The 72089-nt window shown below is 41.9% G+C and overlaps 1 long non-coding RNA gene across 1 annotated transcript; it reads left to right on the top strand.

Moving 5' to 3' along the window:
- Positions 1-12957: 12957 nt before the first annotated feature.
- Positions 12958-19062, top strand: LOC149872189 (uncharacterized). The gene is made up of 3 exons (XR_016440593.1): positions 12958-13001; positions 17272-17369; positions 18948-19062. It is a non-coding gene; the product is annotated as an uncharacterized LOC149872189 (long non-coding RNA).
- The last annotated feature ends 53027 nt before the right edge of the window (positions 19063-72089 follow it).

Below are 72089 nucleotides of genomic sequence, written 5' to 3'. Positions count from 1 at the left end.
CAATGTCCAAACCTGTTTTATCTTAGTGAGTGACTCACACTGGTATTATTCTCAGTCCATGTTTATATGTTAATGCAATCATACCTGTGTCCTTCCCCTCGTTTCCCAGCATGTTTTTTCTCACTACTCTTCTTGTAGCACTCCCTAAAGGTTTGCCTGTATCAGTCCACAGTGACTGATTTACACACTATAAAGACTCTGAAAGCATAAAGATGCATCATGCATAGCACTGCCTCAGTTTAGAGCAGGGACATGCACAAATTAATTCCCATGATATTTATGGGAACTTAAACATAGAGGGGCAGAGAATTAAAAACAGGGATGCTCCCTAACAGGCATGGAGACTGCTGGCTAATATGCTCCCTTGGATGAAAATACACCAGGAAAGTGTTTGGAGCCTAGACCTAGGGTGTACATGCCAAGTTTTTCAGTCTGGTGCTTTGCTATACGTACCAGTCCAATCTGTGGCAGTGCGTGACTCAGCCAGACCTCACACAGCTGAACCAAGCTTGGAAGACTCTGCCTATGAATTCCTGGTTTAGTCCTCACTTTCTCTGCCTGGTTTCTATTAGCTCTGTGGGTTTTCAGGCTTTTATGGCAATCCTCTGACTGAAAATTACTGCTGCCCAAGACAGCCTGACTGCCAACAAGGTTGCAAACACAGAAGATCTTTTTCAGTAATTCTTTGGGGCATGAAAGGTTGGTTATTTTCAAACTTTTCATTAAAAGTACATTTGTGAAAGCTGAAACGTTAATTTCCATACACTTCTTTCTCTCTCCTCTTATTTTTTTAAGCTAACAGCAAAAATTCAGGCAAAGACAGAAAAAGAGAAAGGGATACTGGGGCAAATACATTTTTTGTGTAATTCTGCTGAAGTCAAGGGAGCTCTATAAAGGAAAATTTGGGACTGCTCTGTTTATTTTCTCATTCTGATTTGCTTAATTTCATGCCATTTAAAATTACACTTAATTGCACTAGTTCTCTATTTCATTTTCAGTCTCACCCTTTTCCCCTGCATTTTCCTAAAAAGACTGGAAAAAGAGAAGGGCTGAATCAGTTTGGAAAAATGTGGATACTTCTGAACATGTGGACACTGCTTGCTTCCCAGGCGTGGGAGGAATATATTACTGCCCACCAACCCACTGCTCAAAAACATTTCAATCAGGTTGTTGAAACAATTTAACCCTGGGGAATATTATCTCAGAAACAGATAACTTTCCGTCCTCAAAGGCCACACCCGCTGCCCCATAATCACTCTTAGTAGCTCTCTGATGTGATTTCACAATAGCTTCAGAAGCTCTTTCATTTGCAAGATTTTTTTACATCCATGTTGGGCTAAATTATACTTGTTCAAATGATCAATGCACATTTGGGACTAATGCGAGAGGACAAGGTTTTTACCACCCCCTCGCCCCCAACAGACTTCAATTTTATGGACTGAATTAATTGATCTCCTGCACCAGCCATCTTAGATGTAACTGAAAGATAGATCTGGGTGTCCCAATGTTTTGATTTCACTGTATTCTGTGTCTTCCCTATAGGTTAGACCCAAGTCCAAAACTGCACTCCAAAAAGCCCCATTTGATTGTGCTGCCTTACCCTGGAGACACATTTTTTTTTACTTCAAAATACTCTAAGTCCTGAGAGTCGTGCTTCTTCATGTGTTCAGAATTGCCCCACTCTGAAAAGTTGGTCCTGAATGGGACAGAGGCACTGGATCAGGATCTGGAAACTAGGCAAGGAAATGGTTAAATCCTCTGAGGGGCCAGTGTTTTCAGAGTACACATAAGTCACACTCAAAGGATCAGGTCCCTCACAAAAGGCAACAGTAGACTGTTTCCTTTAAAAGGAAGAGGCCACATTTATAGAAAAGCTGAGCCACTGGAGCATTTGACTAGAAAGTAGTAACTGCCTGTGTGTGCTTTTATCCTGCAGTAAATGCAAGGTAGCAATGAAATCAGGCAGCCTATTGAGTGTTTGCTATATGGTAAGAGTCCACTGGGCAATTATTGCAGAGCAGCTAAAGCACGGTGCATTCAAAACCTCTCTTACCTTGTAGTTACTTGGTTATGTAGCCAAACCCTACAGCACAAAACTCTCTCTATGCCTTATATGGAGCGCTTAGGCATCTTACACAGGTTTTTGGATTCCACCCCAATTGGCAGCCATCTAAAAATTAAGTACCTAACTTTTAGGCACTTGGGGTGTGTACGTAAGTGCTCCGTGCATGTTTTACAGTGCTGTCATTTAGAGCACTTTTATTAGCACTATAAAGTTACACTTCTTTTAAACATGACAGAAATACAGTGTTTGTTGGTGGTGGGGGGGCGGGTTCTGATCCTCCCTGCACTTTCTAGGCTAGGAGGCATGAGGTGCTCTGTGGGCTCCTGGGGCTGTTGCAGACAGCAGACAGCAGCAGAATGGTAGAGAAGGTGGAGCTGCGATGAGAAGCTGTCACTAAGTCTCTCATTCCCCTCCGCCCCCACTCCCCAGCCTGGACAGCAGCTCTCACCAGGGCTGACAGCCCAGCTCCTGGTGTCTGGTCTCCAGCCATGAAGGATCTGTGTGTATCTGTGTGTCCCACCCACAGCATGTCCCCCTGTCACTGGGAGCTGGCACTGCATCTGCCACGAGACAGGGCATCAGCTCTTGCTTGGCCTTGCTCCAAACCTTTGATCCCCAGCTATGCGGGATCTTATGGGATACTGGTGGAATCACCAGAAAATTGACCAGCGTAGAGAAATTATTTGAAGTGCTGTAAACTGCTGAAGTACTGTAAAATCTAGTCAGATTTAATACTTCATTTAACAAACGTTAATTTTAAGCACTGTACCCATTTTTGAAGTGCTGAAAGCTGTGCACTTCTGTTAAGTCATGGTAATAAAGTGCTTTAAGTGGTGAAAAAAGCAACTTCTATACATACCTTTGAGTCCTTTACTGAGTCTAGCCTCGCAGTCTTGTATCAACCTATACATATTGAACAGAGGGTGAAACAAAACAGGTTCCTGCAGAAACCCATACAAAGGAGCCTCCTGCAATGGTTCACAACCATTTATTAGGACCTCCCAGATAGAAATCAAGAGCAACTTTTCTCCATTCTAATAATTGCCTTAAATGTTCCAATCAGACATTATGGCCAGTGGAAACAGAGCATGCCCTAATAAATTAATCACAAACTCTTTTTTCTTATCCACTGTCAGAAGACAATTATCTGCCCATTCATTTTCTACTCCAAACTGGGAATTTTTATATAAAATGTTCACTGTGGAGCTGCCTAATTAGCTCCACAGTAAAGTTGCCGTGTCTACAAGTGCAGTCCTATTAGGTCACATTAAACTAATAAATGTTGCTGTAAGTTAGTACTTGTAAACACAAATAGTATCCTGTGGCAGTGTTATTTACTGCGCTGCAATGAACATGTATAACTGATGGGGCTGGCTGGGGCAAGTGGGTGCTTCAATGCAGGGGCTACCTGATGGCAAGCCAGACACTGGAGCACTCTTGTGCCTCAACCAGCCCCTCCACAGCATACTAAGCCAGGGCAGAGCAGCCCTAGGTTGGCAGGCTGACCTCCATGGCCTCCCACCAGGTAAGGCTCCTCCAACCTGGCTCAACTTGCTGTGATCCTAGGTGCATGTATAATATGCGCCAGAGTTTATTGTGTCACATTAATTGCACATGTAGATGCACCCATGGACATCTAAAACTCATGTAATTGCAGTCTATCCAAAGAACTGAGGCCACTGTTTGGAAGCCCCATGCCAGAAGATGTGGCATGAATGAACCTTTTTTTAGGGGGTGGTGCTAATACAAGTGTAAGTATTCAAAGAACACACAGGCCTCTAGCAAGAAAAGCATAGCCAAACCTGGGCCTATGAGGCACAAATTCCTAAATTCTAATCCTGTCTCTGATGCTACTCTTCTCTATAGCCTTTGGAAAGTTGTCTAATGTCTCTGCTTCTGTTTCCTCAGGGCAGAAATGGGGATTATACTAATTAAAGGCACACACATAGGGTTTCTAAACTTCTTTGAATAAAATACAAATAAGTATTATTGATTTTGAGATTTGCTGATATGTTTGGGTGCCTAACTATATTAGGTCCAATTTGGAAGAGATCATACTGGATGAATAAAGAAGAATTTTTCCCGTTTTTTTTTTTCTTTCCAAATGAAAAAAAACAACCTCAAACATTTCACACAGCCCAAAATGTTTTTTTTTAATTATATCAAGCTAGAGTTCTAAATGAAATCTCAAAACACTTAATTTAAAAAATAGAAAGAGAAATGTTTTGACATTTCTCTTTTTTTGGCCAACCCTGTATACCTAACTTAGCCCCAAATCACAAATAGTTCTAGCTAACCTGACACTTCATGTTTGACAAAATTATTCATTCAAAAAAATTGCCTTGTTCTAGTGCTGTTTTAAAACAGAGGACTACTTATGTCTTAGCTTATACCACATGAACTGTATAGTTACTAAAGATAGAAGCTGTAAGACTTAACCTATATAAGACAAATAAAGCATATGTTCAGAACTGGGTGAATCGTCTAGAAAAAAATGCCCAGAGACAGTCACTGACATTCTTCAGTGTAACCACTTTGGCCTTGCTCACACCCATTTGTTTATACTCAGATTCTGCAAATATTCATGCAACTGAGCTTTATTAGCATGAATTTTCATAGCAAGTGAATTTCATGGTAAGTCATGCATATATTTGTATGCATGAGTATTCACATAGGAGACACTTGCCTGCTCACTGAGCAAGGGAAGAGAACCAATGCCACGTGGCTTAACAAAACAATCAGAAGTAATACATCTTGAGTATCAGATGTAGACTATATAGGAAGAGTTTGCTCACAATTTAGCTAGAGTGATTTCAAAAGCCTGAGTTATCTTCTTTTTGGTTCTGTTTCAGCAAGGTCAAAGGTCCTCCTGAGCCTTCTGTAACAGTACCAGCTCCTGTAACCAGTGGCCCACAAAGAAGTGACACAGTGAGCCTCATGTCCAGCTGCCTTTTAATCCCTGAATTACCCAGTACCCATTTACAGCTGGGTCAATTTATTAAAGCCTCCATGAGGTTGAAGCAAGGCTTAAGCTCACATCTCTAGAGCTATAGTGTGTGTACAACCATGTCCTTCATTCAGCCAGGTATCTAGGCATATACATTACTTTAAACATGAGTGGTTTCATTGACTTCAGTAGGACCACTCACTTCCTGAAAACTGAGTACATGCTTGCTTTTTATCCTTTGTAAATACTCAGAAGATTTCAGGATCAAAAGAAACAAATAGTAGGACACAGCAGGAAAATAGCTAGAATGCTTTATTTATATCATTGGCTTGCTTCTTGAACAATTAATGAAAATACGAGATTTTAGATAGGATTGGAAGAAAGGAGAGGAGAGGATAGTGACTTGGTAGCTTGTGTAGGTTTTCCATTTTGGGGCCTAAGGAGTGGATCCAGGAAATATGAAGGCAGTTTTGGGAGAATAGATGAATAAGAAAATGAGACTGGCATTAGTGGAAGACAGGAGGTCATTATGGGGTGATCCCAACAGCAATTCAACATGAATATTTTTTCATCACAAAAACTTTGTTTGAAATGAGTTTTGCTGGTGGAGTTTTCACATGCAGAAAAAGAGGATAAATTAACTGGGTGATTTATTCACTGAAAATTTCTGCTCAGATCTGCAGAATGAATTGATGTGCTGTAACAACCCAGATTGTATCTGTTTTACCTTCATGTGGCTATGAGAATACATGGGCAACTGACTTTGTTGAATATTCATATGTCATTATTCATATGTCCTGTGGGAGAAAAATATTTTTTGCTCTTTTTTTTTTGCATCTATGTGTTCATTAAACATCCAAAAAAGTGCTGAAATAAGGAGAGATCCCCCAAAAGCTAAGCAAGTGCAGCTTGAACATATTTCTGAATTTGTTTACAAACCAATGACAGTGTTCAAGCCTTAAAAATGATGCAGTTGGGTGAGACTGCAAAGTTTTTGGAAAGTTCTTTGAACACATGTAAACACGAAGTGTGTCGGCAAATGTTTAACTTGCCTTTTTTACTTCTACAAATTATATTATGAAATCAGATGTCTGTGACTTCTTAGGAATGTCAAATCAATGTGCTCCTTCAAAACAGATAATTGCAGGGAACTGCTCTGCATCTCAGCTTCTATAGTTTTGATTGTTCCATTTTCAGACTGAAAATGATCAGACGCTTCAGTTGTTTTAGCAGGTCATTTACATAATACAGGTAGTTTTGGAAACATCACCTGCAGCCCCAAATATAGTATGTTAGACACTGCAGTCTGTGAAGAGACAGACATAAACACATTGAGTTTATGCAACTAGCGGACACAGACAAGTCTATTGCTTTCATTCACTGCCCTTTGATCACAGGGACCTACATTTTAATCCATCCCAGGCAGAATCATGGAAAATGCATTTGATCTGATAGCTGTATCAGCACTACTTTAATACTCTTCTCTGTGTGAACCAGGACTGAAGCATCTAGATTTAAAATGTCCTTCTGGTGCCAACAGAGATTGAATTTGCCAGATTACGATTTATGAGTACCGCTAACATGTAGCAGAGGTCATCTGATATGGTCACTCTTATATTGTTCCTATGAGAGAGTGCATCACAGGGGTTTCAAAACAGAAGTATATGGAAGATACAGCATATGTATCAATATTACACATAAAATTAGGATCTCATAATAAGACACTTTCTATTAACATTATATTAAGGCTAGCGACCTACAGTGATACAAAGTCAATGGAACTATTACAGTATGTGCCATACTGCAGAAAGTCCCTCTGAAACCCACAGAACGTTGCAGGGCTGTCCAGATGATGCCCTAAGGGTCTATTCTCCCTTTGATGCATATGCATAACTCTCATTAATGTTAATAGCAGTTACATCCAAATAGTTAAGGGAGAATAGATCCTCTGTTTAGTATGAAAACATGCTCCAAGATGATTCCACCGGAGCTCTGGGATCCAATTCAATGTCAATGAGGCTATTACAATCAATGTATTAGGTTTTCATTTGCCCAATAAAATCAAAGGGATAATATGCAAAATCCGTAAAGCATTTACTCTACTAAGAGATGTAACATATACTTAAAAGTGGTTAACCTGTTGTTGCCATGTATTTGCTCCTGTTTAAGAAAGCATCTGAACATCTCATATTTTTAAATGAATTTATCTCCACATTTGCCCTTGTGATGATATTTTACCTGTTTCATAGGGAACTGCAAGGCAGAGGGCATGTCTACATGGCTTAGTATTGTACCATGCACAGCTCATTGCACTGCATGCTGCTGTGTAGATATATGTAGAAAGGTGACATGACTAGTTCAAGGTCACACAGGAGATTTGTAACAAAGCATGAGACTTTAACCCAGGTCTCCCTGTTGCATCCTATCTATTGCACAATCCTTTCTCTCTTGGGGGGGGTAACCCTGGAGTTTTAAAGCTTCACTTCTCTTGGAGGAAGAACGTGCTTGTTTTAAAGGAACTTGGTGTTATTCAATGGAATTTGTTTTATGAAGTGAGTTCTCTGAATAACTGGTGCAATGTTAAAGCTTAAAGGCTGAATTAACTTTTGATTGATGTCTGTGATTGATACTAAATAGGGTATACATGCATAGTAAAGCAGTGTTTAAAATTTTTAATTAAGGGTTGCAGCTAGGATTTGCTGGCCTATCTGCTTCAATTGAACTTCAACAGGAGCAGAGTTAGGCCAATATGAGCATTTTTGAAAACCCCTGCTTAAATTTGCAAGGAGTTTGTGCAGTTGCATTTGGCTCTTGTATTTGCAGTACCAGAGGATTGAGGTCACCATGGATTTTGAAAGGAGTCAGCGTGCCTGAGTCTATTGTTACTAGGTATTATGATGGAGGCTGGAGTGGTGCAGGCACTAAGTTGCATGGTTGACAGCCCAGAGGGTGCAATTTCAAGACCATAGCAGAAACGCTCATGGTGCAACCTGTCAGATTCCAGTGAATCTATGAATTCTGCTAAATACCTTGTTATAAGGACATGGAAAAAGAAGGCATTATGATCAAGATACAACATAACAGCTGCAACCAGAAAGGAATTTTAAACACCCATAAATGAGTCAGTGGACACTGCTTCCACAAAATATTGTGCCATAAATTTCTCTTGCCAAAGCCTATCTCAAATGACTTCCCTCAATAGGCTGTTCTGTGCGGCTTCATTTTCAACTAGTGACTTATAGCAGATAAAGCAGGCACCATATATTGCCACTACCATGATATTGGCCTGCATTTATTTCACTTGAGTATCCTTCCCTCCCTCAGAGGTTGACCTTCTCCATGACTTTCTCAGGACATTTTCTGCCACCTTGCACTGCCCTCAGAATATAATGTTCTCAGGGAAATGGGGAGTTATTATCAGCCTAAGAATGTATTTGTTTACAAGGTAAAAGGACCAGAGGCAAGACCCATTATGCTCCCTTACACAACTCCAGTTTAGCAAGCTGAAAAATTAGACACTTGACATTGCAGGGGTAATTCAAAGAAAGCGTGAGGCACTCAGACTCTCTACAGGGTCAGATTTATGTCCCTCTGAAGGGTCATTCAATGGGTACTGGGCAGCTAGAGTTAGCCAACAGAACTTCCCCTTCCCCCAGAGCTCAAGGACATGTCTGAACTCCTTCCTTGTTTTAAAGTGTTGATGCTTCTGTCAGGGCTGCACCTAAGGCACTGCAACATCCACCTATGAGTGGGTGCCTAGCTAATAATGATGCACTTTCCATTAGACATGGTCACCAGTGCTAAGATTCATTCCTAGGAAGGAAGGAGAGAAGAGAGATCCAGTCACCACTGTGCATTATCTGTTTTGTAATCTAATAATTGTCTAATAGAAAATATATGAACTGTCCAGGGAGCAAGGTTTTCTGCCACCCAAGTGAATGCCATTACCTCTGGGCTACAAAGTCTGGTTCCCTCTTGCCTGCTTCTTTTGTGGTCCTATGACTCTGCTATACCTGGCTGCTCCTGTTCTCATTTACCTACCCAAAGTGTTCTGTATCCTGGAAGTTAAGATACTCTTCTGTGAATTGAGAAATGTAGGTTGAAATCCCCTCAGGCTAAGGAGGGCCTAGAATTGCATTTATACATATGTGCTCCGGACATTGGGGTGCACTTTAATTAGAGCAGTTCTGAGACCCTCTCTAATTAAAGTCCCTAGAGTGTCATGAGCATCTGTGTACCTGTACTGAAAAATGGCAGCTGGGACACTTTAACTAAAGCTTGTCAAACAGTTAAAGCACCCTGCCACCATTTTTCAGTGTGGGGATGCTGATACACATGATGCTGGAGTCTGCGGGAGTGTGGTAATTGCCACATTCCAGCAGATTATTAATCGAGTTTGCTCTGATGTGCTGTAGTTACAGTGCATTGGAGCAGCCTCGCTACACATGTATAGATGCCCTAATTAGTCTCCCCATTCCTGGGTGAGTGTTCAAGCCTGTTATACTGAAGGTGGGTCATGTTTCTGGGTGAAAGTGCTCATGGCCTTTGCCATATGTACTGAGTATGCCAGTCATATTGTATCCCTCCAAGGACATAAATAGTGTTTAGCCTGGGTGTGTCTACACATCCCAAGTCCGTCCACACACACTGTTACTGCACAGTAAGGTATCTACATGTGCATTATTGTGGAGTAACTAACCAGGTATAAATTTGATACCTGCATGATTCTGGTATCAAATTTACATTCAAGTTTGTTCAAGTCACCATATTTACTGTGCAGTACAGGCATGCACATGTAGATGTATTCCTGTACTACACAGTAATTTTGGTTACTCCACAGTAAATGCACACATGTAGATGTGCCCACTTATCTTTACCTCCTAACTGGATCATAATAGAGCTTAGGCAGGTGCAGGGTCCTTGTTCAGACTGGGGTGCTTGGAAGGCAAGGTTTGGAGGCTAGTAGCCTAAAAGGTCAGTGCAGAATGATTTCAGGAACCTAATGAGTTTTACGGCTGCTGGAGGGGAGATATTATGGATAATTTTTTGTGACTTATGCATCTATGTCCAGGTTATCAATCTGGATCTGGCCTCAGATCATCTTTGTGCCAAGTGTAATGCTTATTGTCACGTGCTGTCCCAAGGAGATGGGAGTAAACATGATGCTTGATGGTAGAATTGCACCCTCAGTTTATATAATAGCCATTTGAATATCTAATGTCACTGTAGGCACAATGTAAATTTCACACTATCTTTAACTCTCTGTCACTTTTCTTTTATATCATGTCATGCAAATGCACATTTACACATACATTAAAACATAGTCTAGTTACCTGACAGTCTGCAATGGAGAATTAATACTAGAGATACAAGCATTCCCACTGCAGTTAAAAAAAAGATATCTGTGGTTTGGTGTTTCTCAAGAATTAATGAAGTTATATTTCTACAGCTTGTATGAAAATCATATGCAAAACTAAAACCCCTCTGAAGAAAGACAAGTTGCAGAAAAAAGACAAAGGAATATCTATTTGTGTGTATGTATATTAATCCTCATATACTGATCTATAACGTGTTTGTGTGATGTGTGTTTCTTCATAGAGAGATATAGCTCACTATGTATAATGATACATATATATGTATATGCATAGTGTGTGAGTGTGTGCATTTGTGTATAATATATTTAGTTAAAAAATAAAGACTTCTATTCATATCTGCCTTGATAAATGCATAAATGTACAGACAGTTTCTTGGCCACAACTACTGCATGCTTGACAGTTATGGTCACCTCATACCAGACCTCACCTAGACCTGGGGCAAAGACAAATCCAGTTTGATTGATTGGGATATTGTGTATTCATTCATTAGTCCAGGCTTTGGCAGACAAGACCTGGCAGGTATCTTCTTGTAAGCAGACGCCTTTCCTGGTGTGGTCTTGGCTTTTCTGGCAGCTTAGCTGAGAAATTTTATACACTTCCGTGGTGGGGATTAAGAATATCAGGACTCCAGGATTTCTGATATATTATACAGCAAAGGCAGATGGAATGAACCCTTATATAATGTTCCCCTATCCCAAGAAAATGGTGTAAGCATTGTTGCTGTTAGGTTTTTCTTCATTGGGTGGGCCCTGAACCCATTTGTCAATGCTTCTTTTTTGTACAGGAAGCAGCTGGAGTAAGTGGTAATTTTAATATAAACTTCTCCTCCAAGTGATTCCAGCAGAGTCCCCCAAACCCAAACTAGGTTTTAATCTTCTCTCCAGGGACAGAGGTAAAGTCAATAAGACAACCAAAAAAGATCATCAGAAACCAAACCAGTATTTGCAGTGGTAATTCATGGTTTACAAGCTAATTATGTGTAGGAAGTTTGAGTTCCTAGATGTGGAGATACCTCATCCTTAAAGTTGGTATTAAAACATGTGTAAGCTGAATTGTTTTGGATATTGAAGCAGTTTAAATGGGGAAAACACTTGCTTGCATTGGCATTTTAGATTCCTTTTTCATTCATTATTTTCTCTGTCATAAATCCACAGCTTTGTTTGTGCACTCACCAAGAAAAATGCAGAGCAACTAACACTGCAGATTAATGACTTTGTTCAACACCACCAAAGTTCATCCTTCAAGAAAAAAAAAAGGAAAATAAGTGGACCCAATCCTTATTCACATCAAAGCCATTTTATGTTTCTCAGCAACTGTACAGGATGGGGAATTAAATTTCAGCCCAGTTTATGGCTACTTTAGGCTGCCAAATTGGTGTGAAGCAGCCTTGTGTTAAAATATCTGGATTTATGATTATAACATAAAATAAGTAGATTTGTTCAATAGGGATTCCCCTTTTCTAAGGAAAAAGATATTGCAAAGATATATTGCAAACTATATATTTGCTGTATTTATATTTTTTATTTTTTTGTGTAAGAGAAAACACACTCAGGCACAGACAAACAATTATACTGCCTTTAAGCTAGGAAGAGGGGCTTTAGTGCTTTTGAACATGCATCAACAGGTCTGTTGTAAACATTTCAACTGTCCCCACTTACTGTGGGGTAAAGTAGAGAGTTGGAACAATTACAACAGATTCAGCTGAACCATGGAAAGTTCTTCCACTCCCTCCCTTTTCAACTTGTCTTCTCCCTTGGAAACCAAAACCCTATCTCCTATCCATAATTTGTCTCTTTCATTCAGTAAACATTTCTTTGTTTCTAATTAAATGAAACAGATAATCATCAGTGATGCCAGATCTGGGAACAATTTTAGATTGTGATCCTGCAAGTTATGCAGGTTTAATTTGTATACTATGAGTTGTCCAGTGACTTCAGTGAATAGACTTCAATACAGCAATTCAAAGTGCAGAAAGTTAAGTATGTATGGAAGTGAGCATGTATGTATGAAAGCAGAACATGCCTTCTGTCGTCTTTTGGAAATAGTTGTTATTACTAAATAATAATTATAAAGTAAATAATTATTTGGTTTGTTTTAGTCTTTCAGCTTTTTCTTTTACTTCATTAAAACTAGATGTGTGTGTTGTGAGGGTATACATGTAGCTGACCGAATAGTATTCATCAAACCAAATATTTGATAAAGTTAAGCCTTTTGCAACTTTGTCATGAAATCCTTCCTCATATCTACCAATAGGCTGCTTAATCATACTTGCCAAGTAGACCAATACATAATTTTCACATTGTAGAAGTGGACAGATGAACATACGCTGAGATAAAGTGAATGGAGGAGGGCTACTATACTTTAGCTGCTGGTGGTAACTGCTGCATGTGATCACTCAGTCTGGTGGTAAGTGAAAAATGAATCCAGAGCAGTAAACTACATGCCCCCTCCCCCCACAAATAATTGGTAATGAATGCAATTTAGTATCATGAATAGAATCATACAGAAGTAGGGCTAGAAGGTACCTCAGGAGATCATCCAGTCCAACCTCTAACCTTCCACTTATTGCAGGATTGAACAGACGCATGAAACACCACAGAACAGCTGATATGCGGTAAGTCACACCCCACTGACTTGTTATAACTTCTTTGTCTGTCAACAACCTCCATCTAGCAGTTTGCTTACAGGTATTCATTATTTATTATTTGCAATTTATGGTATGTGATAAACTATTCACATAAAACTATTGTGTTTGTTCTTTGATTGGATGCCCAAAAGTGTAAGCTGAAAGATTAAGTGTTCCCATTGCCTATAATGTACTTTGGATAAGGCTCAATGAATTAAGAACGACTTTGTTCCAGTACAAATGTATTTATGTACACTAACTATAGAGGAAAGCAGCTATACCTAGCATCTTTAAGACAAGGTTGCCAGCCTCCTCCTGGGTCCAGTTCAGGGCCTGGGTAGTTGACATGGGGTGTGCATGTCGATAGAGCTGGGACTCGACAGGGAGGAAGTCAATGACATGATATGTCGCGCCAACTCTCTAGGCCCCTGTGCAGCTGTCCCTGTGATGCCAGCCCTGGACAGCTGGTAGCAGCACCTAGCACAGGGGCATGTCCAGGGACTGGGAGCCATGCAGCAGAGGCACTTCACCACAGGATCTGCAAGGACAGGCGACACTATGGGGGTGAGCAGTAGCAGAAAGCAAGTGCTGGCCCTTCTACCAGAGACAGCCAGGCAAATTTACTTACAAATATAATTAATATATAACAGCTCACAATTGACTCTAGGAACCACCTGAACAGAACAACTATTTAATAACAAGCCCCATCAGTAAAACCACTACTTGAGTCTCCAGCTTCAAAAGAAATGTGGGATTTGTGATAATTTATATTCTTACCAGAAGTCATCGAGATAGTCAGGAATAATGGCTGTTGTGAGCCCAGAAATAACATCAAATCAAAATCTATTCTTCAAGTTTTTATAACAGTTTAAAGCCAAATTAAAACTGGTTACCACCTCACATTATCTAGGCAAATTGAGATATGACATTGAAATGTCTTTTATAGAATTGGATATATCTGATTCTTCAGTTGTAAAGGGATGCATTTTTTTTAACCAGGCTATTTAAATTGTTCATTAAAATCCTCCTAGCACAACTTTCTGTATAGGCATCCAGGCATTCATACATGTAAGTAATAAAATTGGCCATGGACACAATGTAGCTTTTTTAGGTATGTTTTGGGGTGGGCTCTGCACACCAGCACCTACTCCCTGTTCTCTGGCAGCCCCTAGCTGCAGGGTATAAAAGCCTCCAGCCATGTTGTGCCTTGAAGCACCATTCCCAGGAGCCTGCTGGAGCGTCTGCACTCCCTAGGACCTGTGCAGGCCTTGTGTGCGCCCCTGGACAGGCCCCTGGCTGTCCCTACCTGGCGTCTCCCCTTTCCACACCTGCTACTTGGCCACAGGTGAGTGTTGCAAAGGGCTGCAGCCTGCTGCACCCCTTGCCAAGACTTATTATCCCCCCAGGGTTGCTGCCTGGCTGTCTCTGGTAGAAGGGCCAGCACTTGCTCTCTGCTGCTGCTCACCCCCAGCGTGTCTCCTGTGCTTGGAGATCCTGTGGTGAACTGCCTCTGCTGCATGGCTCCCAGTCCCTGGCCATGCCCCTGTGCTAGGTGCTGCTACAAGCTGCCCAGGGCTGGCGTCGGAGGAACAGCTGCACGGGGGCCCAGAGAGTTGGTGTGGTATATCATGTCATCAACTTCCTCCCTGTCAAGCCCCAGCTCTGCCCACATGCACACCCCCATGTTAACTACCCAGGCCCCCAACTGGACCCAGGAGGAAGCTGGCAACTTTGTGGCGCTCTGGGGCAGTGCAAAGTACAGAGGCAGTTTGCATGGAGTGGGCATTTGAACACCTGCATTTAGGAGGCCCTGTAGGGTGGGATGCAGGAGCGAGGGCACTCCTGGTTGGCATGGCAGTGCAGCATTAAGGTGTTCACAATAGCCCAGACCCCACCCATGGTCCCGGAGGCCCCAGGGTCCTACCTGCCACCCCACAGAAGGCCTCTGCCTGGGCTTGGTGGGAGATCCTGCACCAATTCCTGCCTGCCAGACCCCCTGGTCTACCCCACACCTTAGACCTGCTGCCACCCACCTGGGCCCAGCCCCACCACTCTCCCCTTAACCATGCACCCAAGGACGCAGCCGTGCATGAGGCCACTGCCCACTGAAGGTCACTGGAGCCCCTAAACCCATGAAGGAATGTCCCAAAACTGGGATGCCTGGCACCTTCCCCCAGACAATGCCTCCATGGCCTCCCCCCCGCATGGCCTCCCACTCTGGGCTCAAAAACCAGAGATTTTGTAAATAGTTTTCAGGTTGTAAGCAGGTTTTTTATTGTTGGTGGGTGGGGAGGGACTCCTTGTGTTGAGGGGGGAGGAGGGATGAAGGACGGTTGGTGTTGTTAGGGAAATGAAGCTTTTTGTTCTGAACATGTGCATGTCTCGAGTGGTACTGGGGGTGGGCAGGGGGTTTGGGTGGTTGGGCAGGCAGGCTGGAGTGGGGAGTGCTGGGGGAGGGGGTCAGCCAGGGTCTCCCAGGTGCTCTGGCCCCTGCTGGTGTGTGCATGGCAGTCATAGGGCCTAGGCACAGGGGGCCTGCTGGGGCCAACAGGGCCAGCACGAGAACGGGGTGCTGATCATTGCTGGCAGGGACAGGGCTGGAGTAGTGCTGGGAATCACTGATGGGGGCAGGGACTAAAGCAGCAATGGTGAGGAGAAGCAGGGCGGGCGAGGGAGCTGCCACGCATTGCCCCTACACTGGGCACATGGTTCTTGAGCAGGGAAGGGGCTGGCCAGCTATTAGGGGATGGGGCTGTGTTTCCAAAATGGCTGCCAACTGTTGGTAGCCATGTGGGCAGAGGTTGGTGCTCCGCCAGTGGCCACAGGGGCTCATGGGAGGGACTCAGCACTGGTTTTAGTGCCAAGTCTTTGCATGTGTAGACAGTCCCTGCATGTGTAGACATCTGCCAAAAATCACTTACATCTGCCAAAAATTTAGTTGCAACAAATTGCATGTGCAGATACACCCAGTGTGTACAAAATTTGCATGCACAGTTTCGTGGATTGGACAGAAGCCAATTTTGAAATGTAGCTCACAGACAAGTACTGTGAAAGCCTTTTTGAAGCATCAGCATTTAAAACCTGATTTATGGACAGACCTGAGAAGAATTGATTGAAAACACAGCAGAGTGCTCTGGTTTAAGTCCCCAGAATTTTGTTTCAGTGGTGACTAGTACCATATCTGTGCTTTTCTGTGCTGTAACAGTGTCTGTGAAGCTAGCACAGAAAATGTGGTGTAAATAACGGCATAATATGAATTTGTTCTTCAAGTACAATTGGACTCCTCGTTATATGTTTGTATTTAACTTGGTTCAGTCTGGGCAGATGTTTAAAAAAACAGAAATCCCAACGAAAGGATATTAGATTGGCAAGACTGTTCTCAAAACTGGCTACCCCTTGGAGTATTGAAATGGAGAGTGAGCTTTAGTTAGTGAAAGTCATTGAATTGCCAGTTCATCACCTATTATTATGTGACTGACTTATCTAAGCAAGGTTTCACTGAAAGACAGCCCCCATGGAGAAAAATAACATCCTGACATGAGCAGAATGGCTTACTGTGTGGCCAATCTAAATAAACAAAGTAAAAAAAAAACCAGACTGAGCTCTCTCTTGTTTCTACTACAAACCTTGGCATCTGTATTGATAGCAATGATGGCCTTTTAAGATTCAGTCATTTTATAAACTGTAATGGCTCACAAATAAGGAGGTAGAAGAAGGGAGCAAGAGAAGTCCTTCACTGGAAAGTGTGAAGCAGTAAGATGCAATGCAAAGATGGTTACAAGTTAGGGCTGTTGTCAATGCTAGAGTATGCTGGGAGCGAAAGTGTGGCCATAGTACTGGATAATATAGCCAGCACATGCACAATACTTTCTAAGGAAGAAAAGCAACTGCGTCCTCCCAGGTTGCTATGCCAGAAGCACAAAAGCCTCAGGAGCTCTCACTGGGCTGGCTCTTCCTCCACAACTCCCTATTCCACACACTTGTGGCTTAATGACCTGACTATTTAATTCTCTCAACAACCCATTGCTATAGGCAAGTATTATTAGCCCTAATTTATAGAAAGAGAAAATGGGATTGATGAAAGAATTTGTACAAAGCCACAGAGGAAGCCAACTTCTGCTTTGAGATTATTGCAAAGTAGCTCCTGGCTCTCAGTCACTGAGAACACCTTTTACCACAGAAGTCCCTAATTTTGGACAAAGCAGTAATGTCCTAAATTCATTCTAACCACACTTTTTCATGTGTTCTTATTTTATAGGTATTTACAGTTCAGATTAAAATCAAAGCGTTGGAAACTTTAATCAAGGAAGGCCCATAAGGAATGTGGTGTTAGCAACATCAGTGAAACTGAGACAGGTACCACATCTACACAATACATTGATTGCACAGTTGTTACTGCGTAGGCATTTAGTACCTGTATAAGCATGTTTATACAAGCATTAAATGATTATACAATAACCCGAGTTACTGTGCAGTGGGGCTGACAAACAGTTTCTTTGTGACGTGAACTGTGCAGTAGCTGAAGACTACTGCACAGTAGTGTCGCATCACAGTTTCTGCTGGGTGACGCTACTGTGCAGTATTCTCAGGTTCCTGTGCAGTCAGTGGCTGGTGTAGACACAGCCAGGGAGCAGGCTATTAAAGCTTCAAGTTTGTACAGAGATATTCACTTCTGAAGTGAAAGAACTATTCTGAACCTGTAACTGAGGTACAGAGGGTTTAAACATCCCACCGAATGAAGTTTGAACCCCATAACATCAATGGGAAATGAACCCAGATTTTTCTGCATCTTGATCAAGGTCTTTAACAGTAAAACTATCCTATCCCAACATTCAACATAACCTATACGTGTCCCTGTCCGAGGATTTGTCCAGGCGCCTCAAAACTAAGAATAGTTTTATTACTGTAGATGAACTACAGAGAAGCCTCCTACTGAGTGAGTCAGGAGGAATTGTGTGGTTGTTCTCAAATGATACATGCTCTGGTGCACAGTGTATCCCACTACCTCATTTTATTCCTTAGGGCACCACTATCCTTATGGAGGTTTGCGATTTTTGAAAGCTCTATCCAGTCATGAGGCTGTAGAGAGAAAAGTGGCTCCCCAGTGATTCTGGCTGGAGAGGAATCTTCTTTAGTGAATGACAGTTTATATTTTCTTTTGACAAAATTATTTCAACAGGACTGAAAATACAGCAAGTTATTTTTAGGAAACCACAGCATACGCCAAATAGTTGTCTGAGTGCTTTATGTCCTTATGGTGAGGCCTTCTAAGGGGGCAAAATGTAAGCAAAGAATGGTGCAGGACTCTGGCAGTGAAGTTTAAAAAAACATATATGACTGATTACCATGCCAATAAAGAACAAAACAACAAACTTTTAATAAGTACAGGGCTGCTGGAAGAAGAAAAAAAAAGAAAAGAAAAAGCATGAAAAATGTGAATAGTTTTCCTACAAGAGGTTTTCACTGGAGTGCTCCTCTGTGCAGAAGCCTGTCAGATCTCCAACGGAGTCTGGTCCAGAGCTCTCCCAAGAGACATTAGGACACTTCAGCCTAATTCAGCTTGGTAGTTCAACATGTCCCTGACTTGGAACATATGATTAGGCCAACTGCTCATGCCAAATTGGGCCTAGGAACAGATAAGGACAAGAATAGAGAAAAAACAACTAACCAAAATAGATAACCAAACTGGAAGAAGAAAGAGGCATATTAATACCAGACTCTTCCTGTAAATCTTTCTTTTCCCTTGAAAGCTTTTTTGTTGAACTATTCATTGATATTTTCTTTCTTTCTTTCTTTCTTTTTTTGACCCAAAGCAGTCTTTTGGGGGATCTTTCCCATACCTGGTCATAAGTAAATGAAAAAACCCTTTCAAGATCAAGGTACAATTGATGCAGTTATAACATTTTTCATTCCTCAATTTTTTTTCTTGGGAAGAACACCTGGGGTTAAGAACTCCTCATCTGGCATCCAGTAAGAAAATGCTGAAAGGTCAGAGTATCTTCCCCTATTCTTATGTGTGTTGTATTTGACACTAACACATGCATGCACAAATGACTGAATTTGCATATGCTATCCATTTGTATACACAAGGCAAGGTCAAGCTTAACAAAACCAGGGGTTACGGGTAAAAAATTTATCATTTGAGTGGCATGTGATAATGCCCAACAAAATCTAGGACAGTGCTAATTACTCCAGAGGAAATCTGAATTTTAGAATAATGTCAAGCTCCCAGACTGTTCCCTGACATAAGCTGATAAGGAATGTGTCACAAATAATGCCATTTTTAAATCCTAAAAAAAAAAATACAAGAATCCCTATGAAGAAAAGCTAACTAAAAAAGACCAGGGAAAAAAGTGTTAGTTACTGAATAGGACATTATGATTTCAACCAGCACAGATGACCTGCTTGACCTGCTCAAGCCAGATACATAAGGACATGCTTAACTTAAGCATATGAGTGTTTCCATTAAATTCAAAATAGTCTGCTGAGTAAGAATGAATGCTTTTCTTCAACTTCATTTTGTGATAATGAGTAAGAAAGAGAAACATATTGAAATTCAGGTTTGCCAGCACACAAGGCTCTCATTAATCTCTCATTGGAAGGCCACAGTGTATCTAATTAATAGAAGATTGTATTACCAAAGGTAAGAATGAAAATTACAGCCTTTCGTTTAACTCTCACATTCACACCTGACCACTGCCACAGGGAATACTTAACTACAGATCCCTTCACATGATAGTCACAGATGTGGAAGATAAAACAAATATTTGATCAGGTGAGTATGAAATATGCTTACTAAAACATATTTGTAAGATTTTTCATTGCGCTAAGTTTTCACAAAATTAAATGGACATTTGGACAATGAAGCGGAGCCTATATGTTCTATTTTGTGGACTGCCATAATCCAGGGGCTAGAGGCAAACAATTTTGCACTATGGCTTTCTATCAAAAACTGTAATATCCTTATATTTAAGGTAACTTAATTATATTATACCATTTGCAGATAAAGCAGCTCCTGTGTTGATACACAGTAGGTTTGTTGATATCTGCTCTGGGGTGAGTTATCAGAGTGCTATGGTCTGAAACAATTCTCTTAAATGAAATATTTCTCAGCAGAGCTAAGTAGCTCAGGCACAGCCCCTGTAAAAACACCTAGTAGATTGTTTCTTAGATTGGGCTAACCTATTCCTGATCTAACTTAGCTCACTTCCTCAGGTGAATGAAGTTAGACTGGATAGGCCATTTTTTTCCCCAGTTCTAACCCCCCTAAATGTCTGTACAGATCCTACTTAGATCAACCTAACCCCAGTTAGTTAAGTATAATGTCTGCACGTGCCCTTAAATTACATCAGATTAGCTTTGCCTGAAGACTGACTCTTAGATACAGGGCATGCTTAGAATTTGTGAGATGGTGTGGAACATAAAGGTCCATAAGATATGTTTCATTAGTAGCTGAATACAGGGCATTGTGAGCATGACTGTGATAATCATTTTTCTCTGTACAACACAAAATCCAGTTAACAGTAATAGCAAGATTGAAATGTTAATGAAATAATTTCAAAATGAGTGCAATGCAATGTCAATGAAAAATAAAGTGTGAGGATAAAAAAGCCTACTTAATAACGACAACAACAACAAAGCAAAATTGGGTGCGATTAGACTTTGGTTGCCACATGGGAAGTCCATTTTTACCAAATATCAGGTAATGTCCTAGCAGGAGTGTGGTGATACCTCTTTATGAGCACTGATAGAATGAGACTGGTAGGAGGCGAGCCTGAAGTGGAAGAGCCAGGTACTTACTGGTCCAAGGATTCCCTAGCCTGGTCCAGGCTCTTCTATCCATGAGAAATATCATGTGCTGGATAAGAAGATGGAGTCTGTTATGTGCTGCCTTGTATGTCTGCATGAACTGCTGCCTAAGGGTTTCCCTAGAGATGTGACCTCCTTTCTGATATATTTCTTCATTTGTCCTTATTTGCTTCCTTCTCCTGTATCCCATCATCATAACTTACAGTAGTGCTGCAAGTTGTCAAAACCTATGATCAATAAAAGGATGGGCACACTTCTCTCCTAGTTCACCGTAATCCTGGGCATCCAGAACCTGCTGCCAAGGACCAACACTCATTCCCAATGATGTCAGTGGGAACCGAGGGTGCTTACAACCTGGCATAGTCAGGCCAAGTACATGCACTTCTTGAAGCATGATCAGAGTAAAATGCATGGTGGTTCACTGGCTTACCAGTGCTGATATAAGAACTTTCCCAGATAATGTCATACAGAATCCAACCAGTTTCATAGCTCTGATAATTGTCACTAGAAGGTGCCTTATCTGGCTTTCCTAGCACCTTTTCCATGTGCACACATTTTAAGTTTCAGTCATTAAGGAACTGAAAAGTCACATGACTGGTTCTTAAGCTCACCATCTTGTACCATGAGATCCTTAATGTATCTCAGTATCAGAATGCTAAACAACTTGTAAAAGCTTTCTTGTTTCATGGAAGCGTGTGCCTGAACCCACCATTATTGAGGACAACACTTAAACAATTGCTTAAAGTAACAAAAAAGTGCCCAAGCTCCCTGTAGATGTTTTCTTGAATTGAATCCTAGGAAGGATGTATCGATACCACACATACACATGTTTCTCAAGTCACTAACAGCATCCCGTAGGTAAGTGGTATACAGGAACTGAAAAGACATGCTGGCTAATTAGAGTTGAGAGTTGTCTGTTAGACAAGCAATATGAGTGGAGCATTTTCTTTAAAAAAATGTGGTTGATTAGCTTTACAAATTGAAAAACACGTTGAGATCTGTATGAGACTAGACCCTGATACTCTCTTCCTTGCCCTAACATAATTTATTTATTTGATGGCTTATCTGTCTAGGGAATAGAGACTAAAATACATATCCTGCTGGTGGCAGAAGCAAAAAGAAAAACATTAACCCAAGCTTTGCAAGTATTTGATGTTCCTCTCTTAAGCAATGAGGAAAGCAGAAATCAAGTCCTATCACTGTACTGACCTGAACAATAAATGTACCAGTGTATACAGGCATTGCTCACATATAATGAATAGCAGAGCATCCTGCTTTAAATAGATAAAGAGGTAATGGTTAGGACTGTCTCCAGAAAGTCTTATGTTATACAAACACCCTCATAAAACTACATTGTAAGCTTCACTGTAATCAATATAACATTGGGACATATCCATTTCTTCTTTATCAAGACTGTGCCCCATGCTGTCAGTAGGCAAAAGAGTTTCCCTTCTTGAAAGCAAAAGAGTAAATGAATATTGAATTGGGAATAGTTTTTTTTTTCAAATTGTAGTACCATACAAGGACACTTACTACAAAAATGTGAATATTGTCCCACGGGGCCTGGAGTGTTTTTGTTGTTGCTGTTGGGGTTTTTTGGGGGTGGGGGAGGCAGGAGGGAGTTGCAATGGTGGTTGTATAAACTCTGGATTCAGACATCCCAAACCCTGGGAAAATTCAGCACTAGAATGCCTGTATGCAGATCTGTTTCTAGTAGCAACTTGCATATTTTAAATAGACTTCTGAGTATCTAGATTAGAAAAGGTACTTTTAATGTACAGGCTAGAGATACACACACAAATCTTGTGCTTAGTTTAGGAAAAAAATACAAGCTTTTGTAATACATGCATACATACACTAAACTTGCAAGTTAGCCTGTGGGAAAAGGATGCACCAGGGCACACCTGGATGCATGGAGGTATGGACACAGCCAAACCAGGATTCCTCTGGATAAGACAAATGTTGTACCTCTTTGACCACAATAGCAATGAAATGGCAGAATCCTTCAAGGGATGGCATCAGGATTGTGCAAACTGAAGTCAGGTGAAGGCAAGATGAGACTAAATTGTTTTAATGGGATGTTTGAAGATGAGCGGAAATGAGTTTACTGCTCAGGACTTGGACTGAGAGTTCTGGGCCTCTGCTGAACCAGCCAGTGGTATCCTGAAAAACTAGGCACAAGCACTGTTAAACATACTGACTCGTATTATCTGATGGCTTCCATTTACTCCCCTGGATCTATCCCATTTACTCTGTCTTGTCTTATAGTTAGATCATAATCTATTTAGGGCAGGCACCATCTGTTTTTGCTATGCTGGTACAGTGTACAACACAAGGGCATTCTGATCTAGGGCTGGAGTCCTTTGGTGTTACTGCAGTACAAACAGTAATAACAACAACTATAGCAGCAACAGCAGTAATAGCAACAACTATACTCAGGTGCTGAAACGTATGGCAAGGTCCAGTCCTGTGACTTGCAGAGTGGCTTATGCAATGTGCTTAGCAAACTTCTCTCCTGTCGACTTCAGTGAGCATTTAAGAGCCTTCAAACTTGGCAGGAGGCCATCAGCTACTTGCAGGAGGAGGAACAAACCATTTTCAGCTATTATTAATTTGTAACTGAATTATTTGCCAGTTTCAGACATCAAAGAGAGCAGGCTCTAGTTCACAGAACAAAAAATATCCTGTTCATTCTTTTGGTGAGCTCTCTGTTGTGTTCATTTCCAAATAAAGTTGTTTTAGTAGTGGTGAAACCTGGTGGACTTGCAACCCTGACATGCTAACTACTCCTTTAATCCATGGAACAAATATAACAGAGGGAGTAGCAATGTAAGCTTCCCCAGGTGCCCTGCCAAGGTCTCAAAGCTGACCTGGTGGCATCATCCCTAGAATTTAGCGAGCACCTCCATCTCCATGTATATTTAATTCTTGGCCTCTCTGCTGAGACTGCCAACAAGGCTGACAATTAGTGCCAATTGTGGTGGACTTTTGAAGCTGGCCAGTAATTTAATTGCTGGCTAATAGGTACAATTTGGAAGTCTGGGAACTTTGTGGTCTCATAACTCTCCCTTTCCTCCCCGTTCTAGCCTTGCCATTTCACTGGGTTATTTCATCAGGGGAAGTAATTATATAAGCTGATAGCAGCTTTCTCTAAATTGTTGGCAGGAAGCCCGCATTATGCTACAGAGGTACAGTGCAGTGCATCAAGTGGTTGCACTGAATGACGCTCAGTAACGATGTGATGTAGTTACGTGATTAAATACTGGCTTCCTGCCGAACCTTTCTGCTTGGGAAACAACCGTCACTGCACTTAGCATCCCTGCCAGCTTGAATGCAACACCTCAGAAAAAGTAGCCTTGTTCTCACCAAAGGGGAATGGCTTATTGGCTGCAGGCAAAATCCTGACATGCTTCCTTTTATTGTAACCTTCTTCAGGCAAAACTCTCACTGAAGTGAAAAACCTGAGGGTGTGACCATAAGGAAGCCTGCCTTTTCTGTGACACCATGTGTATGCTATAGAAATCATGCAGAGACAATGGGAATAGTGGCAAACTTCATTACCAGGAACACTGCCTTTTCTACTTGTTTCTTCCATTGGTTCTGCTGCTTGGTGTTCCCCTAATGGTGAGCAGCATGCTCTGTGCTCTCTTGGGAAAAAGGAGACATGTTGCCATTACTCTTTCACATTGCAACAACAGCACTGAGGATGCTCAGAGCTAGCTGAGGGGCTCCTACACAGCTGAGTAAAGTGTAGGGCAGATACAAGGAAAACATACCTTCCCCCCATTACCCAAAGCCTAGTCACAACCTGTGCTCTCCAGTGCCCTGAGTCCAAAGGCTGTCCCCAGCCATTAATGCCTTGTTCCCCCAGAAGGGATATGGAGGCAAGAGTTAGCCAGCTGTTGAGGTTCCTCCTGCAAGGAAAAGCAGCAATCATAAGACTCCTTGTGATAATTTAGGGCATTAAGGCACCAGAGCATTTCGTGGTTTTCATACTGCCCCAGTGCCTTAATAGTTTAACAATAGCTGCAGACAGAAGCTTTGTCCAGCACTGAAAAGATCCAGGAGATGTTTAGCAGTGCACAGCAGCAAACCTCTACAGCTTATGAGAGGAGGTAAAGAATTTTCTTTGCAAGTAACAGTACCAGGGGACTAAATCCTGTCAGCCTCACTCACCTGACTGCAATGAGAGTGCTCCCGTGAGAAGCCACTTTCATGTGGAGATGAGGCATGCAGGATTAGGGCCTTAATATGCAACTCTCAGAGAGGCCATATCTAATTACTAGAGTTAGGACTTGGGCTTCAGAGGTAATCCCTCTGCTCTTACAAAAGGTGAAGTTAGTTTTTTAATTATGCCAAATAGGAATGGGATTGATTCTTTGCTGTGAGAAACACCAGGAGGAAAGGTAAGGACAAAGATATTCTTAAAATACTTGTGTCTCCTTCCATCTGTAAACAACCTGGGGCTGAATCAGCTTCTGGTGCAAGTTAGAGCAGCTACAGAGTTGGGCAAACTCACTCCAGGCATCTTTCACTATCCAGCTACTTTTCCAAAAGGAGAATCCCCAGTTCTTTTTTAAGACATGCAAGAGGATTGAGTCTGCTAGACTCGGAAGGAAGGACATGGAGAAACCCCTCTGCCCCCCAAGTATTTTGCATAGATTTCCCTTTTGGTAAAGATGAATGAACGCCAACGAAAATGGGCAGTGATCTGATCGATATGAGGCACTAAACTTGTTATGGAAACCCTACCAAGGGGGAGGTCTTTTCATTCACTCATAACCAATCCATCTACAGTCAAACATATTGTATTAAATGTTGTATGCATTCCGCTCTCTGATCCTCTCTTGAACAAAAACAAGAAAAATCTAGGTCTCTTTTTATCATAAATGGCTCCTTAATTAATCTCTATTGGCATATTAACCTCGGGGGATGCAGCAGCAGTTCTGGGTTCCCAAAGCATAAAGGAGCTGGTTGTTTCACACCAACCTGAACACCCGCTATCCTGAATATACGCAGGGACAGATAGGGAGAATGCAGCCTGTCTTATACATCTATCACCATCTAGTGACAACAGCTCAAGAGATTTCTGCAAGGATATAATGTCATATGTACAGAAGTTGCTAATGCCCTTCTAGCTATATTAATAGCAACAAGAGAAATGCAGCAGTTTACACAGAGAATACAGTGAACCAGTTCTCCTTCTTTCCTGTCTATTGTTCTGTGTGTTGCAGAATGAGTTTCGGCATAAATTTGATCAGCCAGGGTTTTGGTTCGATCAGACGTAGGTCTTCTAGAATCACAAGCAAGAGGGACTATATCTGAGGTTCTTGTGTGATCAGTGAAAACCTTCCCACAATGTGCCTAGCTGCTGTGCACTTCCAATATTGGCAGATAGCTCAGAATTACAATACACACTGCTCACATATTGAGCTATGCAACTAATCCTCAAGGCACTGGAGGGTCTGTGTAAATGTACAGTAAGAACAAAAAGAGATGAACAGAGCCTTGAGAAAATCTTAGAGGCATGCACCCTACTGAGTGAGAATGTGCCGTCTGCACTGCTCTAGTAATGTGCACAAAATAGTACTCTATCAATGGGACATAACTGGAGGTTTTTAGGATATTGGACTCTCAGCAATAAGTTAAGAAGTAGATTTATATGGACAAACATGAATTCTGATCCACAATAAAGGCTATCTCTTTTATCAAGGGGCAATTGTGAGACGTGACAGCACATAAGAATTTATGTCGGGTCACATTATTCACTGTTGCCTTTGAAAATTATTGGTACAGTAGTTATTGAGTTAATGTTTTTCTTAGTGAATTCTTTGCTTTTTCCTAGACTGAATTCTCTGAACTAAAACTGCCAGGACGTCAATAAAAAGGGAAGCTTTGTGCCATCTCATACTTTAAAACTGACTTGACAACTTTCCTGGGGCTTGCCTCACACATATACCAACTTCTCCTCTAAGTTAAACTCAGTAGAAGTAGTCAGTTTAGTCCAAAAGCCAAGAGATATCACCTTACAGTTACTTTCTTTATCTCAGAGTCAGTCAGGAATTAAATGGCACCGCATCCTATTCTCCATATACCGTAAGGAGGCACAGAACATTTTGAGTGATTCCCTTATATTTGTTGTTTGAATAAATGGAATATAATTTATTCTGCACTGGCAATACTTAAAAGAGATGCTATCCATACAAAATCTTAGTATGTCCCTTACGAGATCACTTTTCAACTGATTCAGTCACCTTTCGGACCAGTTCTCACCTCCACAAATAAACAACTGGAGCTAAATCACCCAGAAGCTCATACGTTCACTGAGCCAGATCCTCAGATAAGATAAATCAGTGTAATTCTATTGAAGTCAATGTAGCTATATACCAGTTAACATCAGCAAAGGGTTTGACTTGATGTGCTTTGTATGGCTTACTACTAAGAAAATTAATTATAAAGCCATATAATTTGAACGGGAGACTTTTCTAGCACAGCTCAGGGTAGAAGAAAAATTGGCCAGAACAGCCCTAGGATTAAGGTGGTGTATTAATGGCAATTAGGCATTCACAACTGACCTACCTAATATACATTTTGGATACACCCAGGACCTAGGGTCTTTCAAGTGAACCTCATTTTGATCTGTGTTTTCCTTTTCTTACATCCCAAACTTTTCTATATTCCACAAACATTCAGTATCCCCCTGATTTTATTACTGAGTTGCCACATCTACAAAAGACACTGACTGCGCAGAAACTCCAGTTATTGTGCAGTTTCAGTGAGGAACGGCTTTTTCATGATGCTAACTGCATAGTAGCTTGTGACTACTAGGGATGTGTGAAAGGGGCCTTATTCGATTTGGGTTCAGATTCAGCCCGAATCAGGGACAGTGATTTGATTTGTTGATTCAGATCACTGTCCCTGATTCAATTTGCCCAATTTTCAATCTGAAGATTCAATGTTGCTTTCGAGAATCAGTGATTCGGACGCAGACACAGCTTTAAAAGTTTTTTCTATGTACCTTAAGGTAGCAGGCACAGCTTGTGAACACTGCAATGCTGGGGCGCATGGAGCATCCCACAGGAGTGTGAGAGGGGCCCCCGTGTGCTTGGCGGTGAATCCGGAAGTGGACTGGAAGTACTTCTGGGTCTGCCGGGGAGTACGCTGCCCCCTCCCCCCCGTGCCTCCCTGGCTTGATGATCAGCCATGGGGGCACCAGTCACTGAGCCAGGGAGCATGCAAGAGAGCCTCTTGCATGCTCCCTGGCAGAACCAGAAGCGGACTGGAAGTGCTTCTGGTCCACTTCCAGGTCTGCTGCCAAGCGTGCTGGGGAGCCCCCCCATGCTTCTGTGGGATACTCCATGCACCCCAGCATTGTAGCAATCATGAGCCCCTGCTACCTAGAGGTACGTAGAAAAAACATTTAAAGTTGTGTCTATGTCCGAATCTCCAAATCTTTCTGAATCAATTTAGAGAGATTAAAGGGTCCTATAATTTGATTTGGATTTGGAGATTCAGCCACTGAATTGGGCCAAATCTCTGCCAAATCGAATCAGGGACTGAATCTTCACACAGGCCTAGCGACTACTGTACAGTCATGTTGCATCCGGCTTCCTGCCATGCAACACGACTGCACAGTAGTCATGGGCCACTGTGCAGTTGGTGTCTTGCGTAGACATGGCCAGTGTCACTTATATCCAAAATAAAGAACTCAGAAACAGAGGCTATGGAAAGAAATGTTTGTGCAAAAGGAAAGGATCTTGCCACTTTTTAAGTTTTCTGCATAAACAATACATTTTGCTATCTGTCAGTGCATACATCTTTGTCACACCTTGTACTCTCACTTTTGGGTTTTGGCTGACTGCCAGTGATAATCTAGCCCATTATCTTGTATTTGGGGGAGACTATCAAGGGCCTAGAAGGAAGAATTGCATTCTAGCTCCTATTGACTTTTAGGCCCTATAATGTCATAGTTTCTTCCTTTCATATATTGTATCCTTCTGTCTGTTGGGTATAAGCAGGGATTTTTTTAAAGGAAAAGAAAGTAAAAGAGCTACTCCAGGGTTCCAAGGCTTGAAACCAGGTGTGAAAAATAGATATCCTACTTGACATTGGACCAGAATAAATTCATTCTCTATTGATTTCTGCATTCATAGGCCTGATCTCTCTCGTTCATTTCTCACACATAAATGGGAGCCAACGTGCTTCTTCTGCATAAAAAAAATGAAATTAAAGTATTAATCAAAATCAGATAAATGAGGCAAAAAGCTCAACCCTGCCCTTATGCCTAACTAATTATTTTGAACAGCTCTGGTCTGTTCACCTCTGTGCTCAGTTGGTAATGTATCCCCCTTTGGTCGATTCAAGATCTCTAGCAACACCTATGGGAGAGTCTTTAATTAATCCTCTGTTACTGTTGTAATTGCACTATCCTGAGGGAAAGCCTGGCTAGCCAGGAATATTATTTTAAACATATACTGTAAACAACATTTGTTCTCAGGAGAGTTCAGTTAATACAAATGTTTTGACCCTTTCACTGCTGTGTGCTTAATAGTTTATTTCTTAAATTACCAAAAAAGGGTTTATTTCTGTTCATGGCCAGTTACTTAGATTCTGGCATTTAAAAAAAGAGTGTAATTATATCCTGATCCAGTAAAATAATTGCTTATGGGCTGCTTAAAATATTTCTACATAGATGAAGGAAGCATCCAGTTTTCATACCCTTTCAGTCTAGTGCCCATTGTTAAATATGGCTCTTTGTGCAGGTTCCCCAGACAGTGGTGTAACCTCTAACTCTGCTGTTTCCTTCACATTTGCTGCAAACCTGTATAACCAAATAGGATCTGCTTCCTTTTCTTATGTCTCTAACACAGTCCCCACAAAGGCAGTATTACTTAGTGACTAGAAATTGGGATTTCTGTTCTGAGATCAACCCAACCTGTTATTGACATTTTCAAAAAAAAAAAACAAAACCCAACAATGTTGACCAACTGTCGAGCTGATTTGAAAATTTTCAAATGTGAAATTTTGGCAAAACTTTAAAGGTATTTTTATTTTAAGTTAGGCAGTAAAACAGCTATTTTTAATTAGCTTTACCTGTGTGCAGTCAGGTGAGGTAAGTGAAATGTCTTATACCTCCATTCGCCCCTTTCCATAATGGGTCGAATACTGACTTCATCAGGTTGTTGTAATAGTAAATTAAAATCTGGCAAGTGTTTTAGGTCCTCTCCTGAAAGCTACTATGCCAACGTAATCTATTTTTATAGAGAATGCAAATAAAAAAAAAAAAAGCAAAATAGCATGTTCCATTGTTTAAAAAGTTAGCTGGTTGTTTTTTTTTTTCCAATTACATACCCAGGTACTCTGATATCAGGGCGAAGAGCACATTATAAAAAGATAAACAGATTAGATGAGACACATCTAATTATGGTAGGTCAGATTTGGGCCCAGAGTTTACATCTCCATCATGTTTTAGACATTATCCAGTGATAAAGCTGTTTGTGCCGAGCACCCTCACTTGCTCTTCGATTTCTCAGAACGATAGCATGGCTGCAGCTCGTGGCTGGTCTAAGCACACCTTCCTTTTTCAAATGTCTCTCTTTCCTCCCCTAGTGGCTACCACTCTGGAGACAAGAGATCACTAATGTAATAGGTGTGCCAGCTTTACAAATCCACTGCTTCTCCTGCCCCTTAAAATCTCAACCTGCCCTAGGATCTTAAAAGTTTATTTAATGTGCATCTTGAGACAAAGCTGCAGGCAAATCAGCAAGCCTTTCTTATTCCTTTACTCTCTTCTTTCTCTCTCTCTCTCTCTCTCTTTTATTCTTCTTGAGCATTTCAATATCTTGCTCTTTAGCGCAAGCTCCAGAATGAATATTGTTTGCAGGACAAATACAATAAAGTAAATCTTCTCACAGAGCTGGTTTGGGAAATTAAACATCGATTGGACTGTACCCAGAAAAGCATGAGGAAAAACACAAATAGAAACAAACAAGAAACCAGTAGCACAAGCTCATTACCTGGACTAGGCGGATTAAAGGTTTTTAAACTCAAGAGGCCTAAGCTGAGCCCTTCCTCATGACATTTGTCACCAAAGTATTATCAGGCCAAGAAAAGGAAAAACAATGATAATATGTAAACACCTTTTGAGACATTTATATTGCCAAAGAGAGACAGGCTGTGTGGGGAGGGGAAGGGAAAGAGGTAGAGGGGGGAAAAAAAACATGTTTTGCAGTGAAATCATGTTTTCCATGGAGTGAAAGAGGATCATGACCACAGTTAATTCATATAAGGATTAGGCCACAATGTATGAAAAACCTTTCTACAAATATAACTTTATTCACTGGATTTAGCAGAAAGTTCAACTGTCATTAATTTGTTAAAGGAAAAAGCAAGCGATACATTTCTTAAACTAAAGTCCTGAGAATATACTCTGTGTATCTCTCTTCTGGAAAATTTATTAAGCATTAAGAGTGAAGAGTAAAGAGAGAGGGAGAGAGACAGACCAAATTGAATCTCTCTGTTCTTGCCAGTTTCTGCGGCTGTGGTGAATTATCACAAACTTCATAAATGTAAGTAAAATGGGACCCTTGAAGTCTCAGTCACTTTATTTCAACAGAATGTAACTATATTCCAATTTGCACTTGAATTAATGGGAGACTACATAGCTTTGAAAGTCTTAAAGAGCATATCACACCTATTATAACACATTTTATTAATCAGCGCCTTACATTAAGAGAGACCGTCCAGCCAAGCTTCCCACAACTCTTTCAGAGGGGTGGGGGGAAAGAAAAACTTATTTGTTCTTTGCATACAGTAATTCTATGATATCACAAACCAGTTCTGCTAAGCAGAAACATTGGGAGAGTCACCACAGCTGTACAAAACACTCAGCATCACTTAAAACAACTTAACTGGTAGTTAATGCTAAGGCTAGATTTTTTTATTTATTTATTTTTTTTAACAAACACCAGCTATTAATTCCCTGATATCCAGGTTTTAGTCCTTTCCATTTTTTTTCATCCTATATCACTCTGCATGTTCAAGCTTCATCAGAGCAAACACTTCCCATCTCCCTTTGATGTTGTCAAATATTAGGATTGGCTTATGACAATGTTGATATAGTGCTGTTAGTCGATATTCATAGGTGTAACTGGAAATGCTTAAGGAGATCCTGATACATAGCAGGAAGAATGGGTGACATATCGCACATAAAAAATAAAACTACTAGATTTTTATATACAGCTCAGATCACTGCAGACATCACCAGTTTAGATACTGTAGCACTGGGATAGCTTGATAATAGAGAGAGACATAAACAGTGATTTCCTTTTTCACTCCCTAGGTGCATGTCAGAGAGGGCAGAATACTGTAATGTTTGCACACAATCAAAATGATACAAAGAGCATTAGATATATTTTCCTTTATAATATATCAACCATCAAATATTAAACTTGCATTGAATATAATGAATGCATAATTTGTACATAAAATTTATCTAAAATCTTTTCTGTGGTGTAGGATGAGCATTTGATTTAAAAAAAAAAAGGAAAATATGCTTCATACTGTTCTTGTATCTGTGTCTGAGAATATTCACATACACAAGACTAATATTTCATGCACGAAACACCAGCTGACAAAGCTTTTCAGGTACTGTCTTGAGCTGTTTTACACCACGTCCAAATGGAAAATAAATAGGCATCCTATTATTACATTTGAGGAGCAGCTGGGATACTCTCAAGTTCTTAGTTTCTAAAAAACGCACCTTTTTGGTAATTCTTTCTAAAAAGTTTCAAGGTTTAATTTATGCTTCTACTTGTTAATGCGTAACACAGACAGAGTCCAGCTGAAGCTTCAGAAGTCTACGTAAGCCTGGATCTGAGGACAAGCTGCAAAATCAGAGGTGGAAAAGGCCTATTTGCTCATTTCATCTGTCATCTGCACCACATGGGATTTTCTGCTGAGTTATATAGTGGTGTGCTTTGTCCAGTTCAGTTTTAAATGAGGCAAACACTGAGTCTTCTGTCATTACCTCTGGCAATCATTATTAAAATTGGTGAATGAATATCACTATCTAGCAAGATTTCTTGATAGTAATTCTTAATTTTTCTTTTTCCCTCATGTAAAGCCAATAAACAAAATAACATACAAAGAACCTGACCTTCCAAAAGTAAACTATATAGCCCTTTCATATGCCAAGCTAACAAGCAGGCCTTGAAGACCGGACTCAGTGTTTTCATTTTGTTTCTTATTCATTTTTTCATTCGATGAGGTCTCACATAATCTGTGTGGCTGACCTTGGATTAAATTATATTACCACCAAACTAAACAAAAGAATGCAGAGCATGACATTTCAGCATCTTTGCTACCTCCGTCTACAGCAAAAGCAGAACGGTTTCTTATTGCTTCTTGTGGAACACTGATGAGCTGTTGAAGTCTCTTACATCAGACAAATGGACTTCATTATACAAGAAAACGCTTCATAAGTGCTAACCTTATGGGATGACAAAAAACCCACTGAATTCTCTGTTTTACTTTCCACCAACGCTGCCAGCAATTGCCTGGGTTTGGCAGACTCACTAACAAAATTCTGTTAGTGGAGGCAGAAAATCTAAGCCTAGGTCCAGTCCCTGCCAGTCTGCCACACACAGAAAATAGATCTCAATTTTCCACATCTGATCAATGTTTGAAGGGGCAGTTAAATGCTTAAATGCATGGGATTTTTTTTCTATAACCAGAGCATTTAATCCCATTGATATCTAACCCTCTCTGAAAGCAAAATATGTGTATGGCAAAGTCACTTCAAATTAGACTGACATGCTCTTTCGTCTCTCATAGGAGAAAAGTTAGGGCCCCAACCCACAAGGTGCCGAGCATCTTTAGACCAGAGGCCTGTAACCACTTGCAGAAAATATTCAGCGTCTTCAAGTTTTGGGTCCTTAAGGCTATTAAAAATAGTTACACACAACACATACAACAATGTATGTGCTTTAACCAATTTCTGATTTTCCACAAAAATATTCAACACGGATTCACAGTGATGTATAATAAATTCATAATCAAGTTGAAGTTTCATGGCAAAAACTTAAGTCAGTTGATTTGGGGAACTGATTTGTGATCTGAATTTACCTCCCAGAAATAAACTAAAAAACCTGGTGCTCACCCCAACCCTTTGACGTTTCAGCAGTGGTAATCCTCCATTGTTGTGTTGCTTGGGAGGTCAGGTGCTATGCATAAAGTCACAATTTTGTACATCGTAACATGTTACCTATTGGATCAAATAAGGATTTTAGCTTCTTACTAGGCACATAATCATCAGAAGGAGGGTGTCCTTTATTTGTTATGATATGCTATCATTTTCTAATTATTTTCTGAGGGAACATTAAAAACCAGTCTTTAAATGAAAATGTTGTCTTTGGCTTTGAAAGGGAGAGATGTCCATTTCAGTGCAAAGGCACTGAATGTAGCCATGAGAAGTACTGAGCTTCTAGCTAAGCACCTGCAACAATCTTTTGTGGGCCAGTTAGGACATTCTCCTCTGAGCCATTTACATCAAACACCGTTCATCTGTGTCCACATACCAACCTTTATTCACAGCACAATATATGCCAGGTTTGCATCTGCATCCACACTTAGCAAGGTGTAGCAGTCTCCTGGTAAGGATGCAAACCAAGTTTAAAGTCATTCATGCCATTTACTGGGCACAAGCTCATTTCCATATTGTAGCCAGACACTCCATAAAAAGATTGATAGAGGGAGATGCAAGCAGATAGAAAAAAATCTAGAATTAAAAATAAATCCTGAGGATTCAGCAGCAAGCAAGAAATGTGAGGAGTACGCACCAAACAGACATACAGTCTCCACAGAAAAAGAATGGACTGGAATAAGAATTCAGTCCAGTGTTTAAGATAAATATTTATAATGTAACAGAAACCCCCCCTCCCCCCCACATTGTAAGTGATTCATATTGGGATCTTAGGTTATCTGACTCAGGTTAATTTTCCCTTCCTTTTTTCCTTCCCTGAATTCAGAAATCTGTCAACAACTACTTAAGCAGAGAGAGAGACAAAGAGAGTTCCAGGACTTTAAATATCTGAAAAGGTATAAGCCACAAAGAGCAGGAGTTTAACCATAAAGAGACCAATGTATTAACCTAGTCTCTCCCAATCTGGTTTACCACAGATGAAAGAAAAGGCCAGCTTCAGATTGCTTAAAGCTCAAGTGAATGGGCTCTTCAAAAAGCCTCATCATCTATCTGGCTGATGGATCACAAGAAGCTCAATTCATTTGGGTTTGGGGTTTCAAGAAGGATTAATGTATTTATATTATCTATTTCCATATGTATAATATTTTGCAATTTGTACTGGATTCTTCATAAAAGACTGCATAAAAAAAAATTGCCTTCTCGCTACCTATCTAGAGCACAGCTGCAAAAAAGAAATCCACCCCACATAAAATCTCAGGTTTTAGACTTAGTAAAATACTTCTATCTAAATGCAGATTTCTGGGGAAATGTCCTAGAAAATTTACACCCAGCATGCAAATCTATGCCGCATGGAGATTTCCAGGAGGAGCTCTTTTAAAAAAGAATGAGACATGCGTTATGTTTTGATTTGCGTACCCAAGAAAACTGAGAAAAACCCTGGTCTCTAGTTATCTAGGGCTCAGGTTCATTGCAACCAGTGTTATGGTTTTCTAAAATAACATGTCATACACTTTGCCTTAGACATAAGTTAGTCCCAGTCTTAACATTAGGACAATTTCTATGTGCAATACCATAGTCAAAAGCAGACCTATCAGGCATGAAAAGTGCAGAACGCCATTGACTTCAAAGCACTTGGATCACATTTGCATTTGACCCAGGATATCTTACTAGTTAGTCTAAAGAGGCCTGGACACACTGTGCTGCAATTTAAAAAGCGACATTTTTGGATGACTGTACTATACATGGTAATTTTAAAAAACATTAGGATGCATAGTGTGCTTATTTGCATGGTAATACCCAGAATGCCTTTCCTGCTGATAGCTGTTTCATAGCACTACACCTATAGGTTGCCACTATAAGTTGCCCAGATCTTGCTCTTTACCTTTTTCTCTCTGTGTGTTTTACAAGTTAGATGTATAGGAAGGTTTCCTTGTCTTTATTCTTCACTACTTTGTTTAGGTGTAGGTTACTGATCTAAGCAAGGAATCTACTAAATCCATCTCTGGTCTTTATGATTTATGCAAATCAGACTGCTGCTTATTGTAAGCTCTGAGAATGCTGACAGCATAATTTCAATAAGATGTTTTTGTGTACATGGCATGAACACATACCAGAATATAACATGATTACACATTGCAAAACAGTGAAATTTAGTCTCTATCTCCTTATCCAGTCTTTTTCTGAATGTCTGGGATTTAAAAATGGGCCTTTCAGCAATTCTAGAAAGTGAGCAAGTGCTGACTCTCAGTGGAGAACACATTCCAAGCTGAAGAGCGCTCATAGAGAGTGTTCCCAGTGCTGTCCTTGGTATTTCTCAGTGGGGGTATATTTAGCTTGATGAGTTCACTGGGGAATTTTCAAACCAATTTTAAAACTGGTTGAACTAAACTGATTTCAAGATAAGTGTGAACCATAAGGTTGAGATGATTTAAGGTGACCTCACCCATTTTTACCTGACTCCTAAAGCCATCTCATGGTCATCCTAAATCTAGGTCTAGACTCTACTACAAGCAATTCAGCTGAAATAGCTGTCAAATATCTCAGGCTGGGTTAGCTCTGCAAGTTTAGTATCCAATACTGGGCATGTCTACACATGCATTCAAGTTGTATTAAATTTACTGTGCAGTAAGTTACTGTGCAAAGCGGGAATAGGCTAGTGTCTACATGTGCAGCACTTGGCAGTCAGGCTGAGGCCAGAGGCAGCTGCTAGCATGTGGTGGCCATCTTAAGGGCCTATCCCCACCCGTACAGCCCTGCCCAGTTACTCCCCTGCCCAGGAGCCATGTACTAAGGACAGGGCCAGCATATGACAGCTCCCTCCATGCCCACTCTGCCTCCTTGTGCCACCCCTGCCCCGGCAACCAGTAGCCCGCACTGCTGCTGGCCATGGTGCTGGCTCTGCTAACTCCACCATGCCCTGCCCCCCACCCAGGCCCCAGGACAGCCATGCACCCATGAGCTGGGCCACAGAGCACTGGCTGTGGCAGGCTCTGGCTGACCCCCTCCTCCTGTGCTCCCCACTTCAGCCCACCTGCCCTGCTGCCCACACCTCTGACCCCCTGCCCACTCTAGGACACATGTGTACCATACAAACTTTATTAATAGAACAACCCCCCCATCCCTCCTCCGTTCCCCCTCAACAAACACAGCCCCCTGCCTTCTCACCCTCACATGCACTGCCCCTCCACCATTCTCCCCACCCACCAACAATAAAAACCCCATTCCCCAAACTTGAAAGACACTTCAGGTGTTTGACCCCGTCCCTGAGCCTATCTGTGAGGGACTCAGGGGTAGGGCTTCCCAGGATGGAGGGCCCAAAGGCAGGCAGCCAGCCCCACAGCTACAGACAGTTCCCCTGTGGGTCTGGGATCTGCAGCAAAGCCCAGGGATGTCTGCAGCCAGCAGGCACTGCAGGACCCACTCCAGGATGCTGCCAGAGGCCTGCTGTAGGGTGGTAGACAGGACTGCAGGAGCAGGCATGGGGGGGGCATAGGCACAGCCTCCCCTTGGTAGCCCTGGGCAGCGAGCTGCTGCTTCAGTAGCACCACGTGCCACCACTCCAGGGTGACCCACTTAGTCCTATGTCCACCATGCCCATTGGTCTGCCACCCAGCTTGCAAAGGTGGTCCTGTGGGCCCCTGTGACCTCTCCCCTGTGACCTCTCCCCTGCATCCAGGTATTGGCCCTGCAGAGGAAAGATACAGAAGGCTTTTTTGAGAGTTTGCAACATTTGAGAGATTAGATGCTCTACTCCACAGCCTCAATTTGGAGGTTGGCCGCATTTGGTTGCCCTGGTAAGCTGGCCAGGCAGGCCTGGGCCCAGGTGGTTGCCACCCAAGACCCTTGTCCCTGCTTGCTCCCTGGAGGCTGGCTGCAGGCCACCTGCCTCTTCTGCCACCTTCCCAGGGTGGGCCAGGCCAGGCTGCTAGCAGCACCAGCTACCACAGCTCCAGCACCCATTGACCATCCCCCACTCCTGCAAGCAACTGCTCACCCAGCTCCCAGGCACAGGGCATGTGGGGCTTCCAGACAACTAGGGTGAAAGGCTAGCTATCTCCCCCACGCTTCCTGCTGAGGGCCTCTCCAGAGAGGTGCCCCAGGGCCAGCCCCCTACCACACTGCTACTGTGCCCTGAGCATGCTGGAGGTGGTACATTATGGTTTGTTTGTGCAAGTGGAGTGCTACCTGGGCCACTACATTCTGCTGATGATGATCCTGCTGGTGCCTCGGGCACATCTGAGCTCCTGGTTTGGAACCCTGAACTATGATGGCAGAGGAGGAAAGCCTGGCTTGCCCTGCAAACTCTGCTGATGCCTGAAGGGCTATCTGTCACAGCACTACATGTTCCTGCCCCTGGCTGCCAAAGAGAAGATTGCCTGCAGGATCAATGCCTTCCTCAGTGCATGAAAGGCCTGTGTTCACTAGAGCTGTACGAAACAGCCCCATTCCATTTTGCCTTGTGTTTCGAGAGTTCAAGGAAACAGTGTTTCATCTCGAATTTCATTTTGAGTCAAAACAACTGTTCTGTTCCATTCTGTCAAAACAGAAAGAAAGGCTGTTTTGACACTGTTTCAAGTTTTGCTGGGGATGGAAAGTCAGCCATCCCCATGATCTAGTGCGGGGGACGGGGAAGCAGCCTGACTGCTGCCTCCCACCCTGGCGCGATCTAGCACTTGGGATGGGGAAGCAGCCCAGCTGGGATACCTCCTGGCCCTGGTGCAATCTAGCACAGGGGATGGGAAGTCAGTCCAGCTGGACTGACTTACCATCCCCAGCCTATGGTCAAAACAGGCTGGTTGACTTTCAAAACATTTTGACCAGCCTCATTTTGTTTTGAAGCTATTTCGACAGCCTTTGTTTCATTCCAATTTTGCTGTTTTGACCTTGAAATTGGTCAAAACAATGTTGGAATGGAATGAAATTTCTCACAGGCCTAGTGTTCACCCATCCATAGGGACATGGGCTGCTCAATAAAGGTCTGACCTGTGTCCCACCTCTATGTGTACCGTGCAGGGAGACTTGGGGTCAGGGACAGGGGTGGTGGGGTGGGGACTGGGGTTGGAAGGGCCCACCTCCCAGTGTGGGTCTTACAATGGGTCCAGAGTCAGTGAGGCATCCATCTCCACCCAGTGTCTGTGACCTCTGGTGGGCTGGGGGCTGGCACCCAGGCAGGGGCTCCCCCCAGAGAAGAACTGGGCCTGCTGGTGGCCAGCAGTGGTATAGCTGGCCACTCCTCATGGGTGGCTTTAGGGCAGGGCAGAGGCCAAGGCAGCCACTAGCCAGGGCTTCTTCGGCTGGCAGTGTGTGCAGCAGCTGGGGAGGAGTGCAGGGCAGGGTGCTGAAGGGCCGAGGTCCCCTCATCCAGTGAAGTTTCACTGGAGATGTCAGGATTTCCACCTTGTTGGACCTGGTGCTGGCCACGGGTGATGACCTGGTGAGGGGGCTGCGGGTGATGGGCCACCTGGGAGACAGTGATCATCGCTTGCTGGAATTCACCATCCAGCGTAAGGTGGCAAAGGGCTGCAGCAAGGCAACAGCCCTAGACTTTAGGAGGGCTGACTTCAACAAGCTAAGGAGGATCGTTGGGGAAGCGCTGAGGACCCAGAGGGGAAGGGAATCAGATGTCGAAGGGGAGTGGTTGCTCCTTAAGGAGACGATCCTCCATGCCCAAAGGGAGGTAATCCCAACAAGGGTCAAAGGGAGCAGGAGGGCACATAAACCCCCATGGCTCACTAAGAGCATCCGAGAATGTCTCCTTGCTAAAAGGGAGGCATATACCCAATGGAGAGATGGGGTCATCACCAAGAAGGACTATGTTACAGTCGCCCGAGGATGTAGGGGGGCAGTCAGGAGGGCCAAGGCAGAGATGGAGATAGGACTAGCTTCCCGGATTAAGGACAATAAGAAGTCCTTCTTCAAATACATAGGGGGTAAAAAGAGGGTCCCGGGTAATGTGGGGCCCCTGCAGGACACGATGGGCAACTTAGTCATCACGCCAGATGACAAAGCTAACATATTTAACGATTTCTTTGCCTCTGTCTTCCTAAGTAGGGACCAGTTCAGCCACCTCCCTGCTGGGCCCCCCTCGGGCCCCGAGAGAGACACGCCTGGGCCAGGGGTTAGCGAGGAGTTAGTTAGGGTACTTCTGGAGAGGCTGGACGTGTTCAAGTCCGCTGGTCCGGACGATCTTCACCCTAGGGTTCTACAGGAACTGGCCGAGGTCATTGCGGGACCCCTGGCGCGGCTCTATGAGCACTCGTGGTGCTCTGGCGAGGTGCCGGAGGACTGGAAGAGGGCCAATGTGGTCCCTATCTTCAAAAAGGGAAAAAAAGAGGACCCGGGAAATTACAGGCCAGTTAGTCTTACCTCAATCCCGGGTAAGCTCTTTGAAAAAATTATCCTGGCACACATCCAGGAGGGCCTTGCGGGGGAATGCATGCTCAGGGGCAACCAACATGGGTTCATCAGTGGCAGGTCTTGTCAGACCAACCTGGTGGCCTTTTACGATCAGGTCACCAAATCATTAGACGCAGGGGTTGCTGTGGATGTAGTCTTTCTGGACTTCCGGAAGGCTTTCGACACTGTCTCTCACCCTGTCCTCATCAAAAAGCTGGGAGACTGTGGTGTCGATGCCCACACGGTCAAATGGGTCGCCAACTGGTTGGCGGGCCGCACCCAGAGGGTGGTAGCGGATGGGTTCTTCTCGACCTGGAAGGACGTGGGCAGTGGGGTTCCGCAGGGCTCGGTCCTCGGGCCCGCACTGTTCAACATCTTCATCAGTGACTTGGATGACGGGGTAGAAAGCACCCTGTTCAAGTTTGCTGATGACACTAAGATGTGGGGGGATGTGGGTGCACTAGAAGGGTGCAATAGGCTACAAGCTGACCTTGACAGGTTGCAACGGTGGGCGGATGAGAATAGGATGGGGTTTAACACTGATAAGTGCAAGGTGTTGCACATGGGGAGGAAGAACTGGCACCACACTTACAGGTTGGGGAACTCCCCTCTTGCCAGCACGGAGACAGAAAAGGATCTTGGAGTCGTCATTGACTCCACGATGAACATGGGCCGGCAGTGTGGGGAGGCAGTCAAGAAGGCCAACCGTACCCTGTCATGCATCCACAGATGCATCTCGAGCAGGTCCAGGGAGGTGATCCTCCCCCTCTATGCGGCACTGGTCAGGCCGCAGCTGGAGTGCTGCATCCAGTTCTGGGCGCCACACTTCAAGAGGGACGTGGACGATATGGAAAGAGTTCAGAGGAGGGCCACTCGTATGATCAGGGGTCAGCAGGGCAGGCCTTATGAGGAGAGGCTACGGGACCTGAATCTGTTTAGCCTCCACAAGAGAAGGTTAAGGGGGGACCTTGTGGCCTGCTACAAACTGGTCAGGGGGGATCAGCGGGTATTGGGGGAGTCCCTGTTCCCCCGTGCGCTGCCAGGAGTGACCAGGAATAACGGTCACAAACTGGCGGAGGGTAAGTTTAGATTAGATATTAGGAGGCGCTACTTCACAGTCAGGGCGGCTAGGGCCTGGAACCAGCTTCCAGGGGAAGTGGTGCAGGCTCCTAGCCTGGGGATTTTTAAAAGGAAGTTAGATGAGCACCTTGCCGGGGTCATCTGACCCCGGTGCTCTTTCCTGCTAAGGCAGGGGGTCGGACTAGATGATCTACCTAGGTCCCTTCCGACTCTAGCTACTATGAAACTATGAAACTATGATGGGGTGTGGGTGTGGGTCCCCAGGTGCCAGAATGCAGATCGGCTCCCACATGAAGGCCATGGTTCAGGGGTCCCCACTGGACCAATGATTGTGGCCAGTCATGGCTACCCAGTGGCTGCATGTAAGTGTTACAGTTAGATAATACTAACCAAATTTAGGGTGAGCTAAATGCCCAGGTGTGCAAGCATTTATGGGGTTTAGGTCACTTTAAAAATGGCACACCTGATCTAAAGCTACTTCTTATCAGACAAGCTACCTAAACCTGAGCAGGGTCCCCGGAATGCTTGTTCACACCTTAAGAAAGCATGACAATTGACACAAAAGAAAATGTGCAAAATGGAGAAGAAGCTGAAGTATCTTTGATTTGGATGGTGAGATTAAGGTCCCAATTTAGCAATGCACTTAGAGCTATCCCTAGTTTGATTGGGCAGATGCCCACTTAGGTATTTAAAATGTAGATACTTTGCCCCAAGAAAGGTATCCAGGTGGACTTAATGTAGTGTCTTAAAACCCCTATAAAATCAATGGGGAGTTTCAGGCACCTCCAAAGAAGGATGGACGGATTTAAGAGAATAGGTGTCTGACAGAGAGAATGGGGATCACCAAAGGGTGAAAATCCAGAGGTCTACAGGTAGCCAATAGAAAATGCTATGCATAGGTGTCTGTCTGGTCTCCTATCTCTCCTCCACAGCTTGAATCACAATGCATAGAAATGCCTCCATTCTTCACTTATGCAAGAGACAATGTTTTTTTTGGAAGTGGTATCTTTTACTGGATCAACTCCATGGGAGTATGTGCTTAAGTGAAAGGTACAGAGACATGTTACTTACCACCTGCACCACACTCAAGGGGTTAGAGCACTTGCTCAGAAGTGCTTACTGCTTGGCATAAATAGAGTTGACTTTCTATGGAGAACAAATCCAAAGCTAAGGAGTCCTCATAAAGAATGTGCCCTATGGAGTCTTTGGTGTTCCTCAGTGCTGGTATGTTTGATTTGATGAATCTAGGTTCACTGGGGGATGATCCTAGCCCCTGCTGCCCAGGCTTTTGATGCATTTTAAATTAAACAACAATAACCTTGAAGGAGGAATCTGAATCCACACGCACACCCTCCTAGCAGAGGAGTGCCATGCGCATTATGCTACAGAGTCAAGTCTCTTTCCTTCAGTCTCCTTCTGCCCAAGGAATCTTGCATTTTTAGGTCCCCATTGTCCAAAGTTCATCAGGCAGCAGGAAGAACACACTCACATTGCCTGTTCTGTATCCTGGCACTTAGAGCACTCTCTAGAAAGTGGGAGATGAGGGTTTGAATCCCCAGAAACTACAGAACACCTTTAATCCAGGTCTCTTGTTTCTTAAGCAACCACTCAAAGTGCTAGGTTATTGTTTAGTACATCATCAGTGGCTTTGAGCTGAATTTATAACCATTAGTGTAAGTTAGACATGCACAGAGCACACCTAATAGATTAGGCGCCTCTAGGGACTTTGATGTCTTCCCAGTACAAATTAGTTTCACAGTGGAGCTTCATCTGGATTTAGCAACTGAGATGTATTGTGTGGGTGTATAGGGAATTTTGCAGCCCAAAATGGAAGTGTTTCCAGAATTTAGCTAACTCTTGATTTTTGTGGCATGTGAAATAGGGCCAATATGGATTACCTTTTTTTGGAAAACAAGTAGCAAAATTCTCCCTCAAAACTGTTTAAGTACCTGCAAGGCCAAGATGGGTCTGGTCCTTAACTGTGATTCTTTTAAGTGATTTTGCAGATCATAGACCTCAAGCATGGATTAAATATTCAGATTCAAAGACCTTTAATAACACTGAAACTTACAGGTTTTTCTTTTATTTTCTTCTCGATTTCTTAACCATGGGTTTTGTGACCTTGCAGACAGTGCGGTTGGTGGTTGTGCAATGATATGAATAAGACATTTATGCCCAATTGGACATGATAATTTGATAATGTGGCTTAGAGTATTAAACTGTTCCCACTACTCTACCACCATACCCTACTGACACTTGCCTGTTCTCTCTCACTCTGCAGCTGTTTGCATGCTATTTCCTTCCAGCTTCACTGCTGTTTTCTACAGCCTGACTAAATAACTTGAGTTCAACCCAACTGTCACTCCAACACTCTCCCCCTTCTTCAACCCACAATAAAATATGCATCTTCCAAACAGTCAATTTTAGTTTCAAATTTAGACCCCATCAAGTCTGAGAAGATAAAATTCCAGAGCCGAATGTAGCAGCCACCAACTGGAAAGGCTGGATTTCATCCCTGGACTGACACATGGCTTTCACTGAAGTCAATGGGAGCCACATGCCTGTATCCAAGGACCACATTTGTCCCTAACAGTCCAATAAATGTAACTAGTGTGGTAAATTACCAGCCCTAAGAGACTGACACACTTTCATGATGGCATAGTTGATGGATGCACACCATATATGAACATAGATACAGAATGGATGCTACTAAAAATGGAGCATTTGCTTTTACAAAGCCATATTCTTGTTCTAAATGTATGAAATTGCCGGATGACTACAGGACAGTAAATATTGAGGTTGTAATGGCATCTGCAGTAGATTCTCTATTTATCTATTTTAAGGAATTTTGTTTTGACATACCTAACACAGATAATGGATTTTATTTCCATTATATTTTATATTTCTACAACATACATGCAGAGGTTTTTTTAAAAGATGCAGCTCATCAGTGGTTCTCTTTTAATGCTTCCATCTTCACCCCTTTCGCCACAATTGACACACATGTACACACATGCACTCCACAGCCTTTGGAATCCACAGTGAGGTTTGATTTTACTTATAAAGGATATTCTGCCATGACTGTCACCAAAGTTATATAATTGGAAGGAAACAATAAAATGACAGATTGCTTGTTCTGAATAATTGGATAGACAGGGTAGCAAACAGTGGGTTATGAAAAATATTCCTCAAAGGATGTCAAACTTCAATAACTCACATAACAAAAAGACACTAATATCTGTGCTCCTGTCACAATGGAATATTTTTGAGATCCACTTATAATTTTCTACATCAATTTTTAAACCTTTTTTAAGAAATAGAGAGAGGGAGATCATTGCTGAGCCTGTATTTTAAAGTGGCACCAAAATGCTGAAGTATGGGCTTAGACTAGGACATATTTAACCTTTAAAGAGTTTAGTAATGGGTTACTCCAAATAAATTAATTCAGTTTATATCACAAGAACATAGAGGCCTTAACTGTGGCTCAGTTGTGCTAGGTGCTAGCCATGCATATAGCAAGATTCAGTCCTTTTCTGGGGGAGTCTTTCAGGCTAACCTGATGAGAAAGTTACAGAAGCAGAGGTTGCTTCCTAGATCCATGTAACCCAATTTTCCAAACTCTTAGTATAGTGTTCTGCCAAGTAAATAATTTACCAGTGTCCAGTTCTGGTATATGTTATGCTGGCAGAGTACTTAGCATAATTCTAATGCAAATAATAACCAAATTGTCCTTGTATCAGTATCTGTATTCTATTGGCAGTCCTAGAAGCTATTAAAAACTGCTGTATCTACACTGGCAACCTTGGTGACATCTACACTGTGCAAGGCAGTGATGTACTGAAACATCCTGTGTTAGTGCTTGAACTAAAAGGGAAGCCTATTAGCTTCCACACCAGAAGTCATATTAACGTGGATGAATTGTTTCTGCTTCAGGCTAGCATGGGGGCCGGCCTGGTGTGAGTGCTAAGGCATAGAGTAGATAGCCCTTAGGTTGCAAGTTTGAGGCCATAGCAGAAGCACTCATCCTATAGCATGGTCTTTCAGATTCCAGTGAATCTGTGAATTGTTCTAAGCACCTTGCCATGAGGGTACAGGGAAAGAAGGGAGCTAGCTTGAAGAGAGTCAGTATATATATATATATTTTTTTTCTTATGAAACCAAGCAGAACCTACTGAAAAGAGCATGCAAAAAAGAAAAAAAAAGCATATATAGTAGTGCAAATAGAACATTAGTACAGTACATATGGCTTGCCCTCAATTGGGGTGTTACAACATGTTTCATGGGATCATGACCATTGACTATCCTCTTTCTAAGCCTAAAGGGACGATAAGATTCCAGTTGTTTTTGGTTGTAACACAGGGTAATAATAGTAAGGAGAAAGCTGAGAAGAACCAATACATATAACTGCCATATACCAAGAATCTATTATGGAATAATTAATAACGAATTAACCAGAGGATGGTTAGGAATGCATAATTTTCTTCATTTTTTAAAATAAAATTTTGCTATGGTTTATTGGGTGACCATAGGAGCAATGGCTTCAGTTTTCAGCAGGAGCAATTTATGTTGGGGATTAGGGGGGACTTTCTGACTTTAAGGGTGGAATAAAATACCATGAGAAATTGTGGAATCTCTATCTAATCTAACTTCCAAAAGCAGGTTAGATAGACACTTGGCTGGGGTGGTTTGATCAGAGATGATACTACTTTGAGCAGTAGGAGGGATTAGATGGACCTTCTGAGGTTCCTTCCAGCTGTACTTTCCTGTGATCCTATGAAACTTTCACCTTGATGAAGTTCCTGGCTACATGACTTCATTAAGAGAAATTAGGAGTTCCATTGCTGTCTGCTGTTTATAATATGTGGCCATCATCATTGCACAACAGTCTCTTAACCTGTTCTGGCATCAAGGGAAAAAAGAGGTGTTTCTCTAGTTACTGAGGTAGAGAATAATGTTTGAACTCGAACAATATATAGTTGCAGCCCACATAAATTCCTCATCAATCTTCAGATAACTCACAATTTCTGCTTAGATATCATGGCAGTTTGTGTTACCTGCCCAACCACAGTTTCTTCCAATAGGTTATGAAAGCCTCTCACATTTAGGATATATTAATGGCACTGTGATAAGTGTATCCAAATGCTTGTCATTTCTGAACACCCACATGACACCCCATTTTAGGGCATCTGGTACTGTATGCATTCACCAGGCAGCAAGCAGACTAATTAGACTGTGCCTTTAATAAGTCTTACTTTGAAAGGGTTTTATTTAAGCATATAGTTGGTTTAGTGAGGAAAGAATATATTTTCCTGACTAGGTTCCACACTAGTAATTCATTTTTTTTTTCTGACCATGCATTTTGGTAGGCATCTCAAAAAAATTAGGTGTTAATTTTTAGAAACAATTATCATCATGACCTTGATGATTAAGTATGATAATTAAAAGACGTTGTGAGTAATATGTTTTATATCATAAACATTCCTTTCTGATTTACTTACTGCAAAAAAATGCCATTTTAAAAAAGAAATGAGTATTTTTTTTAACATGATTAGCAAGCCATCTGTTGACATTTCAGTACAGTCTCTTATGAAAGTCCCCAGCTTACTGCTTCAGTTTTAACATAGGAAGAACCCAAAATAGTAATGCCTTTTGCAGTTACATCAGAATAAGGTGATTTAGAAAGGGCAGATTTTCGAGAACAATAAAAAATACATGTTTACTAGAGCTGTGCAAAACTTTCATAATGGAGCATGAAGGTAGGGAAAATTTACCTGGTTTGGTGCTATACTTATCTGAAACTTGGATGGGCATATAAAAAGGTTAGCTGGAGTTTGAGGAGTTTTTGAAAACCGTCCTTTGAGTTTGGAACAAATAGAGCCAAGTTTTAAAGGAACACGGACAATTGCTGGGGAGAAGCTAGGCAAAATTAGGGCTTGCCTACGTGGGGAAGTTAGTGCACAGACATTAGGATGTGAATCTCAGCACACTTAAGGATATTTGATGTGAGGTAGCTTCCACACTGACTATGCACTAAGAGCATCTACAAGGAATATCAAGTGGACTAGACATTTGCAGCCTAGTTAACTATACACTAAGTTCCTTGTGTAGACAAAGTATTAGATGAATGAAGAAAGACAAAAGTTGGTGGGCTTATCTCATAATTGCGCACTAGCATAAATCCAATAAAATCAATGGAAAACTGCTTGAGCCTGATTCACTGATGAATTACTCAAGTTTTAGCTCATATAGCTCTTCTGGAAACAATTAAGTCTTTAATATTCAGCTAAGTTTTGCTCAGCTGAAATTTAGCTCTAGCCTCAAAAAGGGCATGTGTAATACAAGCCAAAAATGAACAGTGTTTTCATAAATCTAAGTTGGTACAAAATTCTGCAAATAAAGAGTTCCATACTTTTCCACTATTTGCCATTTAAGAGCAGATTAAGGAGCTTTGGCACAGTTAGCGAGCATGATATTCAATTGCAGCGGATAACCTGGCAGCATATTATCAATAGCAACCATTCTTTGTCTGCATAAAAACTAGAATCTATAGGTTTGAATTTACTCCTCAAAGGTGGGCGGAAGGGTAGATATATTAGCCCCTATTTTATAGATGAGGGAACTGAGGTACAGTGAGATTAAAGTCCAACAATATGTCTGTGGCCTAGATGCGTATAGAACCTGAACCCTTGAATTTCAGTCCTACCTCTTAGATCCTGCTGCTTCTACATGTGTGGCAAAATCTTAAAACAGTGCATCTTATTTAAGGGAGCTTGCTAATTAATAAGTAAATATGCTGTTGCCTCTCTTTTTGAAATATGCAGTACCTCCTTTATACTTCTAATCAGCCATTTTAGATTCCCAGACATATTTTGTGTAACATTTTCTCTCTCCCCCCAACCCCCTAGTTTATAGGATGCTATTCAGGAAGCTAAAAGCAAAAGCAGAATATAGGCTAACAACTGGGAAAAGAAAACAAAAGAAGGAATTGGGGGTGAATTTCTTTTTATTTCCTCATTCTAATTTTCCTCATAAGTGTCAGTTAAGGGAAGCTTCACAAAGACAGTGTTGACTTCTCTTATTGTCTGAAAGACTTTTGCACATAGAGAATAGCTCCAGGGCTACTCTAATCTCCTCAAGCCACCCAATTAGCATTCGACCCATTGTGAGAAGCACTGTGCATTGAATTTTCAGTCACCTGGGCCTGGAGGACATCTGCAGATGATGAATGTTTGCTTGTTCTCACGATACAGGGGTCCTGAACAAGTGGACAGCATATGTACCATAATTTCCAGGCTAAATACTGCAGCTCTTTACTAATTATTAAAGATGTAGGAGCCTTTTTTTCCCCTTCTCTTTGTTCTGAGTAACAGCACAAGCAATAGAAGAACAGCAGTTTAGATGCCAGAGTGTCTTGCTTGATTGAAGTGGGTTGCGTACAATATCCTTTCATTCTGTTATATTTACAAACCAGAACAGCTGAACTCTACATCAAAGAGCAGCCAAAGCATTTCTTCTGTCACTTCACAGGCAATGTATCTCACCAATATCTGGTTTTTTTCATTAAGATTACATTAAAGTCCCCTAAAATACAGATAGATACACCCACTTTGTGCTTCAGTTTCAGTAAGATCCAGTCATTTTAACCTGACCATTTTTTTATCTTAAACTAATTAAACATGATGTATTCCTATCACTTTTGTAATTGAATGTACCTGAGCAGAACACAATTTAGAAAATCTTCAGACAAACTAGGGCAAAAGGGTAAAACGACTTTGACCTGATGTGCCGGTTTGGTCCTATACTGCTTTAAACCTCTTGCCTTTTCACTCTGTTTGCAAACAAGAACTGTATCCCAAGATATAGCATAAGCTAGGCATTAAGGGCTCAGTCATGAGACTCGATGCACAATACGTAAGAGGTTGTAAGATTCTCTTAGCCTATATGTGGCTTACACATCCTAGGAATTTATAGCATGGGAAAGAGTAAGAGTAGGCATAACTCAAATGCTCACTTGCTTTATGGAAATGTGTAATGAACTGGCAGTGGGAGCAGGGGGGTCTTGATTCAGACTCTCAGACCCCTCCTTGTACTGGCCCCAACCACAGGCTGAGGGGGACAGCAGCAATCTCTGCCTGTAAATGGTTGATGCATGCTTCTTTTTCCTGGAGAAGGAGGGAAATGGGAACCGGATTGTCACTGTCTGAGAAATGGCAGAAATGGCAGAAATGCCCCTAACTTAGGCAGGATTGCACTCCAGCAGGCTGATACAGTCCAGAATGTTTCCTAGGATAGAAGCTATATTTGCATCAAATCTCTTTATAGAAAGATATAATCTTCCAACCAGTCCTGATTTTCTCATTCTTTTAAAGCTAGTTCATTGCTTAAATCCTGGTATCCAGACAGATCCATCTTTTAGCATATGCCACATGTGCACCAATGCTTCGGAGCCCAGAGACTCTAAAAGAGTGAATTCTACTGAAGTCCTTTTAATGTGGTCTTTTGGCTGGGGTCACAAGTAATGCACGCCATCTAGAAAATATTTTAAATACTTCCCATGTTCATTGTGAAATAACAATGCCCTCTGATTAAAAAGCCATATCAAAGCTGAAAGGGTGGCTAGCATGACTTTTTGAAAAGGATGTTTCAATTAGATTTGAAATAGTATCAATAAGAGGGGGGAAATGATCTTTGCACAATTTTTTTCCTCTCTGATCATTTACTGAGCCTTATGGACTTACACACTCCAGAGAAACTTGTTCTTAAGAATCTTGTAGGGGTGTTGGGTTTCGGGTTTTTTTCCTGCAAGACAATGCCATAGAGTTATTTAGATGAGGTTTTTAAATTATACCTGTAACTTTTAGAAGGTCTGACAGCACATTCTGCTGTTAAAACAGTACATTTTGAAAGGAATTGTTCAGTATTACTCTATCTATTAAAGAAAGAGCACTAGGAGTTAGATTTGAAGCAAGCAAGTCTCATGCAGATTAGTAAGGGCAAAATTATAATTGCTAATGGAAACACTGCCTCTTACCTTAAATACGACCTATCCAAGCAACAGAGGAACCATAAAACCATCCTGGTTCTGGTCTCTGATCACCACAATGGCATGGCACCTTTTTTTATTCCACTGGCTGTTCCCCATCTCTCCCTTTTATTTTTATTTTTAAGTGCTAACTGCTTGAGCCTCTTCTGTCTTCATTTGCCCTTGAACCCACTGAAGTGTTTGGAAATTCTTCAAAAGCCTGGCCTATTGACAGTGCCAGACTTTGGCAAGAAAATGTATGGTAACGATGTACATAAAGGTCTGTGCCAGATCTCTGCTATACAATTAATTCATTCAGGCTGCCTGAAATTAGCAATCCAGAATCTATCTATTCACATAATAGTTCCTGAAAATACATGATGTTAAATCGACTTTAAAAATGTGTCTAGGATTCTGTTTATCTGGAGATTATTACAGCTTATTAAAATATTTTGCTTTGCTGCATATCATATGCTCCCATAAGTCCACCTTTGTTTAGAATCTTTGCTTTTTTTCTTATGACATTGCAGGTTATTGCTGTTTGATGCAGTTGGAGTTGGCGTTTTAAAATATTCATTTCAGATCAGAAGTGATGTATTTGCTTGAGACGTGAGTGGTTTATAACTGCCAGCATTGACTTTAAATTTAATGACACAAAGAATGTCACGTACATGTGACACAGTCATCATTCCCTTCATTGTAATGCAACTTTGTGGCACAGACGACATCATTTGTATGCGAGTTTCCATGCAAATAATGTCATTTGAATCCTTTTAACAGAAGATAATGACACAAAATTCCAGGAGTACAGGGAACAGGCCATGAAATAAGGACTTTCAAGTGACAAATGGCAAGTTACCTTCCTTATTTACATTTCTCTAATTTTTCTCCTTTTTCTTATTGCTTGAGGCCAGTTGCACCCAAAGGAATGGTCAGGTGGGGAATTGGGTCTACAAACACCTTTATGTCCCCACTAATACACAGCCTGGATAGAGGGGCAGTCCCAATGAGCTACGCTCAAAAGTTGCTCTGATTTTTTTTTTATTCCATCCTAAATTTTTTTTTCTTTCTAACTTCCACAACAGAAATGTCATTCCCTTCACCAGTAAAATTAAATCTGTATACAAGAGAACAAAAAGACTGACTAGGCCTTATGATAAAGGCACTAGCAACTTCACGAGCCCCAGCCTCACCTCCCTGTCCCACTTCACATCTTTGTTAGCTCATCGCTTGTATGGGAGTCCAAATTGCAACTGTCAAGTACCTTATTCCACAAGTTGTCCCTTTGAACTCAGTGCAAGGATATTTTAAGGACCTGATCATCCTGTTTCCATTTTTGCAGTTATCTAGGTGTAACTGCTGAAAGACAAAAATGATTCAGACCCTTAGTTCTGCAGGACATTGACTCCATATTTAATTCACTTGTAAAGCCCTGTGCACTTCCAGGCTAAGTGCAGATAGTAAAAAAGCCCAAGGCTGAATCGATTCAATCTTTGCAGATTAGTCTAAACTGCATAGATGGAATCAATAAGCAAGTGAACAGACATTCACTTTTGATTCTAGAAATGCAGCCACATGCCTGCAGTGCCCCAGGCCAGAAGCAGGGGTGGGGGATATGGCAGAGCATGCCTATCTCCTCAGCTGGGGAAGACAGTTTGGGCCAAAGCTATTCTGCCCACCCCACCCTGCGAGGGAGAGTTTGTGGGGAGGTGCAAAGCATCCTGAAATGCTGGAGGACTGTAAATTAACTTGAATCTGGAGGGGATCTGGGACAAAAGTTCAAGAAATTGATATACTTAAATCAGTTCAATCTAATACTGCATCCATCCAGGTTTATCTTAAACTTGTTTTGGCCATTTTGAAAGTGGTTTATGTGCACTGAACTTCTGTTGTTTAACAGATTTGTGCTGGTTTCTGACCACGTATACTAGTTTACGTGTAACTTCTGTCCCTAGCCATATAGCACTCTGGTGGGGATGCATCTGCACGTGTGCTTTACTGAGGAATTGACTAATTAGCTCCACAATAAAGCATCATATTCTACATGTGTGCCAGTAACAGGGCGCAGTAAATTAGTTATCTTTGTCATAGGATAATACTGTCGGGGACAGTACTATTTTACAGCAGAGTACTTTACTGCACCAAAATGCATGTGTAGACACCCACCAGGTGTTTGAATTGTGTTCGGTCAGCCCAGCCAGCCAGGGGCCCACTCCTCCCTGGCTCAAATTCCCACTGTCCCAGATGTACATGTAAACAATGTGCCCGGGAGCAATTAACTCCAACCCAAACTGCTCTGGAGTTTATTATGTTGCATTAAATTAATGTGTACATGCACCCAGGAAGTAACAACAAATATAACAAATAAATAAAATAACCACTATCTCTTGGACTCTCCACTCACTGCATTCAGATACTCTCAGCACTACACAGACATGCTTGGTTCTGATGCATAGGCAGTGCCTCTTGAATGGACTCTGTTCAGTTATTGATTTGAGCATGCTTCTATTTCTGAACAAATAGAAGTGCATCATTAACTGAATGAAAAATATAACATACAAAAGCCAAGCTTTTTTCCCCCCTATGTAATTTTATGAGCCTTAAGCAGGGTGGTTTGTAGAAAATGCTAGTGAATAGAAGACCTGTGTTGGGTTCTTTTTTGAGTCTTCATTTATGTATGTTTAACTTTCTTTCCTAGCCTATCTTTGTTCAGAAGACGGTATATTGGCTATTCCATAGTCTACATCAGGGAATGAACTTGGCCATCCTGAATCAGACTGTTGGTCTACCACACCCTGCATCCTGTTCAGTGGCTGCTACTTTATGCTTCCAATGGACAATGAATGATTACTTGGACAGTTTTTGTCTAATGGTTGCATGGTTGAATGTAAATCTCCCATGTGGCTGTATACATTTCCAAACTAGAGCCATGTAAGAGACAAAAAAAAGCAATTCAGAGTGTACCAGGCACAATTTGCACAGCGTGCTGACCTAAAGGTAGTTAGCTAACATGTTGAGAGAAGCTACCTGCAGGAACTACATGTGAAAGAATGACTCAGGCTTCTGCTGATGTTCTTGGGTGTCTTTAAAAGCAGGTGTAGACAGCAGTGCAGCCTTTTAGGTCAAATGATGAGGAGAAAACCAGGTCTTCTAATGACAAAGAGAGAATAAATAGATTCCAACAGAGGATTTGTCTTAGGCCAATGTCAACTTTTAAAGATCCCCAAACCTGGAGCTCTTACCTCCATGATCCCCATTACTTGAGGCAGTTATTTTTACTGCTCTTCTCTGTTTTTAAGAAACATTTAATCTACACTACATAATTACATGCAGTTACCTATGGCATGCAAAACAAAAAGAGCAAGCATTATACCTAGTAATGGGGAGCTGTTAATGAGCATAAAAATCAGCAGAACCCTTTTTCAGCCACTTCCATCTTAGGAAGTGTGCTAGGGTAGGGGAGTATGGCCAGAGTAGTCCTGCTATGGCAACCTGGTAGTATTTTTGGCTGACAAAAGCTAGAGCTAGGGCCAGAGCTCGGTAGATAATGGTGCTGCCACCTGATGTTTTTTGATGCAGACAGAACAATGTCTGGCAGCTTGTATGTGCTGAATTATGGTAATGCAATGCTAGCTGATCCTTAACTTGCAAGAATCTGGGAGCTCCCCAGCTGCTGTCTGCACTAGCCTATATGCAAAGGTTTCTCACCAAAAAGTAATTAAAAGCCCCTTTTCTGAGGTCCATATGAAACAGAGATATATGCTGCGTCTCAATTTTTTCCAGACTTTGGGGTCAGACAGTGACCAGACACGCAAATAACAGTCAAATTATACAGGAAGTTGTCAAAAGAGCCCTAGCACAGACAGAAATGACTTTTGACCTTCCTAGGTGTCAAAGGTCTGGTTCAAGTTTCTTTATAGTAATCTGTAGCTATGGCAATGAAAACAGACTCTTTGAATGAATCAGTTTGTAGATTTTGCTTTGAAAGTTTCTTTGACTTTCATATTTGAATTGAATTTTAATTAAAAAAATTGCTTAAAGCTATAACCCAAGAAAGACTTTATTTACAATATGAAAAGAACAGAGGCTGACAGCTTTAAGGGTGGGCTCTGGGAAAAAAAAAAGAAAGAAAAGCACGATTATTCCGCCTCTCACCAAAATTAGACTGAAGTTTCTTTTTTTTTTCCTTCCCACCAGTTAGCAAAGAGGTTACCTGCCTCACACTTACAGCAATCCTAAAAATATTTTAAGAGCCATAAGTAGCCTGTGAGAAAATCAGTGGGATGTGCTGACAGTGTCTTCAAAGACAGACAGAAAGAGAGAAGGCCAAAGGCAAATTAAAATGGTTTGCAAAGACAAAAAAAGGCTGTTTTTTCTGTGTGCACAGTACTGCACAGTATCTTCCAGTGCCACTCGTCATAATGAGAGCCATCCTTGTTTTTTTCCAAACTCATTAATGCAAGCATAGGAAAGATTAAAAGAGTTTAGATTATGACACAACTATCGATATTGGTGCCTGACAGCAATATTATCACCTCATTGATATAAATGCTGAGCTTAGGTGATTTTAAAAGTGTGACTGATTAAAGCAACATAAATAGCAGCCTTGGCACTAACACTGTCAACCATAAATCTGGGACCTTGACAGTATCATGTGAACCCAGCCTCTGACTGGCCTGAAACCCTCCATTTATTCTTGCTTAGAATATGCCTATCATTGTTTTTAATAGAGGGCAGGAATTCTTTTTGTCTCTCTAATGTGGATCATATCCACATTAAATATGGTTTGACACATCTGAATGTGGCTCTTTCGAATAAGCTGTGCTTTATCCATTTATTTATTTATTTATAAAGAAAAAGTCCATTAAGTGCCTTTACCTTTTACACTTGCGCTGCACTTAGACAGTTGTGTTATAGAGAACTCTTGAGAGAGCAAGAGTCAGAAACGCCATCGTTCATTACAATGGTAACATATATACAGAATAAGAATAAGGGGGGGCCTGGATTTCTATGGTCGCTCTGTCCAAATTACAGAAAATTTAAAATTAAAATTAAAGCATGGGTTCTTCTTCTTTTCTTATTCCTTATAAGATTAGGCTATGGTCCTATGATTTATCACATCCCCCCTCCAAAGATAGTCAAACAATTCAATCATACGTCCAGATTACAACAAGCACTGGAAATAATAATATTAGGTGACATAGAGGAAAGGTCAGTCCTGAGACTCCCAGTCCAGGAACTGACATTACACTTCTAAAAGTATAAGTGATTAGAAACTGGTCTATAGCCATAACAAAACAGAAATTTGGCAAACATAGACGGGTTTAAAAATGGTGGAACCCAGTCTAAGATTTACCCCACCCCCAAAATGTGTGTTCTGTTCACTGCTGATCTAAACTACTCTGCATAACCACATAACAGATTGATTTTGCCTTGGGCTTTTTAAATGTCTGTACCTAGCCCTAATGGTAATAAGAGAGAAAATATTCTCTTAAAGTAAGATTTGTGAGGTGAGGTAATATCTTTTATATTTCCTGGATCATTACAGCAACACCACCACCACTATAACACTACTCTTTAAGTAATGCACACAGTAAGAAAATACCAAGGGTAACTGAAAAGGCAAAATGTGGATTTGCTCATGCAATATGTTCAATGCTGTGGGCATACAGTGAAGGATTACTTTCCGCTGTCACAGTATAGCATCTTTCGTCCTAGGCTCCCTAAGTGCCTTTCAAGCATCACTGAATTTAGAAGTAAAATCCCCTTGTAATAGTTCCATAGTTGTTAGGGGCTGTAAGGGCCCTTACAGATTACCAGGTCCAGCCCCCCTGCACATGGGCAGGAAAGACTACATGCAGGTACATTTATTCCTATTTTGCGCTACACCAATGAGACTCCAATGATTTCAAGGGAGAGAATCAGACAGGCAGCATGTGTTGATGGTCACCAGATCTGGACTTTGATAAGTCAAGGCAAGAAGCCAGTTCCACAACAACCTGTTGACCTCATAAAAATGAGGTCTTTTTGCCTTTTCCTTTAAAGAGGATAGCTTGTCTATCTGGGGTGACAGTCCAATGACATACATAGAGGTGATGTAATCTCTGAAGCATAGAGGACACACTGAAGCAAAGCTGGCTGGAAAACAATTTTACTTCTTAAGAAACATAGACACATTGAAAAATTCTTTTAATTCTATGTCAGAATGAACATTTGGACATTTAAAAAAGGTAGATGAGAGGGAGAGAGACCAAGCCTCTCAAACACAAGACCCAGTAGTTCAGAAGTTAGTGTACTCACCTGGACTGTGGGATGCATAGTTTTAAGTCCTGCTTTGACTGGTGTGGAGAAACTGTAGGGCTTTTAGCTTTCCTGGGATGTGTGTCTACCATCACCTTGTTCAACAGTCCAAGTAATAAAACTTGTTGACACGTCGGCATTGTTGAATAAAGGAAAAAAGTTTCATTAAAAATTTTTGGGCTGGCTCTTCATACTGAAAGCATTAAAGGTCAAGACCAATCCTGTATATGTACTTCTAGTAATCAAGTGTAAATCACAGAACACAGATATACTGTGGGAAATAGTGCTTAGCAATCAGGCGTTTAGTGATCATTTTGTGTCTAGCAAAGGCACTTCTATTGTTTGTAATTTCTTAAAGAAATGGTAGGGAATTAGGGAAGGAAGGGTTAGAAATCTATGAATCAGTGATATTTTGCATCTTTAGCTCTTATTGTAAAAGTTTCAGTAAATCAGCTAATTTTTGTTTTTAGCCAAGATGCTTCTCTTTCCATACATCCTAGTGAGAACAGGATCAGAAATGTCTATCAATCCATGCAAAAAGCAAGAATTTTTGTGGGTGACATCTTTTATTGGACTGAATGCATCCAATGGTCTAGACTGGTCTAGATTTAGGCAAGTTTTAAAATGCAGTGCAATTTTATATCCATCCTTTACATCTTGTTGCATGAGTGACTGGTGCCTCCTGAACCTGGGGGGGCACCCACAGAAGCCGCTGACCCTGTCAGGGGAGGCAACAGCCCTACTGACAGCATCAGTGTTGGCTGTCATGGGGGGCACCAGCCATGTCAGGGGGGGCATGTGCATCCCCATGCACCCCCTACCAGTCGCCTATGTCTTGTTGGCCTAATACTTTTCAGATGTGTTGTGGGTTATATTTGCATAGCTGAAGCTAGCTGCATGTGACAGGAGAAAGAGATTGCTAGTACTCATTTACTCATGGGCTATTATTTTTTAAACACAAGATTTGGGACATAACCTTAATAGTATAAGGTGTGCTGAAAAACTGAGGTGCTGCCTTGTAGCTGAATTATTCATTTAGATACTGATTTTATTTCATGGTACCTTGTCTGAGCCACTGTATCCTGGCTCTTTTGCAACTGCAATATGTTTGCTACCCTTTTCAGGTGTGTACCACTAAGCTAGCACCTGTTCTGAACCACAGAGAAAGATAGGAGTAGAAAGGAAATGCTATTTTTTTCCAAGCGTGGTGGTTAATTGCAATTTTGGCAAGCAGATTGTGATGGGAGAGACCTTGTTTAAAGTCCCCCAAACAGCCTGCCACTAAACAAACAATAATCGACTGTAAGGAAATATTTTTGCTCCTCGTGCCAAACTGGAGACCTGATTTTGCACAACTAATCAGAGGTACTAAACAACGTGCGGCCTGGTGGATTTGTCTTGTGCTGATTTGCAATGGGAGAGCTGTCAAGTGCAACCTAGATTGCTACAACTGCAAGAATCATTCTTTGAAAGTCTGGTTAAATCCAGACACACACTGATTAAGGTCAGGCAGAAAGCCCAATTCCCCAATGTACTAATTTCACAGCTTGAGAAGTGAAGGTGGTACTGTATATAGCTCCTGCAAAGTGGTGGATAGTGGAAAGCCTTTTAATTTCAAACTTAAATGAAACTCAGCATCTAACTTTTGTTTAGCTTGTCTTGTAAGAATATTCAATCCACATTAGCCTTGTGCTGTTCATTGCTGTTAAACCATTTGATCCAGGAAAGTCATAAGGTGAGAGTCAAATCCCAAACCATCCTCCCAAACCAAGTAAATTGAAGTGGTTTTCTTTCTTCTTTGTCTTGGGGGAAGGAGGAGGTGCTTTAATTAAAACAGCTCCAAGAGACCCTTTAATTAAAACACCTGCTGTATCACATGTATTCAGTGTCCCATGCTTCAAAAAGGCACAGGGGAACTTTTGACAAACTTTAGTTAAAGTACCCCCACCACCATTTTGAAATGTGGGGACACTGAATACTTGTGATACAGGGGCTGCTGGTGCACACTAATTAGCACTCTCCAGCAGACTTGCAGCAGACTCAAATAATCTAATTAGTATGCATCAGAGCAGAGGTCCATCATGCGTATACGTGCCCACAGTGCCTAGCAAAAATACCACCAAAAAAAAATCATTCATAGAATCATAGAAATTAAGGGCTGGAAGTGGCCTCGGAAGATCATCGAGTCCAGCCCCCCTGCTCTTGGCAGGAATACTGCTGAGATCAAATGATCCCAGTAAGGTGTCTGTTCAGTCTCCTCTTGAAGACTTTCAAGGCAGGGGACTGCACCAGATTCTGGTCATCCTTATCATAAATAAGTGTTTCCTTACATCCAACCTGAAACCATCCTCTAACAGTTTATGGCCATTGCTCCTTGTCTTCCTCTGGGGCACCCTAGTGAAGTTTTTCTCCTAGCTCCTGATATTCACCCCTTACATACTTATAGACTATAGTAAGTCCCCCCTCAGTCTTCTCTTCCTCAGGCTGAACAGTCCCAGATCCCTTAGTCCTTCCTCATAAGGTTTGTCCTCCAGGCTATTAATCATTTTTGTAGCCCTTCTCTGGACCCTTTCAAGATTCTCCACATCTTTTTTGAAGTGCGATGCCCAGAACTGGACACAGTACTCCAGCTGGGGTCTCACCAATGCCAAGCAGAGAGGAAGCATCACTTTCTTAGCCCTATTTGCGATGCATCAGCTAATGCATCCCAGTACACAATTAGCTCTGTTGACTACAGCATCACATTGGCAGCTCATGTTCATCCTGTGATCAGCCACAACCCTGAGGTCCCCTTCAGTAATCATGTTAGCCAGGACATCTCCTCCTAACCTATATTCGTGTCACTGGTTACTTCTCCCCAGATGAAGCACTCTGCATTTATCCTTACTGAACTGCATCTGTTTCCACTCCACCCACCTTTCCAGCTTGTCCAAGTCTGCTTGGATCCGTATCCTATCCCCTAGTGTGACCGCTTTTCCCCACAATGTAGTCTTGTCCACAAACTGGGCCAGTGTGCTTTTCACATCCTCATCTAAATCATTGATAAGGATGTTGAACAGGACCTGCCCACAATGAAACCATGTTGGCTATCCTTCAGCATCATGCCTTCTGCCAGTCTCTCACAAATGGGCTTCTTGATAATTTCTTCCAAAATCGAGGTCAAATTAACATGCCTATAGTTTCCTAGATCCTCCCTCCTCCCCTTCTTGAAGATTGCCACCACATTGGCCCTTTTCTAGTCTTCCAGTCTTTTGGGACCTCTCCTGAGCACCATGAGTCTTCAAATACCCTCGCCAATGATCCTGCAATGACTCCAGCCAATTCCCTCAGCACTCTTGGATGTAGTCCAGCAGCCCTGCTGACTTAAAAGCATTCAGCCACTCTAAGTGCTCTGTTATCAATTTGACACTGACCATTGATTGGCAATCACCAACCCCCCAAGCCCCTGCATCTGTCCAGTATCTGACCAGATGGGCAGCCACCATTTGTATGCAGGAACACTGATGCAAAGTATTCGTTAAAGAGTTCAGCATTCTCCTGACTGTCTGTTATCAGCTGTCCCATCCCATTCTGCAAGGGCCCCACATTTCCCTTGCTCTTCCTCATGCTCTCTATATACCTAAAGAAGGACTTCTTATTGTCCTTGATTTCAGTTGCCAACCTGATCTCGGTTGCTGCCCTTGCCTTCCTTATCCTCTCCCTACAAATACGGGCCATACTTGTGTATTCCTTCTTGGTGACTACCCATTGTTTCCACTGTCTGTAAGCCTCCTTTTTCCTTTTTAAGCACTCTTTGACTCCTCTAGTAAGCCAAGAGGGCTTCCCAACCCCTTTACCATCATTCCTGCATACAGAAATGGACCTTTTCTGTGCTCTGAGGATCACCCCTTTGAGGAACAACAGCCCTTCCTGAACTCCCTTCCCCTCCAGTCCCTTTTCCCATAGGCTCTCTCCCACTATTTTCCTAAGCTCATTGAAGTCAGCTTTCCTGAAGTCAAGACCCTCTGCCCTACTGGCTGACTTCCCTGCCCTAGAACGGATAGTAAATTTTATCACCTCATGATCACTATCTGCCAGATTACCCTCAATCCTCAGATCTCCCACCAGGTCATCCCCTTTGGCTAGAACCAGATCCAACAAAGCCTTCCCCCTGCTCAGCCCATTCACCTCCTGTACTAAATAAAGTTCTTCCACACAGGTCAAAAACCTACATGGCTGGTCAGATCTGGCCACGTGCTCCTCCAGCATGGCAGGGTAATTGAGGTCACCCATAGCAACCATGTCCCTTGAACGTGCAGCCTCCATCAGTTCTTTGGAAAATTCCTCCTCCTCCTGGTATGGAGGAATCATTCCAGAGATTCAAGAGACTCAAATTCAGGAATCATTTAAGAGATTCAAATTCAGTTAAAAATTAGTTAAAATGAATCTGAATTCTGCATTTTATTCAGACCTGGGGGAAAACCTTTCAGACACCTTGGTATTTATATTGGGGGAACACATTTTTTTTAAAAAGCAGCATAATGTAAAGACCTACCTAAAGTAGGTAGGTAGAATAGTTAATGCTAAAAAAAAGGGCATACATGCATTTACAGCTTCATTGCAACTCCATTTGAATCCATTGTTTTCTTTTTCTTTTGCGTAGTACACCTTTATTAGGGAGTATTGCATGTGAACCTCATCAACCTATGTGATTATACAAAATTTATTTGAGGCCTGATCTCACTCAATGGCCAATTTTGTCAATGACTTCAACGACAACAGTATTAGAATATTTTACATATGATCTTTGCATTTTGCTTGATAAAAGCTTTATAAATACCACGTTTAAATAAGGTGGGGTTTTTTTTTACTTCTTTTAGCTATCTGCCTCTCCCCAAATTCTTTGCTTGTACTAATATGAACATCGGTGATAATATAGTATTTAAGTGTTCATTGCAGCATCAGTACCTTCCAATTAATCCCTTTTATTTTTTATTTCTGCTTTAGACTTTTATTCCACTCTCAGTTATTTTTTCCCTTGTTTTTTCTAGGTTCCAGGAGACCGACAACTCATAGTGGAGGTTATTGATACCATCTCAATGCCATAATATAACAACAGTTGATTGATGCTCATTGCCTGAAGCCTGATAATTATTCAGACAGTCTCTGGCAGGCCAGCCAAACCACCCGAGAGGTCTAACTTTCCCCATTCAGCAGAAATGTACCTTTGATCAGCTCCACTTGCTACACTCTGGAATGTAAAACTACTATAATGCAAATGAATAACTTTGTGAGGAAAAGGGGTATATTCATTCCTAATCTACTGATCACTGATCTACTGAGAAACCCAATCTACTGATAATAGTAAATCTTCAATGGATCATAGTACCTAATAATAGAAAAGATCTATTAGATCAGCAATGACCAAACTTCTGACCCTGTGAGCTGTATGAGTGGTGTAGAGTCAGTCCACAGGCTAGATCCCTTGTAGGGTTGATGCATGGGGTTAGTTCCCAGGTACAACCCCATGTGCCCAGATTTCATTGCTCACCATCCCAACCCCACATGCCAGAAGTGAGTGCATGCTGGCCTGACTCCATATGACCAGATCTGGCTGGTGAACAAATCCACATGCTGGGGCAGGGCCACAGTACCCAGCCCATGGGGCTCCCCATGAGTACCAAAATCTGGCAGCAGGGGAGTGCCACCACTCCCCTGCCACCAAATTTCTAGTTTTATGGGGAACCTTACAGGCCAGATACTGCTGCTTCACAGGCTGCATGTGGCCTGTGAGCCAAAGATTGAGCACCGCTGTGTGAGATTATTGAGCCCATTATCAATAACTGGGCAGGATGCTGTTGCTCAGCAGATTCTAATCACTTCTCACTTACAGCTTGTCCAGTGGAGACACTCTGGAAAGTGTTTTAACTGGAGTTGCGGAGTTAAAACTCTTTAGTTAAAATGCTTCAAACACTATTAAGAAGCAAAAGTGCCCTTCATCCACTTTAGCTTCATCCCTGGAAGTACTGGGTAAGCAAGGCTGACAAGGTTTTACCTTAATCAACAGTCTTCAAGAGGCAAGTATCTGATAGCCAGCTTTGTGAGTTGCAAAGCTTTGTAAAGTTTTAGGGGCTGAATGTTGAAATTATCTTTTAATATCATAATAGCATGGCAGTGTAAATCTGCAGATATAGATGAATACAGAGGAGGCTTGTTATAGTTATACATCTTTCCAGGGTCACTGTACCCATGTTAAAACTATTCAGCTGTATTGCTGCTGCTGTACAGCTGCAGAATAAGCAGATTTTTCCAAAAGGTCCTTCATTTCCCATCCTATGTTCCACAGTACTGAATAGCCCACCCTATGCTGGGCACCCTCATCTGCCCAGAGGTATAAAAGGGCAGCTGGATGCCTGGGACAATGGTGCTGCACAGTCAGCAACTAATTCCAACTGCCAATGCTGCTGGAGTGGCTGTGCAGCTGCTGCAGCAGCAATTGTTATTTTTCCATGTCTCCTTAAGTCAGCATCTGGGGATGCTGCCCCAGTCTCCCCCTTAGTTACTGTAGTGCATCTCCCTTTCACTCACATCTTGCCTCTCTTAGAAATGGACATATAGTAGGGCTGAGCAAAGCTTTGGGTGCTGATTCGATTCAGAGGAGATTCAGTCTGATTCGGCGGCTGAATCTCCAAATCCAAATTGAATCAGGAGACCAATAAAAAGGTCTGAATCAATTCAAAGCTCTTCAAATCAATTCAGAAAGAATTAGGAGAACTTCAGAGATTCGGGCAGTCCCCACTTGCCCTCAGAGAGCTAGACCTAGACTCTGTGCTAGTACGTAGGAGGCAGAGGGGGGCTGGAGGAGGAGGGAGGGGACCATAGGGGGCCCCATCCCCTGCCTGCTCCCCCAGCCCCTCTGAGTGCCCCCCAACTGCCACCTACTCTGTCAGCCTCCTCCCCAATGGCTGTCCCACCCAACCCCAGCTCCTGGTTCTTTAAAAAAAAAGAAAGCCACCACTCACTGGCTGCTGCAGCAGCGATCGGGACTTCTAGGGGCTTGTGGCAGAGCCCCCCACGCAGCACAGCACAGTGGGGGTCAGCAGGGATCACCCCCCTGCCTGGCAGCAGCCAGTGAGTGGTGGGCTTTTTTTTTTAAAGAGCTGGGAGGCTGGGGTCAGGCACAGTAGCCACTGACAGGGCTGGGAGAGCAGGCAGGGGATGGGGCCTGTCTGATTTTGAGATTCGGCCAATTTGGCAGTGACCGAATCTCCAAGTCAGATTTGGCTAAATCGATTCGGGACAGTGATTTGAATCACCAGATTGAATCATTGTTCCCCGAATCAGCTGAATCCGAATCGGAAGTGAATACTAGCCACTTCACACAGGCCTAACATATGAGACATATACAGGCAATGGATGGATGTATCCAGTTAACCATGATTAAGCTTTTCTCTCCCATTCTTCCTCCACTTTTCACATGCTTCTAGTTCTCCTCTGTTTTCAGTTTATTCTCTGTCTTCTAATTCTTCAGTTTTCTCTTCCTTTGCCCCTTGCCATCATCTCTTCCTCCTCCTGCTTGCCTCTGTTCTTCCTTCACTTCATCACAGAATGGAATGAATAAAATGGTCTCTGCTCTACTTGTTTTGGCCTCATTTTGTTACTGATTAAAGAAGATTCTGCTATTGGTTCAACATTTGTTTTGCATGAATGCTTTTTCCATTTACGATTGGTCCCAGACAATAAGTCAGGAGGAGTGATCACAAGAAAAACCCAAATATTAAGCAGGCATCTGTTTCATGTAGCTGTTTCTTTACTTATTTCCACACAAACATACAATTTTGGCTGGTGGGCAATACCACCACATCTCAGAAAAGCATGGGATGTTTTTATGGGCTCACAGACTGGCTGAAATCATAGAGGTAAACTATTATTTCATCCTGCATACCCATATGGGTAGCGATGTACCTATGTGTGCTGATAGTGCTGTGGCAGAGTGGTTAAGGAATCTTCAAGCTTTTCTCTGAACTTGTGCTGAAGGCTGCCTCCAATTGACCCCTCTGTAAATCTGGTTATTTGAGGTGGTAAGTCACAGATGGGTGGGTGATCTAGCCATATCTGGCCCTTGTGTGCTGTTGGCTGCAGAAACTGGCATGCCTTGACCATACCAGCTTGATGGACTTTTTGGCTTTGGTCAGCCTTTAACTTTGCTCTGATTCCTGCATGTAGCCAATCCTGAAAACCATACTGGAAGGTACACTACCTCTATGATGTTACTGTATCCACCTATATATGTGGATGGAATAAGCTGGGGGAATGGACAGAGCTTGATGTGTTATTCAGCACTGGTAGGCTGTGAAATGGACGCCGTGTCAGGCACTGATCAAGCACATGGCATATCCTGCAAAAATAGGAGAGACTAGGAAGCAAATTGTGAATCAGAATTGGATTTCCTGCCCCCTCCTGAGATGGCATAGCAGTGTGTTATAGCATAAACGTGGCTTATGGCAGACCTACAGTAGACTATATAGTACAGCTAAAATTCAGGGAAAAAGATGAAAGGAAACATCAGGTACTTGCCTCATGCTCAGAGTTTCTAGACTCTCAAATTAAATAGCAATGCCAGTCTAGGATTTCTTACTCAAGTGAGATCTCACTGAAAGGATGTTTTCAGATTTGACCCTTTTACCTTGAACCTAACATGAATAATTCAGGACCTTCACATTTAATATTCATCCACATAACCTCAATTGTCACTCACCAAAGGTCACTGCTTCCTAGCCCTGTCCAATTTTACTTGTTCCTGATGCTTTCCTAATGTCTTCAGTTAGTGGCCACCACAGCTGGCAGAGGCCTGGCACTGTCAAACTTTCACGTTTGTCAACTTACTCCAAAGGGGAAGATTTCCAATTTACACAGAGCTAAATCCCATTTCATTGCTAAGACATGTAAGTGTCACTTCCATATTTTTAGGTGCATAATTCACTCACTGACATCCTATTTTACCTTGCATAATGGCTGGAATCACGTGTGCATAGCTAAATGTCTTAAATGGCAGTAGCTGTGGCCTACCCAAGTTACACCCTTCTGTGCATGCTCATCAGTAATTCAGTCCTGACTGGGAGATAGCTAGAGCTATTTACACTTTGCTATGAATCAGCTCTGCCCTGAATACATGGAAGTGCTGTGAACCCTCCAAAATTATAGTCAACCAGAACCCACAACTGACACTAATGCACATTTACACATCTGACCTTTCTTTTGCCCAGCAGTTTAATGGTTAAAGCAAATATCCTGAACAGGGGCCCAGGCTTCAAGCTCATCATCATCCCCTGACAGGTTTTAAATCTTGACCTCTCAGACAAGGTTGAGGCCACCTGTCTATTGAGTCCAGGTCACTGGGCAGCTGAGAAGGAGCCTTCCTAGGAGAACAAGCAAGAAGCTTCCTGCTCTTTGGCTCCTGCTCCCTAGATGTTGCCAACATAGGAAGGAAGTGAATCCTTGCTTCCAGCAATGTCCATGCATTTTGCATTACACAGTTATTAGGAAAACCGCATAGTCAGCCACCTGATTAATAATCTTTCCTCACGGGCTGGAATAGATGTCTACCCTGTCCAATTTGGAAATCCTTTGTGAGGCAGTCCTCGTTACAGTACTTCTTCATACAGGAGAGGCCTCTTAGAAGACATGACAAGAAATGTCTAAAAGGAGGTGAGCGTGCCTGTCTTTGAAGAAAGGAAAAGAAATCCCAGCACTTTGGTAGAAACAAATCTCAAGATCTCTGACTTTCAGAAAACAAGAAAGCCCAAATGTATATAACATTTGGCCTTCTCCTGCTCTCTGTCACTAATGCACCCTGGCTTATAGGACACAGGGTGACTTTCTCCACTGTAAAATCTCTCCTGAAATCACACTTGTGGCACCTCTCGCCACACAGCCAGCTTATATGTGAGGGTGGAGCATGCATACTAAAGTAAACCTCATGCGGTCAGAGAGAAATTTGATTTCAAACAGGCAGACACATTTATACAAGTTAGGATTCCCCATTGAAATGAAGACTTACACAACACCCTTGTAACCAAAGATCCATCTCCAGAGGTGTCAAGTGAATGGGAAATGGGAAAGCGCTTTGTGGGTCTGTCAGGCAAAGTAAAATTCCACTCCAGGGGAACAAAAGCTGTATGCTTGCACTCACTGAAAGTATAGGACTGTGCATCTACACAGATGAAATATAATGTCTCCTTGATTCTGGTTGTCTACATCAAGACCCTGCCAGTAGCTACATATTAGAGGCCAGATTTTATTCCATCTTTTAGGCAGGTAAGTGAACTTAGGCACGCAGGTATGATTTTACTCGATCCTGCTCAAGTCCCTGAAAAACTAAGACAAAAGATAGGTGGGTGTCTTCATCCTTGCTACTTTTTGGTGACTCAGTCTTAAAATTAAGATGATAGTATGTTACAAGAGTAAATAAAATAATGGATTCCAGTGATTTCAACAGGGTGGAATAGAATCAAACTTATGCACCTAAGTCTAATAGATGTCCAAGAGGTGAAATACAATCTGAGCTTAAACACCTTGTCCCACAATATGTGCACTGGGTATGTGTCCTAATTTATGGGTGTATATGGTAAAGGAATAGAGAAAGTGTATCGAAACTACCTTACAACACACTGCTTTTTGACCTCAGGAACCCTCCAGCCAATAATTATTCAACACCTCAACACTTGTGTTGAATTACTTTCCTGTTTGGAAAGGGAGGCGGATTCTTTGTGCTCTTAGCAAATTGGATGAACAGAGATGATTGACTCAAACATTTGGGCTGGTAGACTGACATTTCTGGTTTAGCAAGGTTGGGTCTTTTGCCTGCTGTGTCACGAAGGTAATTGTTCTTCTGATGAATGCAGAGAAGAGGATTGGATTCTCAGATGTAAAGAATTCATGTGTGTACACAAACCCACAATTACAGCATTTGTGTTCACAAAGGCATATAAAGGCCTGTACTTTCAGTTATGGCTTCTGAACCATCTCCCCTCCTTTGGGGCAGATTCTCTTCTTGGCTCCACTCCCTCAGCATTAATCAGACTATATTCAGCTTGCATAAATACCCGTAAAGACCATAGAGAGCTGATCCAGGCTGGAGCAGCCACTGGGCTAATACCAGCATAAGCTGACATTTCAAAATCTACAGACAAGACTACTGTAGTAGGGCCATATAGTAGGGTGCTCTAAAACTGCTTCCATGACTGCTTTAACTTGCACCAAAGCTCTACCTGGGGTAGAGAATTAGGGAGTTACAACTAAGTCTGTACTGAGCTTCTACCTCACCTACAACTTTCAACCTAAAGTCTCAATTCTTGATCCTCCAGTGGAGTCTGCACATGTGGCTCTGCTCATGTTCTGGACATTGTTGTGCTTAGTACTGGTGATGTACCAAATGGCATAGTCAGGTCACAATAGGGGGACAGCAGTGAGACCTCCTTGGACTTCCCTGGAGCTCAAAGAAGCTGATGACATTCTCTGGAAGGGCCATTTGCTTAAAGGAGGGGCAGCCTGTGCAAATCCAGTTGCCGGTCCACAGCCTCAGTTTGGAATTGGGTTATTAGCATGTCATTATTAATGCGACATGCAGCCCCCCTCCTTTTTTTTCCAAGCAAAAAACCATCACAGAGTGCTTCCACTGCACATTTGTTAATATAAAAATTACCATATCAATAACATGTCATTACCAGAGCAAGGATGTCAGTCTCTGAAGGTTTCAAACCATTGTCAGACCAGATCACATGCATGGTTCAGTCCAAATGTTTCTCTTTTCTTTTTCCACACCATGATTTTACCACTGTGGTCTATATTATCACCACATGATTTCCAGACAGCTACTATGCATCTGTTTGTGCTAAGATCTTTCTAATCTGAGTTCCAGTTCAGGGTATAATATCTTCTTACATTCTTACGCAGCCACAAACAAAGGAATTGATTTTCAAGTGGCACTGGTCTGGAGAGACATAACCAAGCAGAAAGATGGAGCCCTGATGTAAGAGCATAATTGGAACTGCATGACAGGATGACCTCTTAGGATACAAAAGATGCATATTGTAAATGTTTCCTCCTATTACCATGAAGCAATGCTCGTATATGTTCCAATAAGTACAGAGGGCCAAATTCAATCCAAGCCTAAACCTGCATAACTCCATTAAAATAAATTGAGTTACATCTGCTCAAATCTGGGTTTGATTTGGTCTACAATGCTTACAATATGTGAGTGTTCTAGACAGATATATGTCAATTAATTAGATGTATGTTAATTATACATCGGGGTTTTTGGATTTGAATGTGTGTAAGGCCAAGCAAACTTAAAAAATAACCCATAGGGACTGAATCTTTGCTACATTAACCAACCTCCTCTGGAATTAGAAACCTGCTCCATGAGAAAACAGTTTTATCATGAGTTTTCTATACATTAAAGAACAAAAATAGATCATTCACTCCTAATGCCTTTTATCTTAAATCAAGAGACCAACAGATCAAAAAAGTATGCAGTAGAGATCTAGCAATATATCCCTTCAATGATTGTCTAATGTTGAACTCCACACAAAATGACTGGCTGCCTTAGCACAGTAGGAGTGTAGTACAGAGAAAAGAAAGTCATAACATTTACATAGCTAAACACCTTATATGCCACAAACCCTTTTCCAGACAGACCACCAATACTTGTGTACTTTGAAAAGAGAAAGCAAAACTGACTAATGCAGACATGCCCTTGCAACCAATTTACAGTGTTTCTTAATGCATTTCTTCATCATGCATGTAGCTCAAAATGGGGCAGGTGTTGCCTCCCCCTCCTGCACTGAAAGACTCCTCTGAAAATACCACAAGAACTGGCTATTTTGGAGCTTTTCAATTCTTTCATTTCCTCTCACAGGCTGAAATAGCAAGTGCAGTGTTTCACAAAAACATGTGGCGATGTTAGAGGGAAAATGTTGATCAAACTTCCAAAAGGAGGTTTGATTTTAGAGTTCAGCCTGAGCGGACGAGCAAAATTTTGCACTGAGTTTGTTCTTGCTTTCTCTAGACTAGCCTTAATTTAATAAAGATGTGAGTGGCATATAGTGAGAGGGGAGATCTAGGCAGGCTGAAGCCTATTCTGAGAAACATCTAGCTAGATAAAGGCATGCCTGTAGTAAAGGTTAAGTGTACACTGTATATTATCTTTTTTTAAACAAAAAGAAGAAAAGACAAAGAAAAAAAATGTTGTGAAAGTTTAAAAATATGACCTCCGGAACCAGACATGCTGAGACTGGGCAATATTGAAGCCAGAAACAGAAGGGGCTGGATAAAAGGCTTTGTGATATGAATCTCTGTCTCTCCTGCCCTCAGCACAAAGGCTTAAATATCTCCTTCTTGGACAAACAGATCAATACAAGCTTTTTAACATCTTCAATGAGAGCTCATTAATGCTCTCATGGTGTCCTCTTTTGTGCCCTGATGACCTGGTGGGAGCAGGGGAAACTGAACTGCAGCTTGGTAATTATCACAGGAATAACACTTCATATCATCTCCTAGTGAAATGTGAATTGTTTTCCTAATTATTCAGGACAGCAGCAAGTGAAAGTGCAAACTAATTGAAAATACATTATGATTTATTTGAGTATGTGAGACTGGGCCTATTAGTTTGGGTTAAATGTTAACCAGTACGAATATCTGGTATTTGCTTAAAGAGCTGGTGCCACACTACTGAAGCACAGAAATTGAGATTTCCATTTTCACCATCCACTCCTTTCACTACATGTAGTTCAAGCCCCTCGAGTCATCTGAACGGTACCCTTAAAAGCACTGATGTACTGGTCTAGGTGCAGGCCACTGAAATTTGTCAAGGATGTGATGGACAGTGGTGAGATGGAAAGTGCTGCCTTCTGACTTGACAAAGTCTATAGAAGGTGAAAGGCAGCATTTATTAAAATACTGACTAATTGAGTAAGCAACATTTTAATGTTATTCAGTCGTCTGTGCTGGACTTCATAAGATGACGGCCCTGTTTGCTTTCCACAGGCTGGTTTGATTGTTTGTATAAAGAACTGAAGGCACTTTTTATCAGATTCAGGCTGTTGGACTTTTATAGACTGAAGGTTAATAGTTATGAAGTTCCTGTAGGGAAGGAACAAACATATGCCCGCAGTAAAATAATGTTAAGGAAAAAAGCAGCACACAAAAAGAAGTTGAAAGTTTCCATGAAAGAGAGAGAGAGAGAGAGAGAGAGAGAGAGAGCGCCTCCTCTGATTAAAAGAGTGAACAAAAAAAATAAAAGATGCTTACTGATAAACAGCTCGTATATTTTTTTCATCGCAGGGGGTGAGGTTTGCTTCTATTTCAAAAGTGACCAGGTGTCAGTTCAGTTTGAGACTTTTTAACAGGGTTAGGTTTTCAGAAAGCACTAAATACCTCCCTGGGGAAAATCAAGCCTTTTTATGTGCCTTGAGTTGAGCCTCTGGCAAACTGAGGAACCCAGAGTGACTCATTGCTTTTGAAAATTTAGGCTCCGTACTATAAAATGTATATTTAATTTATGCAAGATGTTAGCTCTTTCAAGCACCTGTCTTCAGGTAACTTCTTATTTTTCCCTATGCAGGATACTGAAGTGCCAAGCTGTTACTACTGAATGTTAGCTGAAAATAATGCAGGAGTCAGGGAGTTGGGAAAATTCTTTTCATCTTGACAATTGGTGTCTGATTTTTTGGGTGACCCATCTGTCAGCCCAGACACACAATAGATAATCACAGCACAGCATAAACCCACCAGAAAGAGTGACTTAAAAAAAGAATGAAAGAAAGGAAAAAACAACACAAAAAACTGCACTGCTCTATTTTAGTCACATTTTATAATCCTGTTTTTAGTGAAAGAATTTAATTATACATATTTTCATCATTTCTTATATTCTGACATATTAATTAAGGATGCTCTAATTCAATTCCTGTGGCACTATTGGCCTATCCTGTAAAAACATTTTACTGTTTTGGTACAAATACAAAAATGAAAAGGAAGGTAAAGGCAGCACCTCAGTTTGCTGCCTACATGTTGCTGTTCCTTCTTGTCACTGAAATAGCAGGCTACTTATTTTATAAATAAAGTGATAGATTCCCCCATCTATACAGTGCTTGGTGGCACTGATGTTAATGCACACACAGGAGAACTTCAGTTTCCTGGGGTGCCTTGGGCTGAAAGGTGTGTCCATCACATGATGGAGGTGGACAAGTTAGCTGGCAGAAGCTATAAAAGTACAATGTAGGGTTTGGTA

The sequence above is a fragment of the Crocodylus siamensis genome, chromosome 2, assembly GCF_052110815.1.
Source record: "Crocodylus siamensis isolate JL-2025a chromosome 2, ASM5211081v1, whole genome shotgun sequence".
Classification (NCBI taxonomy): domain Eukaryota; kingdom Metazoa; phylum Chordata; order Crocodylia; family Crocodylidae; genus Crocodylus; species Crocodylus siamensis.
Note: the sequence above shows the minus strand (reverse complement) of the source record. Positions and strands in the feature narration are given on the sequence as shown.